This window comes from Etheostoma spectabile, chromosome 11 (genome assembly GCF_008692095.1).
Source record: "Etheostoma spectabile isolate EspeVRDwgs_2016 chromosome 11, UIUC_Espe_1.0, whole genome shotgun sequence".
NCBI lineage: Eukaryota > Metazoa > Chordata > Actinopteri > Perciformes > Percidae > Etheostoma > Etheostoma spectabile.
This window is the reverse complement of record NC_045743.1, coordinates 7,370,136-7,442,224: the sequence shown is the minus strand read 5'-3', so window position 1 is coordinate 7,442,224 and position 72,089 is coordinate 7,370,136. Positions and strand designations below refer to the sequence as shown.

The 72,089-nt window shown below is 39.2% G+C and overlaps 3 protein-coding genes and 1 long non-coding RNA gene across 5 annotated transcripts in view; 1 reads left to right on the top strand and 3 right to left on the bottom strand.

Annotated features, from left to right (window-relative positions):
• The window catches only part of LOC116698129 (uncharacterized), a 16,921-nt gene extending 14,234 nt beyond the window's left edge, over positions 1-2,687 (bottom strand). The window contains exon 1 of the long non-coding RNA XR_004334128.1: positions 2,676-2,687. This is a non-coding gene — a long non-coding RNA (uncharacterized LOC116698129). The remainder of the gene's footprint in view (positions 1-2,675) is intronic.
• A 3,437-nt stretch (positions 2,688-6,124) lies between these two features.
• fastkd5 (FAST kinase domains 5) lies at positions 6,125-10,420 on the top strand. The gene is given in 9 exon segments (XM_032530084.1): positions 6,125-6,342; positions 7,193-7,698; positions 7,701-7,928; positions 7,931-8,076; positions 8,078-8,409; positions 8,411-8,636; positions 8,638-9,010; positions 9,013-9,261; positions 9,264-10,420. Coding segments are annotated over 9 exon segments (2,490 nt in total). The 5' UTR covers positions 6,125-6,286; the 3' UTR covers positions 9,638-10,420.
• A 14,165-nt stretch (positions 10,421-24,585) lies between these two features.
• Positions 24,586-31,311, bottom strand: slitrk5b (SLIT and NTRK-like family, member 5b). Of its 2 annotated transcripts, none has more exons than XM_032530046.1 (2): positions 31,057-31,311; positions 24,586-30,627 (listed from the first exon to the last, which is right to left on the bottom strand). In XM_032530046.1, exon 2 carries the CDS (start codon positions 30,569-30,571, stop codon positions 27,968-27,970), a length of 2,604 nt encoding a protein of 867 aa, XP_032385937.1. In that variant the 5' UTR covers positions 30,572-30,627; positions 31,057-31,311; the 3' UTR covers positions 24,586-27,967. The 2 variants fall into 2 exon arrangements, with proteins under 2 accessions (XP_032385937.1, XP_032385938.1); XM_032530047.1 differs by having other exon boundaries at positions 31,066-31,310.
• A 19,907-nt stretch (positions 31,312-51,218) lies between these two features.
• LOC116698232 (protocadherin-17) lies at positions 51,219-64,081 on the bottom strand. Its single transcript, XM_032530041.1, has 4 exons — positions 60,475-64,081; positions 59,262-59,320; positions 58,952-59,121; positions 51,219-52,476 (listed from the first exon to the last, which is right to left on the bottom strand). The coding sequence occupies exons 1-4, from the start codon at positions 62,941-62,943 to the stop codon at positions 51,899-51,901; spliced, it is 3,276 nt and encodes a 1,091-aa protein (XP_032385932.1). The 5' UTR covers positions 62,944-64,081; the 3' UTR covers positions 51,219-51,898.
• Between the last annotated feature and the right edge of the window lie 8,008 nt (positions 64,082-72,089).

Below are 72,089 nucleotides of genomic sequence, written 5' to 3'. Positions count from 1 at the left end.
CCTTGGTACCAACATTTAAAACGCACTTCTCGCATTTTTGGGGGCTTTTCCTTTTATTAAAGTGACCGTGGATAGACATGAAAGGTGGAGAGAGATGGGGGATGACACGCAGCAAACGACCGCAGGTCAGATTTTAACCGGACCGCTGCAGGACTCAGCCAAAATGGGACGAACGCTCGTACTGGGTGAGCTAGAGGCTGCTCTCTCTTTGCAATTGAAACAAGTTAATTCATTGCAGTAAAGCACTTTTTTTTTTATAAATCTGCTCAGACACTCAATTAGGATCAATAGGTTATATGTCTGGTGTAAAAAGCAAAGAAAAAAACAATAAAAAACAGTGAGCCAACGGAAATATTTATTTTAAATGTTGAATTTGTCAAACCCTATCATTACAGTATTGTTATTGATGACATGGTGACATAAGGATGACATTTCATAAGTCAAATACAAAATGTATAGTAGATACATATGGGCCATTTCGCAGTTAACAGTTTGTGCAGAACAATTCCCCAAGTCCTCAACAGGCCGGGACAAGTGCAATACCACACAAGTACAGAGCATTGCTACCTCTCCCAACCTGCACAGAAGGGGATCACATCTGATATATTTCAGATGATTTTAGTTCTATGATCAGTTTTGCATGGATTTGCACAGCAGTATTGTAAAAAGCTGAAAGCAAACAAGCAAAACTAACCAGAGACCCATGTGCAGTTGCAGAATTCCAAGACGAAACGTGTCTAAGAAGTACTTTAAGTGCTCACACTGCAGTAGAATTGCATAAAACTACCTGCACTATAAGCACTTTAATAATACTTAAACATTTTACAGCTGTATTGGAAACCTGATTGACCACCATGGAAGAAGAAACAATAATAAAGAGGATTAAGATGAAAATACAGGCCACCATCAGTTTTGCATAGATTTGCACAACGCATTTCTTCTTGGAGCGCAACTATGCAAAACTAACAGAGAACTGCCACAATTAAAAAGTGGGTACACACACTGCCACAATTAAAAGTGGGTACACACGTGATGAGAGTCCTAGCTCCTTATGCCAGAAGGAGCACTTAGGGCAGTAGGTGCTAGTCTACTTCACTATCTGCACTAGATGCACCTTAGCATAAGCACTAGTGGAAGTCTTGCAAGCACAAAATATGCATGATGCCTCACAACAAAAAGCATGTTTGATAAGAGGGGCCTCACTCCAGACACAGCTACCTCATTCAGGAACAGCAGGGGCCAAACATCACCACAGGATGGTGAAAAGGTCCTGCCATGTGTTTTTAGATTCAGCCTGTCCCGTTCCAGCAAAAATCAGTCATGTCTGTGAATAAGCCTGCTCCTTTAGTTACCATTATCAGAATAGTGCTGAAAGTGCCTTCACTGCAGTAGATTTTACAGAACTACCTGCACTGTAAGCACTTTGACACTACAGTGACTTCAAACAGTTCATGTGGAGTTTTCGATCACAGAATGGAATAAGATGCCTTTAAATCCACGATGAGGGGCTTTCCACAGGAGATATAGATGTGTACTGGGGTCTGCAAGCATAAATGAGACAGCATCAAAAGTATGTCAGCAACTTAATTTCAGGGCTGAAATAAAATTATGGATTTCATTAAGTCCAGGAAACAATCAGATTTTTGTTGTGCATAAACGAAGGTGCATTAATGGGGGGGGGGGACACATGAGAAACAAGTACACGTCGAAATGTCTTCGATAACAAAAGTTCAATTGGAAGGCTGTGTAGGAACCAGGGCTGCTTAGAGGATAGTCACATTGCTGTAACTTTACCCCTCCCCCACGCAGTAACATGGCGCCCAAGAGTCCGCATTTTGAGCGTTTTATAAACCTATTTCCACGACTGGATAACACAGCATATAACTAAATTAATAGCGTTAAAACGCCTGTGCAAATCAGGTGCATGTGAAATGCGCGCTCATTATGGCTGGGCGCACCAAGCGTATGATACGAGCTACTGCAAACTTAAGCCAGAATCCAGCACATAAGCTGGTACTAGTACCCGAGGGCTTCATCAAAACAGTTCATACGAGCATGTGCTAGCCAAACATGCTAGCGCGTGCAGCCTCAGAGCACGGTTAGCTTTCGGAATTTGAGTTTGTTATCCGATAATTTATAATACCACAGGTTAGTTATAATTTTAAACACGTCATCTGAGCAAATAGCTTAAAAGACACCCCAAGTTAACAGGTTAAGGATGGCTTACACCCTCCATCCAGAGCATTGTATTATCTTAGCCAATTTAGCTGCTGTAGTCTAGCTAGCTTACCTATGAACGCTAATAATAAATATCGGTACATGTTTCCGAGTGCTTTTGGACAAGGACATTTCCTTGAAAGCACACAACGTGGTCAATAAAGTAAATATTAATAATGTAATACAACTTTACATTATCTTATCGTCGGTTTGTTAGCGTTAGCAGCTCGCGGGATAGCAAAAGCGCGCGGCCTGCTGCACCCCCATGTGCTACTGCTTTGTTCTGGAGGCACTTTTAACTATACACCACAGCTAACAAATGAGCTGATAACTTTGATATTATTTAAACACATGGCCGACAACCGGAGTACACGAGTATATAACTTGCAGCAACTACGAAAGAGTGTAAGAGTAATGTTCACGAATCAGTATCACTTCCCCGAGGTAACGTTACCGACTTGAGGTGCAGTAGCAACACATGCTTTTCAAATCTCCCTCATTCTCCAACCATGGAGAGGTTGCCATGCGATGCGCCCCTTACATGTTTTCAAATGCGGAAATTGACGATTAAAAGGTTTTCCCCTTATGTAAACGTCAAAGTGTGGCTGCGGTGTCGCATACAGCGCCAAGCATTTCACTTTACTGACGTTTACCGCATTCCCCCAAAAGGCTAACAACAGGTTTCTTGCCAATAACATGCGCGTAATAAGAGACTAGCTTCTAAAAACCCACCATCTTCACTCACTTGTACAGACTTACCGATTACTCACACTGTTTCTGGGGTATCTGCAAAACTGAGAAAAGAAATACTTAGGGTGTATAATCCAAAAAGCATAACCATGTGCTCCTATTATGATTTGCTAGGAGTTTCTGAATCGTAGTAAGATTGCGAAAGTGGCGCGAGTAGAGTCTTAACCATGTGGTGAATGAAGGGCGGCTCCCAGCCAGCGTAGCTAAACCCCAACTCCTTTATTAGCATAAATCAACTACTTCCTCTCCAAGTGCCACTCTCAAGTTTCACCACTCGATTTTTTCCACGTTTGATAAACTTGTAGAGGTGGCGAAATAGCCTACACAAACTACGAATGTATTTCATTCGGAAAAAAATAAAATAAAACAAGGAAACAAATAGGCCACAAACATAGACAACATCAAAACAAGAGTCGCACGAGTTGACGCCCATGAAGTTATACCATGATTTTGTTGGTGTTTTCCTGCGTAATGTTTAAACAAAAATGTCTTATAAATACGAATAAATACTAGTAATAAATACGCCCAGTCTTTCTAACGAAAATCAATGTACTTAAATTAATATGTTATTTACTAACGTTGTGGCACACACTTTACCATAATGTATTTTTTTTTCAAACAGAATTATTTGTAACCGACAATTTTTTCGGTTGCATTTACACAATATTTGAAGTTTTTGTATTGTAATAGCAAACTAAATGGAATTCTTTAAATAGTTATCAACACATATATTGAGTTGCAAATGCCTCACAAATGGAAGATAATTGTTCAATTGATGTGCCTGAATTAAAATAATTAGTATAATCATATCATTTTATAGAATCCTTAAAATAGAAAAATAAATGGATGTCTTGGTGTCCAACTTGCATGTTCAACCTGCTGTTGGAAAGGTTTTGTTTTTTTTAACCATTTGATAGTGTGGACAATATAGCTAAAACTAAAGTTTTAGCTATAGTAGCTAGTTTAGTTATATAACTAAAATATAACAGGGTCAGAACATTAACAATACACCAAGAAGAACACATTAAAAAGTTGAATGTAATATAGTAATATGAGTTATAAAACAAGTGCAATATATTGTTATTTGATTACTGAGTAATATACCTTTTTGTTACATTATATCTAATATAAATACAATGGCTAATATATTTGTTTACAACTGTAATAACAGACACACACTCATGCACACACATGAATAGCTATACATACATATATTTCTTCAATATACTATAGTGTGATGTTGCTCTTTGTTGTTGTAATTTATATAAACATTTCACAGCGAAACTACAGTGTAGTGTTAAATAAAATAACCCAATTCAGATTTAGTGTGGCCTGCTTTTGTGTTACATTAAAACCACGAATAACTCAAGGCCACATATTTGTACTACTGTATTTGTACTGGCCACTTTTTACACTATGCAGCCAGCATCAGTATGAAACTTCAAAGTGCACTCAAAGCTTGATGAACATGTTAGGAATGCTCACTGATGTCAGCAGAGACTTTAGTACACATGAACTGGTTTAAAGTGTTGCCAAAGCTCCTCAGGTCAGTTTACCTTTTACCTTTATTCAGGCATGTCAACTGTGATACATTTCTGTGATACACCTCATTCCACTTTAGTTTTGATGATAAAAAAAAAACTGACTACACTGAGGAGGATGACATACAATAACACTAATTCTTTTTTGTGCTGGTACAGGTTTGTTTACCTGCATTATTTGAAACATTCCAAATTGTTTTTTTTAAGCTATAGCTGATATGAATTAAGGATTTATACGAAAATGTATATCTACATTTTAAATGGTCAAAACGACTGCACTTAAAAAACTAGAGCACTGCCTTGGGACATAATTGGTCTACAGGGAAAGAAAACAAAGTTGAAAACTAGTTTCTGGCAAAAGTTTGCACATCTTTGTCTGACCTTTAGGATTAATTCAGTCGAAAAAAATGATAGTTGTAAAATGCAATGCAATATCAAATTAAATATAATGCAAATATAATTTGCTTGACATGATTTTTGATCCCATGCTTACAAGCCATACCATAGCCCAACTTAAAAAAAGTAAATTTTTCTAGCCACTAAACAGATGCATACAGCTTAAAAAAAAAAAAAACCTCAGTCGTTGCATACCAGTTGCAGTTTTTGGGGAGAGGATAAAAACATTCATGTGCTCATTAATACTTAGGCTACTGAATAATGTGGGATAAATTGCTGAAGTGATAAGCCATGATGTCTGTGTCAGAAGTGCAAGAAAACAGAGTGCTGAGTCATCTCATGCTGTCATCTCAAGTTTATATGGCGTTGATCAATCTACATTCTTTTTAGATTATATTATTAGAGGTAAAAACATCAGTACTGATACATCTTTGTGCTATGCTCAAAATGAATTAATATCAGTACAAAACAGAACTATGTTTGGCCTGTATCAATAATCCTGACACAGATTGTATATTTAACAGAAAATATTTGAATAAGAACCTTGCTCCCAGCAGAAAATATTTAAGAATAAAACAGTTTTAGCAAAATCTTGGTTGAAAATATTTGAAATATACGTTATATTTAACTAAAAGGGATTTTTTCAATGAAATGTTCTGATATTATGCTTCAATATTATTCAGCTTAAAAAAAAACAGAAGGAACAATCAGGTGAAATAAAATACCAGAAAGTACCAATTGACTTGCCTACTCTTTTGTTCTCAATGGAATTTGTTTTTTTCAGATTAAATTATTTTTTAATCATGCTGGTAATTTAGCAGTAGGCTAGGCTTTGTAAAAGTTCTGGTTTAGTGTTATAATGTTATAGCTAAACATAATGTTATAATGGTATAGCTATGGTATACACAGTTTTTTTGTTCTAATATCTTTTTCTTATGATTTGGTTTGAACAATTTTGTTAAACATATTTTTGCCATAATTCTTAAAACCGCTGGTTCAATGGTGATGCTATGCTGACTTTTGTTGTTGCGTTCTGTCGTCATGAAGTTTGAACCTACCCGTCTGCCGTAGGTCATGCTCTATTCAGTCATGGCTACTTTCCACGCCCGTTTCCATGGAAGTCAAATTAAACTGCCAGAATAATGTAATACTACGAGTCCGACACGATACCTCACACACATGTATTAAAGAACCCAATGTGACAATCAGTATTCCAATACATTATTACAATGTGTACAATATCTTTTCTGTTTTTTTGCGCATCAATGCTTACATCGTCGAGACAATAATGTCTAGTTTGTTTTATTTTGAAGGATGAAGTACTAGAGTTCCGGTGTAAGTGTAGAATCTTTGTGGATTTAACGCTTCCTTCTCTGAACTGCATGGGGGTTTTACATGCTCAGACTGCTAATAACAGTCCCGTGTTGATGCTGAAGAGGTAAAGGTTACATGACAGATGTGTGTAATGGGATTTATATTAGAATTCATTGTGCCGGATAGCTAGCTAGCAAATTTAAGCCTAAATGAACGTTACTCGCTGTTTACCTGACAACACATCCCCATTCTGCAATGTGGCTGTTCCTCTACTAACGTTCAAACCTGCGTGAATGTCAGAGCACATCATTGAATCATACAACATAAGTTATCTTCTAGTTTAAAAGATAAGGAGGTAGGTTAGTCACCATGGTTTAGATTGTACAGTAACGTTAGCTAAATGGTGTCTCTACTTGTTTAACCTCGATGTTTGTATTCAAACTTTTAAAATCTATGTCGGTCTGGTCTAAAATCATCTGGCCAAAGGACTAGCTACTGTTGAAAATTAGCCGGCTGGCTAACACTGGCCCATTTCCCATTTACAGAAATGTTAATTAATGTGTGTTGTCCTTTATAAAAAAATTAAGAATAATTAGTGACGCTGTGTCACTAGTTGACACTGTTTGTGGTGTGTGTGTGTGTGTGTGTTGTGTGTGTGTGTGTGTGTGTGTGTTCACTCACTGAAACAACAGGTATAACCTATGCAAAGTTTTAATGTATTTAAATAAATATTGAGATCTTAAAACTGGACTCGATTATTTCTCCACATCTACCTTTCCCCCTCTTTTAGAAGCAACCTTTTTTTGGCCTCTTGACATCTTAGACCAAATTTGAAGTGAAATGATCTACATATTATCCATAGAATTGAAAAAAAACCTCTCCGCGCCCACCCCCCAAAAAAAATTCATGGCATTTGCTTGCTGTCTTTTGAAATCATGCTTCTGTCTTTTTTTTTTTTTTTTTTAATCTGTCAGGTTGATGGCTGCCTGTGTGCTGTGTCGACGGGTGCCCAGGCTATGCTACCTCCCAGGCTTGAGAAAGGACTCTACCCAGGCTCAGCTTGTGCCTGTCAAACAAAAGAATGAGACTGATGATCGTGAGGGAACAAATGGAGTATTGCTACACCAGGATGCCTCTTCTCAAGGAGGATACAGGCTGTATTACAACCCTTCCTCATATCATCACTCTGTGTGGAACTCTGGAACCTTCCGGAGCCAAACAGATATTGATGAAGATGAACAGTGTGTCTCCACTCTTACACCTTCCTTCTGGCAACAGAGCAATCGCTACAGTGTGAGTTGCTCGCGGCACCTCTCCAGCTCAAAGAACACACTTCTTGACTTAGCTTTCAACAAAGGCCCTGAAGCTGAGATGCTATCAGTTTCACCGTACTACAGAAAACCCACACTGCCAGATGTTAAGGTAGATACACGTGCCTTCCTCAAATGCCGACCAGGGTATGCCGCCATAACCCTTGACCTCACCAGCGGCCTCGCCCAATCGAATGGGAAGAGGCCTTGCCGCTGCTCCAAAAAGTGACTATTTTAAAAGGCAGCATGAAACCATCTGATGTGTCTCAGTTTCTTGTGGAACTCAGCCGCTTACATCCGGATAAGATGTCATTAGTGAGGAGTGACCAACGCTTCATCATGCTCCTCCGGTATTCTGTGGAACACCTTCGCCTCTTTAATCAACTTCAGCTGCTGGAGGTGTGCAGTCCTTTGTGTGGCTGGACATGCCCTGTGCCCACACTGTTCTCGGGCTGTATGAGGCCGAGCTGAGCCGCCGGGCCAACCAGATGAGTTTACACCAGTTGCTTTTAGCTGCTGACTTGTGGCGTTGTATTGGGAGGCAGGTCCCCAAAGTTCTTAGAGCACCTTTTTGATTCAGTCCGTCTGCACCTGGGACAAATGGGGGTCCCTGAGCTGGTGCAACTATTGTATATAATGGGAGAAGGTAGGCGGAGCCCAAAAGACTTGATCCATCCTGTAGAGCAGCTTCTCATGCGTCATTTACAGCAACTGTACCCTGAGGAGGTTGGTGCTGTATGCTTGGGGCTCTTTAAATCCCAGACTTCAATATCTGAGGGTTCAGTGACTCGCATTGTTGATAAGGCACACTCTTTGGTGGAGGAGATGAGCGACTTTGCCATGGTGAATGTGCTGAAATTTCAGCGTTTCAGCTACCTGTACACCGGCATGGCTGCAGGCCATGGCACAGGAAGTTCCTCGTCGGGCCCACAGGATGGGTGTCAAGGGGCTGATGCATGTCGCGCTGGCCTGTTCAGCGCTGCATTACCGCAATGATAACATCCTAATGGCAATTGCTGAGAGAGTTCCCTCTCTGGTGCCACACTGTAGGAGCAAAGACTCTTGCAAACTGCTGTGGGCCTTTGGCACATTAGGGTTTCTCCCAGTCGCAGAGCCAAAGCTTCTATCCAAGCCTCACAGAGGCCCTGAGGAGGAGGAAAGCTGAATTCCAGCGTTACCCAGAGCATCTGCTTACTGGTCTTCTTGGCCTGGCCTTTGTCTCTCAGTTCCCAGAGGACCTTATTGCATTAGCTTTGAGTCCTGAATATGTCAATTTAGCACTGAAATCCACACAGCTGGAGCTGAAAAAAGACTTGTTTACTCTAGATGAAACTGTGGCTCTGGAGTTGCCTCAGTGGAGTGGCCCGAGGCTGAGCTGTGAACTGAGAGAAGAGGTGACAGAAATGCTGTGGAAGTTTGCTCAGTCAGACGTGTGTCAGAAGCCAGAGGTTCAGGAGGCAGAATCTGCTCTGCAGGATCTCCTCGAGGAGAGAAGTTTGTATGTAAAAGAATGATTCTCCCCCACACTCGCTCCATTGACCTGGAAGTACATCTCGACACCACTGGACAGCCGATACCTGTGAACCCAGCATCCAGCCCAGCCACACTATCTCCTGAGAACAGTTCATCTACATTTCCTTCTCATCAGGGTTGGGGGAGAATGAATATAGGAGTAACTATAACTGAGGAACTTTTAGCACAGCTCATGAATAGCAAAAACACCCCAGAACCTTTAACCCATCTCCTACGGTTAAGCGGCCTACATCTCTCCACAGAGTAGAGTCTGATGATGGTGGGAGACTGTTTGACACAGGGCTCGACCTGACCAGTGACATTATAGAAACTCTTGTCAAACCCAGTAGCCGAGGCTCAGCTCCTCAGAACTTCAAAGGCACAGTCAAACTTGCTATCCAAGTTTCCAGCAGGAACCACTATTGCTATCGTTCACAGCAGTTGTTGGGCCTTCCTGCCATGAAGAGGAGGCAGTTGAAGTTGGCTGGCTACACGGTTGTGGAGCTTAGCCATCAGGAGTGGTTTCCTATGCTGAGGAAAAGCAGGGCTGAGAAGCTGGCATACCTGCACTGCAAAGTCTATAACAGTCTGCGATGATTATCAGGAGTCCATGCATCCCCTACTTTGACTTCTGGTGAATTTTTTGTTTGTTATGAGTATGTACAAAGCACAGAAAATGGTCTATTAATGAGCAACATGTCTGTTTTAACCCACCAACCATCGACCTTTTTTACATGTTTAGTTCAAAACACTTTTCTTTAGGATGTTGGTCAAAATTTGCAACATTTCAAGATATGTTAATAATAATAATGCACATTAAAAAGTATTTAACTCCTCACTGCAACTGCAGGATACAGTGTCTAAATCAAGTTATAATAAAACATTTTATAAATACTGCAAATATGAAAGATGTACTGACTGGACTTGTTGGTTAAATTGAGATGAACTGATGATGTTAAACAAAAATAAATACTGCCAAAAGTGTTTTGAAACCCTGATTCAATGCTGGGTAGTCATTCTATTTAAATAGGATTGTTTATTCACAAGGTGGAAAAAATCAATATCCTTCAAATCTGTACTATGCAATACTATCTGCAACCCCAAAATGAGTGTTAGTCTTGTGCAAACTCCTCCCTGAAAGGCTCAAAAGATATTAAATGTTAAAGGCTTCACACTAACAGACTGCATTTATTACAGTACGTAAATTCCACTGTCACTTTTTGGCAAAATGTTTAAATGGCAGGTCATACAAAACTGGACCTCTGAGCACCCACTGGTTGCAGCCCCACTGATTCTGGCAAATGAGTCATATCACACTGGGATACAATTGGTGTTCCCATGTTTGACTCCTCTAAGCCGTTATTAGATGACTTTGCTCTGGAAGTCTGTTTTGTATTTTTATGTAGTTTAGAGGAATAAAGATAGTGTCCTTGTTTTTTATTACACTTATATTGATCAAAAAGGTAAAAAGTGTGCCAATTACTCTACCTGTGGAACAGCACCTCGGGGGTTAAAGCTTTGGTTTAACTGCTACAGTAAGCATAGAACAACACAAGTGGGTTGTTGAGCAGATCCAGTTATGATGTGAAGAGCTGTCGGAATCGCTTAGTTTTTCTTGTTTCATTTTTCTGACAGTACTTCTGAATGCAATGCAGTTCAACAGCCCATAGTCTGAGACGCCAAAACTCAAAAACTCACCATTGGCTATTAATTATTATTTCCTTAGAAATCGTACAATTATTGCAAATATGTTTTTAGAACTAAAACATGCAAACACTTAGGACGTTTAAGAAAAGCAAGACAAAATTGATTTTTAGTTGATGGACATTGTTTTATTTCACAGGCTTTCAAATGCAGAACCATGAATCAAATTTGAAAAATATATATTTATTAAAAAAAATATATATAAAGAATGTTGAAGCATTGCTTATGTTTTGCTGACTGTCATATCCAGGTTCGGGAACATCCGTAAGCAAGATATCCTTGTTACTCCCTGAAGAAAAATTGGGGATGAGACCTCGGTGTACGGACTACAGCTGTTGTGTTCCCCTTAAAATGTTTCCCCTTCCCCCAGAAACCGATGTTAGTGCCAGTTGTCCCAATAGAAGACAGCTTCAAGGTCTCCAACTATGAGGCATTGTCTCAAGGAAAGGCAAGACAATGCTGCAGGGAGAGTTTTTAATAGAATTTCCATTAATGCCTATGACTAGCTTAGAGAATTAAAGAGCTAATGCCACAGCATCAAGACTAAAGGTAGATAATTGTATGGCATGTATTAGCCCCTTGCACGTATCTCTTTGTTGATGCAGTACAGTGGAAAGTAGAAACCTAGGCAACATTTGGAGCAGTCGGTTTAAAAATAGTTTGTTATTGGACTGAATATTTAAGTTTGGACTACTTCAGTAATGGACACAGACTTTTGATGACAAACAAACTGCCCTAATTATTTTCACTTCTGCCTCCTTCCCTCACTTCCTTTAAGTCACTTGCTGATGGGAGACCGTGGACTGTAAGGGGGAGACAAGTGGTATAAAGGGAGTAAAAGGAAATGAGCAGTGGGAGAGACAAATTCAATCAACATTACATCTGCCAGCATGCGTGGGAGCTCTTGAGGACCCCCTTAGGAGGAGCTGGAAGAGGCTGCTGGGAAAAGGGACATTGTGGTTGCTCTGGTCTTATCAGGCTGAGTAAGTTTGCCAATTTGCCAACAGAGGGCACTCTCAACATAGGAAACAGCACATCACATCTGACTGAAAATGATAAAATAGTCCCATGATTTCTTGATGTTTGTAGAATATTTTCATGTAACTCACATTAATATAAATTAAAGGTGTGCATCTCCGTGTTTGAATAAACCTTTTAAGAAGCAGAATAACATTAAAGGAATATTCATTTAAAATATTACTTTCAACAGCATCATTTATTTGCAAAAACAACAAAAGAGACAGAAGCACATTCAAGCGCAGTAAATACATTTTTTACAAGGTAGAAACAATTCAATAACTATCTATGCTATTCTTCACAGATCAGAAAAACTATGAAAGAGAATTCACATTTAGGCACTTTCAAGTCAGTGCCATCCCCGCAGCTACAAATTTCACACTTGTGGGTGTGCAGGATTCATTTGAAGTTGAGATGATTCAGTTTCTCATTTAGCACGATTCTCTTTGGATTCAAATGCAACTCATTGGGCAGCCAAAAATAAATCCCTTATCCATGTAGGTAGACAATGTTACCTCTCTCACTGATGTTGTGTGTCAACTCTGTTATGTTTTCAGGTTGACGCTAACAAGAGCAAATATGTTCGGGGAAAAGGGACTGCCTGCCACATTGCACTAGTTTGATCAGAGTGTGAGGAGTAATGAGAATGGTTGTCAACTTATATTGGATCATTGTGCTGATGTTATATTTTATTCTGAGTAATCTACTACGCGAGGTGCTGAACATTCTCTTAATCACGTTCATGACTCACCAAAGACAAGGAATTTAGTGAGTTAACCTGCTATAAGAGAGAGACATGGAATTATATTGTCATACTGCTATGCAAGACAACACAACAAAACAACAGTAACTAGAGAATCACCATTAGACTTAGACACCATTGTCAAACGTGATCAGTATTTCAGCCATTAATGGAGCAGGCTCTGGTGGAGTGAATGCTCTCTCAGTAATCCCTGTCTTATTTGCATTTCAATTCTTTTGCTTTTCTCAGCCAGGAAACTAATCCAGCCTAGCCGGAATGTTGCCTAAATTTGCATCAACATTTCTTAAATTATCTCAACATAGAGATACTACTGTCTGTCTGCTAAAAGTCCTTAACTTAGCTTATTGTATAAGACAGACAAATCCTGATGTCACATATTCGTTAAGCATTTATGCAACAACCCTACTACAAAATCCACTTTGGAAACTTGATAGAGTTTGAGTGAAAATGATTGTCCCTGGAGAGTGACGACAAATGAACCCTATCACAATTTTTGCACAATGATGGGACTAACTACTCCTGAATGTCCCCCCCCCCCCTCTCAGTGCCACTTCCTATCTGACCCCTTCGGTGGCATTCAATAATGTGTCTGGATCCTTGCCTTTAAGATTCCAAACACACACACTCTGCTAAACCAACTGCTGCATGGATGCGACTGATAGGGAGTGTTTGCATTCAGCCCATGTTTTAGCTACTATTAGACCTTTATTAACTGAACCAAGTTCAAGATTTGCTGCTTGGTTCCTCTTTTATTAGGAGAGCAACCTTTTCACCTCAAGAACACAGTGGATTTAGCTTGATTTGGATTGTTAGTGTTATATTTTTGGCATCTTAAAAAATAATTAAAGACAATGTCATGCACTAATAGCTAGTCCCTATAGAAATATAGTATATGACCATTTAACCAGGGACACTGACGTTATATTATATTATATATTAACGCATTTGACACAGCAGTAGGATTCTAAAGATTCCCGTTTAAGTGCAAATCTTGCTTCTCAGGATGGATTTAGTTAATAGATGCTATCCATAGAAACATTTGGCCCATGAGAGTGATCCATCATGACCAGAAGACACATTAAAGAAACACAAACAACAGAAATAATTATTTTATGCAGCTCTGTTACTCAGTTCAAAAGTTCAATATAAAGAATAATTTGCGAAGGAGAAATTCCAGTAATTAAAGTGCGGTTGTGATTAAAAATCCCTTCGATCGTACTGCAGGGGCTATTTTCAGCAAGCTTGGAAAAGATGAAGGTATTGAGAGGGAAAACAGTTTTGTGTTTTCAAGCTAATTAACATTATATGTCCACCTCCCTGTGTAAGATATGTTCAAGATGACAGCAGCATTGTGTTGCATAACCACCTTGCTGTCTCTCTACTCACATCATTTGGTCACACAGATTATTACTGCTCAAAGCAGGATTGAGGTAAACTCACTAAACACAGTGGAAGTGCACGGCAGAGTCACTGTAATACAGATCCCCCATGGCATTTGCAGAGGGGTCTAAAAGTTATAATATTAAGTTTGTCGTTATATCAAATTCCAATTTTGCTACTATTTATAGCTGGCATTTTTTCCCCAGCAAAAGCCCTTTTGTGTATTTGTGCACTGTAATAGCCTCTCTACATTGGAGTTTCATGTTAGTAGTGGAGTCCGCCTTGCTGCAGGATTCAAATTTGCTAACTACGCACATGGGATTCACAAGAAATGATGGATGCATTTTGGATGTGATAAAGGTGGTGTCAGGCAACACTGGTGACTGTCTTCTTTAACAAAACAGTTTGTGTGGGTGCGTTGTATACAGATAACAGAAGCTTCTGTTGGATTTCCAGCAGAGTAGCCTCCCAAGGTGTCTTTGCTGTTCCCCCTGGCTGATGCATGTGTCAGTTGAAAGTGAACTATTGGACTGTATTAATAAAACACACTTGCTATCACTGTACAACCAGTAACCACAGGTGTCACCAAGTCAATCTTGCCTGCTAAAATCTTAGGAATTATAACTTTAAACTTGGATTAATTTATGTGTTGGCCAATTCGAGATAGCTTAACTGTCACATTTACATGAAAGTAAAAATGCCTACTTACTCATATAAAGTTGTGGCATATACCTGGACAATATACAGAAAATCCAATATTCACTCATTCAACCCCAAGGGAAATATATGGCTCTTCAGCTACTAAATGCTGTTCACCAGCTTGTTGCTAACAGTGTCTGTCTGCCGTTTGGTGCTGGGTAGGTAGCGCACAGCTGCCTGCTGCTGCTGGAAACAACGTTAAAGAGGAGTAACCGTTTTCTGGCCATAACCAAAACAATCAGTTGAAAGATGGTCCACAGATCTGAGGGGGACTGTTGAGTCTGGTGATCAAGTCTTTGTTTGTCGCTATGCAAATTGCAACAATATACAATCATTTATTTTTTGGGGGACCTAAAAATGGAAACATCTGTAATATAAGACACTGATTAGTACAGCAAGTATAAACTGTAAAAATAAACACTCAAATTATTGTTGCTAATTACACTCATAAAATGGAAAATGCTTTCTCTGCAGGATGGGTGAAGATGAGAAACAGCTGCAAAGGACGGACCAGGAGTTTTTAGAAATAATCAATGACATCCTTATTTGAGCACATTTAGCTTAAGATCAGTACACCAGAAGCACATGTAAAAGGATACAGAGCAATTGCAGAGTGTTGAATAAATCATAAGTCTATTCAAGAACATTGAGTCATCGCATAAGATAGCAATGGCACAGATTACTGAAAGGCTCTTCTCATCATGTTTATGTTTAGCCTGCTTTTTTATTTCTTTCACACTAGAAGCACATCAAGCCTGGTTAATAGGAGTAGCCTATGTGGCTATTTTTAATGTTGGCAGTTGGAATGAGACTTTAGGACATGGAGTTCTTCTGTTTGACAATCGCATAGTGTATTTATGTCACGTATGAGTGTAATATTCAGTGCTAACAGAAATAGAAGCAGAAATGTCACAAAAAGGTGATGCAGGAATTGCAACATCAGGAACTAGAACAAACATCCAACCATGTAAGTAATGTCTCTGACGTAAAAACAGTTTCTCAATTCTATGTGTTTTTAATCTAAAAGTTGTATTTACTGTTAGATAGAATTTCAAAATGTTGCAATAGCGTAATCAGAATTTGTGTTGTGAAATTAAGAAGTATATATCTTGTAATGTAAATGTGCTGTATTTATATAGCGCTTCCAGTCTTAACAACTGCTCAAAGCGCTTTTACATCTACAGGAAACATTCACCATTCACACACATTCACACTCCGATGCGTAGCACCGGGGGCAACTCGGGGTTCAGTGTCTTGCCCGAGGACACTTCGACAATGACTGCAGGGGCGGGGATCGAACCACCAACCTTCCGATTGGCAGGCAACCGTTCTACCACTGAGCCATAGCCGCCCCGTAATGTTGTTGCTTCGATTGATGCACAGACAACCCCTTAGCCTGAATAAAACGTTTCTACATTCCTTGCTTTTGAGCACACGGGAATCATTTTCTGCTTAATGGCAATACATATTTTAGTCTGTAATTAGACCCAAGTAACCCTGGCAGACAAATTTAAAGTGATGGGTTAAGTATTGCGTAATGATTTATTACATTATTTCGAACACTCAGGATTCAGGCAAACATGGAGAAAGATGCACACACACACACACACGCACGCACACACACGCACACGCACACACACGCACGCACGCACGCACGCACACACACACACACACAGTACATTTTTAAATTTATCCTGTCCTTGCTACATTATATCAGCAAGAGGAATACTGGGGAAGACACTTGATACAAGAGCTAGAGAAATTTAAAATCTTTCCAATGTTCCATCTTCCTTTTATAAATAAATGATGATTCTTACAGTTCATTCACATTGCCTTGACATTGCAAAAACATCGTGCTATGCTACACATTAGTAGGACATTTCCATTTCATGACCATGGCGATGGAATGGTATATACTGTATTTACAGTGTAGACTTTGTTACAGTAAATCAAATGGGAGTACTGTCTTTCTGAGTCGTACCCACCTAACAACAAATAACGACTAATGGCCATTCTGACAGAAGTGGTGTGCAAGAAGGACATTTTTATTTGCTGCAGTAGTTGCCAAAGTGCAGCAGTCGGACTGAGAGGAACATTTTATATGGGTGCTCAGCTATCAAAAGGCCAAATATCAGGTCACACAACCAAAACATAGTAAGGAAGATTCACATTCAAAAGAGAGTCTGAAAAATCGGAGCTATTTTAGTTTCCCAGAAATGTCAAGTCTTAGAGAAACTGCAGTTCAGTCTTGTATTACACAGACATATTCTTTTACATTTTCAGAAATAGCAAATCAATGACTGTCTGTACGAATTAAGGACATTTATTGTTGTCTTTCTCTCTCACTGTTCTGCTTATGCACTGTGCTAAGCCAACACAGGTTTCTACAGCTGTCAAAACCACATATTTATTGGATGTGATTGTATGGCAACCCAAAGTGGTTGACCTCATTTATGAGGATTGATGCATTATGGGACCTTCTGATCAGAAAGGGGTTTTAATCATTTCTGTCTTTGTGGCTTAATGCTTATCAACATATCCTGCTGCTGATTAGGCTCCATTCCTGCTTTAATCCCGACAACATAATTATACAGGAGATGTCAGACTTCCAAGGACGCTCTTATTTTGCGTGTAGTAAATCCAAGTGTGAATATTTGATGTTGCCATCCTCCTGTGCCATAGAAATCCAGTCTCCTGGGAGGGAGAGAAGGACACATCCAGGGAAAATGCAGGGAACATGTGATCTGTACATACATGCATGAAACAATCTCATGTTAAAAGATTACTATTCCAAGCTGAACCACGCAGTATTTTTCGTGTAATGAGAATCATTTAAGAATATATTTTCTATAGCTAAGGGAAAATGTTTGTTTATTACTGTCTGTAATATCTGTGAATAAACAATAGTCCATTAACAAAACCTGCCATCTTCACAGCAGGTGTTGTTGCTGTACAAGCAAGGGCTTAGCTGATTAATGTAGTTAATATGCTTCTGTCCTAATAATAACATTGTAGTGTGAGGCCACACAAGAAGTGCTATAAGTTGCTATAGCAACCAACATTTTCCCTGTTTGACTGTTTTCCTGTGAGTGGATGTTGCTTTGATCTGGTAGCCAGTGGCTAGGTGAGGAGTTTCTAACTGTGTTAAAACCAGTGGGAGAATCCCCCCGTGTCGGTAAAAGGACCAATCAAGATCACAATCAACACTCTGATTAAAGGGGAGGAAGTCATAATCTGTTCGTATGAATTCGGATCGTCTTCTAGGAATTGATTGCTATCTTTCAAAGGTCTTTGAGTATTCATCGCATGAAATAAAAAGCACACAAACACAAAAGGACACGTTGTTCTTTTAGTTCTTAAAACATGCTGTGTTCAATTCAGAATGTTTGAATATGCATGTAAACTCCAAACAAACTCAGGTATTTTCAAATATGCAGGATATGTGATGAATTATTAACAGACATTGTGAAATCTAAAATAGTTTCTATGAATAATTCATCTTACATTCTCATGAGTTTCCCATTGCAAATCAATGTGGAAATTGATTGGTAACAAACATTGTTAAATATTTTGTATTTATTTTAAATCTGTATTGCCTTTAAATTAGTTTGCTGTGCAGAGGAGCCACATCCAACCCAAAGCAGCTCTAAGGAGGTTCTTCATACACTCAGCATGCTCAGCTGCAGCAGGGGGCTCTGCAGGGTGGTACAAAATAGATGCACTTTTTTCGTTCATGCTTCCAGAGGGGCTATCACTTAGTTTACACCTGAGTGTGTTGCCACAAGAAAGTACTGTATCTTCAAGAGTAGAGCAGCGTGTCTGTGCCTGGTGGTAAACTCACATTCTGCTGTGACCACAAACAGACCTGTAACTAGATTGCCATTCGGTCATACAAGGAAAAAAGTATTTTTCTCCATATTCCTAAACACACGGTTAAACTACTAGCTTGCTTTGGGTTTCATAAATATGAAGATATTTTTAGTTGATCTTTCTAATAATTCTAATAAGGCCATCACAGTCACATTGTTTCAACTCTAGCCTACTTTTCTCTTCACTGTCAGCATGGCTGAATGTTGTGCTGAGTGAGACGGAGAGTGTCAGCCCTGCAGTCACCTGAGTTGCTATAGCTGATGCTGCAGTAGTAGCAGATGCAGCTGTATTCAAGATTCATCAGGGATTGGCAGTGTTCTCTTTGGATTTGATGTTCTGAACCATTTTAGTGCTAACCTAAGCTAGATGGCAATACTCTTTTGTTTTGTCTGTGAACTTAGATATATGCCAGTGTTTCATATCCTTTACTGCGTTGTCTTTTTAGATGTATTCACAAAAAAAATGGTTTGAAAGCATTTGTGGTGCCATGCCCTAGCATGACAACGACACAATGTCTTTTTGATCACAGGTAAAAAAAATATCACATTCATTATTTATATTGTTTAAAGAATGCATGACAGAACAAGATGCTTGTACTTCTGTGAAGTTGTACTTGCGCTAAATAACGCTTGCATGGCAACACATTGACATTGTTAACATGCTGATGTTATTCCTGTTAACCATTTTATTAAAATGCTTTAATGTTTCAACATTTGCTAGTTTGCTAAAGTTAATGGTGAACCAAAGTAATTACATTTCATCCTGAGGGGGACATGAAAGTCTGGACCAAATTGAATGGCCGCTAAAAATGGGGGTTCGTTAACCAAGTTCTAAAAGCAGGCAAGGGTCATAAGGCCAACAATCAGGCACACTCATCCAGGCAGAGGGAAATAAAGGCTGGGATGCTACAGCAGATGCAAAATAGATAATCTGGAGAGGATGTATATACTGCCGGCGGATTAGGGAAATGGGAAACAGGTGAATGTGTAGGCGCGTTGCTGTTGTTAGGGTTACGGTTATTAGATTTAACAGAGCAAGCAACAGAATGAAGAGGGTAAGAAGGTTGAAAGTGTAAAATTAGTTGGTATGCTTAAAAGCAGCTATGTGTTTTTTTTTTTTTTTCGTTATGACTTCTTTCAAATTATTCAAAAGGCATACATGTTTTGTTTGTAGAAAAGTTAAACAATACTTGTCAAAACTGGTGAAGTCTTTTTAGTGGTTGATTGGACAAATTTGACATGTCTTTTGGGAATTCCGGTAAAGCTTGGCAGTCAACCAACAATAGCCTGTCAATTATCCAGTCAACAGTGAACCACTGAGGTAGTGTCTTACATAAATTGCTATGAGCTTCATCAGTATTACCACAGCTGACACATACTGGCAGCGGGTCTTCTCAGTCTTTTAGCTTGTTAGGAGTTGTGCAGTTGCACGATATTTAACACAAGGACGAACTTGAAAGAACTGTTTTGATGCACTTGCCACCAGCTTGCAGTACGCAGCCTTCAGCAAATAATGCTTCCCAGTGTAGTTAATGAGGAAATATATGAATGGTCAAATGTAGGTAATGCTGAGGCATTGAGTTACCCCTCTTTGAAGTGCTTCTTTTGGAATATTAATGATATTCATGACCTATTTGCTACTTCACTTTATGTAAATTCCCAATGGCCTCGTTTCCCTGATGCATTCATAGAAGATATGAAGATGCTGTTGGCAAAACAATAATATAATTAATAAGGGAGTGTATGCATAAACTCTGTAACGACAAGCAAGGATTTGGCTTTAGCACTGTATTTACAGTTCTTTTGGACGTCTGAACAATTGTGAAAATGAGCGTCAAAGTCAGGATCTCATTATATTATAACGAAGAAAACTCTGGGTGAAGATATTTGTTTGACAGCTTGTATATGGCAGTGCTCCCTGGGGTTCAGAAGATGGTTACCCAACACCCCCACCATGCCATCTGTCTGGACCCATTGTAGCTTGTTGTAAATCCCAGGATACTCACAGTGAAGCAAGACAGAAACACGGAAAAGGGCTTTTTGGAACCACAACCCACTTTCAGCCTGTCACGAGAGTTGAGTATAACATGAGAGCCTTGATGTGCTTTGAACTATAAACTGCTTAAGAACTCATCTTCAAGTTTAAATATAATAGTGTCTGAGTTGCCACCTACTATACGGAAAGGAAAGTTTTTCTACTAGTGTTTGTAGACAATGCTGTATCCATAAATGTCTCCATATTGCTTTGAAGCATGTGGTTATACAGAAATAGGATGATCAATAAAACTGCAGTCTGACTTAGCTTTACAGTGCTGCTATTGTAAAAACGAGAAAAGTTACACAAACTACTGGGTGTTGAAAGTAATGGTGGGCAATGGAAGGCAAAACAGGAAAAGAGATAAGGAAAACACTAAAACAGAGGAATAACTAGAAGGTATTTACATGTTTGCTTTACGAGAACCGTGATTTAAGTGGACAGCAGCCTGTGCCTGACATGTCATGGTTTATGATGCAGTTTTATAAACCATGTCCTTGGCGGTGAAGTTACAGAACAATAGGCCAAAAGCATTTGCGGTGATAAGGGTCACAGTAGGTTCCCCTGTCACCCCAAGTGTCTGTTCAGCTGCAGTGTCCTTGAGTAAGAAACCAAATCCATATGAGCTAGCATCATTTATCTGACACTGTGCCAGGGCAAACATAATGCATTTCCGGAGAAAGATTACCATGTAAATGGCTTTGACTCATATTGCCTAAATGTAATTTGTGGTATAGTTAAAATCACACATGACCAGAGTCAATTGAGAAACTGCACATTTTCCCCAAATCTTTAAAAGAAAAAAAAAAAAAGGGAAATTGACACAAAAGAAAATGTGAATTTATTCAAGTGAATTCAGTTTCACACATTCACAAACTTTTTAAAGTTTGAACACTGTATTGTGCTAAACTACATTTAGAAGGTTAGGATTGAGGTTTTCAGATAGTATTATCGTACAAATGCACAGCACTGCAGATCCAGTTGTTTCCAATTAGTCCATGGGAACTTCAATAATCACATTACACAATACAAATTGTTTAAGAAATGCAATGATCTTGACAATCATTAAGTTAAAAAAATGGAAATCTCCAAAATAGTGTAGTGTACCCCACTTTTTACACTACAAATTTCTAAACTGCTGCCCCTTCGACCCAATCCCAGATAAGCGGATGAAGATGGAGGGATTTTTTGTGCTTTCACTTCCACTTACCATTAATCTGATATAGAATTACCCACTATTAGGTTTAACCACAACATGTACAATTATGGATTAATGTTATGTGAACTCATTTATGTGCCATTTAGTTCAATATATACTGTCTATATAGGAAATATATTAGGGGAATACTTATTAAGTCCCCCCCACCATAGAAAGATATTGTCAGTTTAAAAGCTGCTTGTCAGAACAAACTGAACATTTGAACATTTGCAGACGAGGGGTAAGCCGCCTTCCTCCAGCTGTCAATTCCGTTTTATGAGATGGTCAGGAGAGAGAAGACGGAAATATGCAACACTGCGGCAATAGCTGCATTTGTGTTATGTTAAATTTTGATTCAAAAGCTTCACAGCCAAGACAGTTTCATGTTGGCATTTGAAATTATGACACTTCTACGAAATGATTGTTTGAAATAACACAAACTATGACTATAAATTGATTTAATTGTTAACATATGCTGTCAATTGAAAGCACAGTGGGGTTGTATAAAAGTAATCTTTTTAACCTTAAATGTATACACTTTCCCTGCAATTTTTCTTTTTCAAATGGTCAGTTGCCTTTGTAGAAAATCATGTCCTTTTTAACCGTCTCTCCTCTTGAGTACCATTATTGTTCTGGCAGGGAGAGTGAGATTTGTGTCTCTCCCTCTCTCAACTGAACGATGAAACACAAACAGGCCCTTTCAGGTCACATCTTTTTCAAATCAGGAGAAGACACTGCTGGATCACCCTGATGTGCCACATTTATAAATAAACCCATTGTGAGACAAGAAACAGATTGAATTTTTCAATTTAAAGACACATTTTACAGCATATTTACAAGTCCATTGAGGCCTCTGTGTTGGCACTATACATTACAGGCTAAAGTGTGCCAGTTGATTTGTTAGCAGTTATAGTGACACTTCAGGCCAACGTACAGAGCAGGACATGCCCTTGATGTGTTGAAGAGCCATAAGGAAAATGGGCTGATGAAAAGAGGATGGATATCAGGCATGGACAGAGGTTAATGATGAGTGACTCTGCAGGGTTGCATACAAGCTGCACAGTGTGCTTAGTGACTGAAGCAGGACAACATGATATTCAAAGTGGATAATTTTGAACTGGGGAACATTATTAATTCTGGCTACTGGCAGGAAATCTAAGAGGATGGTATTATGCATACAGCTAACAGTTGACATTGTAATACAGAGCACTCAAGAGCTAAGAAAACCTCTTATACACATCAATTCACTTTATTCACAACACAACATTTTAATTTGGCTTTTGCCAAGCTTTTTTTTTTTCTTCATGTAGAATACCATTCTCATGTTTAGTGTGGAGTACAATAAATGGGAGGATGAAAAGGGATTTTGTCACTTTTCTCAGGTTGGCAGTTATAAGCCTGGATAAGCCCTCACAAATATTAGTTTGTCTCAGACATACTGTTTCCAGTTGTTGTAAACATCCTGGCAAAGTTTAAAACATTCCAATTCCAAATCCCCCTCTCTGGGTTTTGTAAACACCACTCTACCCCAGCTGCATGACACTTCTCTTCAAATCCATCTAAAACAATGGACCTTACTTTGACATACAGCAAGCACACTGAACACAGACAGATGTATAACATCAATTATTACTTTTGAGTCGTATGAAGGATTTTGAAACAAAAACGTTAAAAGACGAAAAGAGAGGATAAAGGTATTGCCACAGTTGGCTGAAGTCCTTGAGGCAAGCATGAATACACTCTGAGTCAATAATTTATGCATCCAGAAACACATTCAAACACACACACACACACATACAAAGTGAGAAAGAGAGAAATACAACATTGCTGCAAAGTAAAACAGAAGACTGAAAAAGGTTCAGGGACTGAAACACAGTCTGAGACAACAACTGGAAGACATATACTGTACATTTTGCCAGATGAGAAACATATCCAAGAGGTTTTAATCACTGCTACTTCTACTGTGTTTGCTCGCCTAATGTATGCAGATAGTAAAGGTCTTTTCCTTTGGTAAATGCTTACAGTCATATGCTGTCTTCACTCGGCCTGACACATCTCTTCAAGCTTACATAATGCAGATCTGCCCTAATTTCCCTCTCCCCAGCAGAATCGGGGTCTTCAAGCAGCTAGGCAACATAACACCACCAATCTAACAAACATATTGAGTAAAAGGTGATCCACTGTGGTTATTAAAAGGAACATTATTCAGACACAGATCCTGCTGTTTGTCCATCACGACTAAATGCAACGCAGGGCAATGTTTTCCATGCAAGTCAGCTTTAGGTTTTCACATATGATGTGTATAATTTAGTGACAAGCAACACATACATACATCAATTAAATGTCTGAGTTACAAATTAGTTCACACTCTGTGTTAGCATAGTGCCTTTTGCTCTAAAATTGTTTTCTGTGTCAGGTAATTGGATGTTTCCATGGATACTGCTATGTCTGCTGGGAATGCAGTTTCTTTGCAGGTGTCTTCTTCATGTGCATGCAGATGTGTTCACAGTTACATTAAGGTCACATGTCCTTTTCCCAGCTTTATGCACATCACAATCGACCCATGCACCTTTTTTTTGGTGTCAGATGTTTGAGAGCAAACATTAGGAATTTAAAAGTGTACAAGAAACCCATTTGCCAAAAGTACATTTTGTAATACTGCCCTAGGCATGTTCTATGACTGTTGATTCCAATTTGCCTAATTTAAACCAATGACAATGGGCTCGATCTTAACTTTTGAATCAGGTATTGTAATTTTAGTGATGTTCTGAAAAAAAGCCAATGGGGTTTTGTGTAACATTTTCAAATTCTGTCCTCTCATCATATTTACTTCACACGCCACGGTTTTGAGGGTGAAGGGAACACAGAAACACTGGCATGTGAACGCATATCTTTTATTCATCAGCTAACAACTAAAGAAACAGCACATTGTAGATATATTTACCCCACATATTCCTAGTTGTACTGTGGTTTTGCAAGAGACCAGTTTTTTGCTTTTCAGAGCCAATGCAAGTTTGCATGGAAATGCTGATGAAGTGTTCTATTTACAAATCAGAGGTTGAAATAGAAAATCACTCTTTCATATTAAAATACAAACAAAGCAAACAAAAGCAAACATAAATGTTGGAATAAGAATAAGACACTAACTGGATCTCTTCTTCTTTGCAAATAAAACATTTGCACATATACACAGGACATTTCAATTTAACATATTTTTGGATTATCAGTATTTGCAGTCTCACTTGTGACAAATATCGTCATTTGGCCATTGATTACAAAAAGGTGAAAGAGCAAAACATTACAAATTTCTGTTATATACAATAGATAGTCTTTTCCATTACACAGTTGCAAGATTCTTACAAATTGAAAGAAAATCATGAAAAATAAATGTGTCAGATTTTCCTTCAAATACACTATCAACCTAAATTATTTTCTTTTTTTGCGATTTTTCTCATCTGTTGCATTGGCTTGGTTGCACACAATTTACCACACATTTAAAAATATATATTATTTTTATAACTCAAACAATTGACTAAATGTAGCACACTGCTCACAATAAAACCATTTTGTCTGGGCAGGTTTATAGTATTTTCACCACTAACTTCACAGCAATGTATTGATTAAAAAAATCAAACAAACAAAATACAAACCTGTGCAGGATTACATCTTGCTGCACTGTGTCACTGTGTGAATGTGTGGGGCAGACTTAGTTTAAATTATAAACACAAAATGACTCTGAACATATGAAAGGCAACAAACCAAAACTGTATACTTGATAAACAGCATGACTAATGCTGCAGTGTAATACACAGTGACATGCAGACAGGGTCCAAATACACCATGTCCTCTAATTAGCTGAGTTAAGATGATAAGTTCAGTGCATAATACTGCATATGAAGTGAATTTACTCTGTGTATAAAGTTTGATTTCCAGGCGTATACTATTGACCCAGAAATTGGTCTGACTACATTATGACTGGATGATGCGCTTAGTTTCCTTTAGAGCATATAACATTTTTTGTGAATTAGACAACTTTATCCATTCAAGCATGTATCTGTTGTGCATTCAATCTAGAAGCCAAAGCTCTTGCAGACATTTACACATTTATTACACTACCAGTCAACCCCCCCCCTCCCTTAAAAGGAGAGTAAGAGACACTACTAATTGCAGTCAAATTTCCAGATTTCATGCGCCCACAGATGAAAAAAACCAATGCCAAATAATGAGACATTGTTTTTTCATTGTGACACAACACACACAAATCCACTCAGTATTCCCCTAAAAACACAGGTAATTAAAAATATATAAAGTTTTAGAAAAACTGAATTATCCAAAATGTGGTTCAAAAGTACCTTTGAATATTCATGTGTTACATTTTAAATAAACATCTATGGGATGTGATATTATTAAATATCATGTTTATGTTGGTTGGTGGCCGAGAAGATGAACTGTTGGCATTTTGTACAGATTGTCTAAGTATACTCTATATATCTATGCATAGTGCAAGCTTTTTTAACATGTTGTACTTTTATGTATACAGTTATCAAACTTACTTCTATGGCTATATGCACGTGTTACCATATTGTGCATTTCAGAAAGTGACATCATTGTTAACCTGTATAACCCCTTTTTGTAAAAGAAAAAAAAGAAAGAAAAGAAAGTTGCAAAAAAATATGCAGTCGTTTAAAATATGTTTTGGGCCTGAGACCAACAGATTTCAGCTGAATATCAAACAGAAGAATATGGAGAAACATAGACTCTTATTGTATTGCAAATCTACTCAAATGTATTGCAACTAAAAAACAATTTTTGTAAGGGTATTCCGAGATATAATAAGAAAAAAAGATTGTAATGGTACAATAAAACACAGGAATGTCCTTTCATGTACTCCTCTGAGTATCAAACTTTCATATTGCATATATTATGAGCTGATTTCTTTTTGTGAAGTGCTTTGGTTGTGGTAAAAATAAATGAAAGACACTTACAATTTACCCTTTTCGACAAGTGTGTTTTCAAGCTGGATGTTTGCCAGAAATACTGAAAGAAGATTTGCTATAAAAGGCTATATCATGCATCAAATTTTGTGATGCATGATATAGCCTTTTATAGCAAATGTTCTTTCAGTTACAATACATCTGGACATGGCTGTGATTATAATCTTTTAGTTACAACATTTCTGAGTACAGTTACAATACATTGATATTTAATTAAATACAAGTGCAACATGTGTCCATAATCCACAAGTGCAGTCGGTTTGAAGGTGGGGAGGCTCCAAGGGAAAACCACTGATTATGAATGTATTTTTAGGACACATTAATTATTCTCTTTTAAATCTGCAAACAAGAGAGCAGAGATTGTCTGGCCTCATAATCTGTGATTTGAGATATTACATTGGAATTTGTTCTGTGATCTCATACATTTAATATGATCATCCCCGAGCTGTGCATTTTGGAAGAAAAACTGCCGCCCTAATGTGTCTGACTCCAATCTCCCCTGGATTACAAATTCTTAGATGCGTGACTTTTGTCAACACCTCACAGGTCAAATTCATGTTCACAGATCAATTTACTTGCAGACTAAGTTTGGTTTAATCTCTTGTGTGAGTTACATATTGACTAAATTTGACAGAACTGGGTGCCATACTTATAACTGTAACAAAAAAACTGGTTTATTTTGCCATAAGAACATATCATCTGGGGCACCTGGGTAGCTCAACTAGTAGAGTGTGCACACCATGTACAGAGGCTCAGTCCTCAACATAGCAGCCGCAGATTCGGTTCCAACCCCTTAGCCCTTAGCTGCAAGTCGTCACCCCTCTCTGTCTCCTTTCATGCTTAAATCTGTCCTATCAAATAAAGGCCTTAAAAGGCAAAAAACCCATCTTAAAAAATATCCTTTAGACGTTTCATGAACACTCTAATTTGAGAGTAGAAATTCAGTCACATTATTGTTGACAAAAAAACTCCAGGATGTAGTTTATGTAGGGATGAGTCATAATAGCCTCAGATTTCTGGTTGCTTGTTCATATTTACACTTTTAAACCAAACTGTTAAACACCACAGGGGTAAAGGGATAAGTGACACTTTAAAGTGAGTAGGTTTTTATTCCATTATGTGAAACATGATTCCCAGAAATAATCACAATGTATTTTACTATCACAAGGTGATGAAGTAGTTCCGTCTGTTTTTTTTAAACATGGTCGGACTCCTGATAAAAAAAGGATACATCAATGCATCCGCTCTGACCATCTAAGTCAAGTCTCCTAAAACTGTGTAAATGTTGTTCGTTTTTCAAGAACCTCAAGGTAATCCGGATCAATATGAAGCTTTGCTTTCAGTTCCCAGTACTCACTCCTGTTGGGCTCCACATACACTGTACTTGGTGATGCACAATAGAGTATTGTCTGTTGTATCCTATCTGGGTGCACGTATTGATGCCTTGCATCAAAGTCTGAGGTATACTGACTCGACAAATGCGCTGCATGCCTGCATGGTAACGTATTGCTGTAGCGTGTGTGCTTGTCAGGCTCATGTACATCTCTGTAGTAACACTGATCGCCTTGGTAAGAGCTGGAGGGCTTGTTAGGTGGCTCTGGAGTGGTGGCACTGTATTCCGAGCTTATTACATTACTGGCTGCCTCTTCGTCCGAGTTACCCAGAAAAGCACTGCTCAACTCGTCAAAGTCTCTAAATCTATCCGCTGATTTGCTCTCCGTCGGTGTTTGGGCAGAAGTTCTGCATGTGGATTCTGTGGGAGGTGGTATGTACTCATATACATGTCCAGCAGATGTTCTGACTTTGGGAATGGATCCCTTTTTGTAAAGGCCATATTCCATGTTGAGAGAGCTAATGCAAGCATTCATGGAGTTATTGTGGTCGTTTTGACTCTTTTGATGTCTCTTTTTCATGACCACGAACAATCCCGCAGCCACAAACACAGACACAATGAACATGAGGAGGAGGGCAAGAATCATCACAGACAATGGAATAGCGCTGGATTGTGTGTCAAAGTCCAAGGATGTTTCAATGGTGATAGTGCTGCCTGGAAAAGATTCTTCAGAAGGTGGGATTATGGAGGCAAGTATATCAGAGTTATTAGGGCAGAAATTGGCTGGCTTAATGTATCTCATGTCCTCCCCAGCTAGCCTTTTAGGCGAACCACAGATGACATTGTTTATAACCGTGCCTGTGCTAAGCTGCTCCAGCCACATCTTCAACTCCAGTATGCTACAAGAGCAATCCCAGGGGTTCTCAAACAAATCGACTTGCACCAGTGCCGTGAGCTGATCTAGCACGCCGCTGACAGGCAGATATCGCAGATGGTTGTTGCGAAGATTTAGTCTAGCTAATGTCAGGCCATTAAATGTTCCCGCTGGTAAGGTTTTCAAAAGATTATTGTTCAGAAAAAGAAGCTGAAGTTTGGGTACATGCTGAAAGGTGTCAGAAGCAATTTCTTTAATGACGTTGTATTCTAAATATAAGAACTGTAGGGTCTCCAGTCCATAAAACATCTCAGCTTTAAGATGGTCAATCAGATTTCCGTTAAGGTATAGTCTTCTTAGGTGCGTCAAATCGCCAAATGTTCGGTCATGTATGCGAGAAACTCGATTGTTACCAAGATGAAGCAAATCTAATCCAGTCGCCTCAATAAAATCTGATCGACGCACAACAGGGATATAATTCCCAGTTAAATACATCTTTTTGGGATTGTAAGGTTTGGGATTTAAGTCAGAAATATGCTCAATCTTTCGCTCCTGGCAGTTCACATTCAGGCCAAGGTCTGAAATTTGAAGGTTGCAGGTGCAGGCAGTTGGGCAATCTAAAGGCACAGGGGATTTGGTTTGATATGAAATAATTTGGCCATAATTCTGTGGTTTATTAGATGGTATGCGAGCAGTGGGCCGTGATTTTAATTTGCGTGACTGGTGGGGTCCCTTAGTGGGTCTTGATGAGGACCGTGCAATCCCAGATGAGGTGAAAGAGGCTGTGACATGAGCTGGCGTAGTCCTATAGTATGCATCGGTGCTCAAATGTGGCAGGGGTTGCATCTCGTACTCAGCAATGGCTCTCCTCGGGCACAACTCCTGTTTTGAAACCTCATCAAGATCTCTCCCATGAAGCCGAAAAGGGAACTCACAAACAACATCGCCGACTAAAGCTGTGTATGATATGCTCTCAAGCCAGGTTTTAAGAGCAATCAGCTCACATGAACAGTTCCATGGGTTCTCCTCCAGCTGTAACTCCACAACACTGTTCATGTGTTCCAGCAGACCTGAGTAGGGTAGCACTTTAAGCTGATTTCCCCTTAAGTCCAAATGAGTTAATGGTACATACTGGAAAATGTTCACAGGCAGAGTAGATATTAAGTTGTCATTTAGAATCAGGACCTCCAGATGTCGAAGTCTGCTCAAGGCATTCGGCGTAACATGAGTAATGTAATTGTAATCAATTTGTAAATATTCCAGACTTTCCAGGCCAAAGAAAATCTCTTCCTTCAAGGCATCAATTTTGTTATTGTTGAGATGCAATCTTTTTAATTCCTGAAGTCCATTAAAAGCTCCTGCTTCGACTTCAGATATCTCATTATTTCCCAGATGTAATATTGTAAGTCCCTTGTACTCAACAAAATCATTGGCAGATAGCTTTTTCAAAAGATTCCCTGTAAGCAGCAGATGATACTGGGAGAAGTACACTGGGCTTATGTCTGAGATACTTACAACTCTTCTGTTTTCACAGCTCACTGTGAGAATCCCCTCTCTCTCATCACAGGCACAAAGTCTTTGACATATTTCTCCATAACTGCCAAACATCTCAACAGTGCACACTGATGTTGCACTTAGCAAAACATATGAAATCCAAAGATGCATTTTCCTGCAAAATGATGGCCGAGGTCACAGTCCTGCTAAGGTTTCCTCAATGCCATCTAGAAATAAAAAAAAACATACATGGTGATGTCAAACAGGCAGACTGCAATTGAAACAACTTCCACACAACAAGCTGTAGCCTGCATAAGTCAAAGGTTCATTTGCTGTTACCCTGGGGTAACTTCTATCTGTGGCTGCTGATTTTAAAATGGCCCAAACAAAGCAGGATAAAAAGCAAATCCTTCAAGCTATGTAGGCTAAATAACAAAAAGCAAGGTCAAAGCAAGACATAAGCACATAACAATGGTCTCAATTCGCTCTGAGGGGAAGCCACATCCCATGTGCTTGTTAAGACATCCGAATGCATTTAAATAACCTACTGGTTTGAATGTAGAGCTATGTAAATTAAGGTTAGCTGAGATCTGCTTCACAGTGCACGCTCTGTCAGACATGAGACAGCCAGGATAATTTCTAGTAGAAATACATACCTCACGCACATTGATGAAGATGTCGGCTCGGTGGGTATTTCAGGGCATCTTTTATTTTTAATCCGTCAAAACGAAGGAGGAAACAGGATCTATTCAGTGTGTACGTCGTCTCTAATGCAGCGGAGAGGATGAAAGAAACGCTGATCAACCATAACTGCCAAATGCTTCTCTTTTACCACGCTGTGCCGGAGGAGACACAGCTATGTAACTAAAGTTGCTTATTCGCTCTCTCGCTTCTCTCTCTCTCTCTCTCTCTCTCTCTCTCCCCTCTCTCTCTCTCTCTCTCCTCTCTCTCTCTCTCTCTCTCTCTCTCTCTCTCTCTCTCTCTCTCTCTCCGTGGACGCTCACTCGGTGGTCGGGACGATGTCAAGTCCCTTCATGCACAAAGAATCAACACACTGGAGCATCGAGATACATCTCCCAAAAGATGTTGACTCACCTATGGAAAAGATGTCCCCCATTTCTTATATCAATAATTCACCAAGCTCTTGTGTTAAAACGGTTTGTTAAACCGCTTATCATGTTATTCATCCGGGAAACAAAACCTTCACCTGAATGCAAAGTTACATAATCTTTTTATAATCTGTCAATCCTAATGTTATGTACTGAAGATGGGGAGCTAGATAGATAAAATATCACATCTTTCCAAAATAACTCTGAGGGAGCAGTTTATTTTCATCCCAGCTGCTTTTTTTGGAGATCTTACTTGAGAAAAGTTGTTGATCAAGTCACAGTGCAGTTTATCAAAATGAAATAGTAAACTATGAGTCACACAGAATGAGTTTGTTTTTACCTAATCTTAATAATGACCAAATAGTTCTGGCATGAGTTCTTGCAGCAGGAAAAGAGTGAATTATGCAGTTATCTCATTTTCATTTGTCAGATGTAGCATCTGAACTGGTGGCACATGTTGCATACAAAATGTAGTGCCAGTTTAGTGACAAAAGCAATAGGTAAAGAAAAAGACCTGCCATGCCCTTGTCCACCTGAAGCGGAAGCATCCATCTGGAAACATGTCAAGTACCATGTAGTATACTGATGTGTCCTCGTGGAGCAATATCCATCATCCTCCCCACTTGGCTCGTGCTCACATGGGAGGAGATCAAGCACATCAGGGACACTGCCCGTGGCTCATATTAAGAGTAGGCTGCATGCAATTCATTTCTGCTTCTGTTTCCTCTGCCTTCAGAAATTTGCGCCGCATATTAGGCTAGAGTCTAAGCATTAGCTAAACCCCATCATTACACCACCATTTCTGCATAAATTAGCATTTATGTTTCTTTCAATATGATAAGCAAATTGTGCAGCTGGCACAAAATAGCTGTCATCACAAACATCTGGATGAGAGAAATCGTGTTTATTTTTTTAATATTAATGAAATGTTCTTTCTAATTTGGTTGTGTAAATTTTGTGGCATGCATTTGGTTTGCATCCACACATGTGTTTACATATCTCAATCCTGTGTGTCGCAATAGGGACACACAGGCGATGCATGATATGAGCCTCATTTACCATCTCTCCAAGTCTTCCATGACACTGAACATAATCTTTACCAACTGGGAGCAGAAGACAACGAATCTCTCTCTCTCTCTCTGTCTCTGTCTCTCTTTCTCTCTCGCACTCACACACACACACACACACACACACAGCCACACACACACACACACACACACACACACACACACACACACGCACATGCATGACTAACAATTGTGTGCTCCAAGTTTAGACATACACAAATGAAGTCGGATCTGTGTCACAAAGGGTGATGGGTAGTGCTTCTGAAATATGTTACTTACAGATGGGTCGCACTTTGTCACCTGTGATGGAGTGTACAAGAACATTCGTTATCCCATTGTGTGGAAGAAAGATTACTTTCAGGGCACTCACAAGCTTTTGTTGCATCGGAAGTCATGTTACACAGCAAACAAACAAACAACTAAACTATGAAAGTATTATCTGAGAACACGCTAAAGCTTTTGGCCCTATGAATAGTGGAAGTGTTTTTTAAATGGATGTAATATAAAAAAAAGAAGAAAATACTGTTTTAATCACCATTTCTTGCACTAAAACTGTATTTTCAGGTCTGTGTTAAAAGTGACACAAAGATGATAAGGAGATGGTCATACAAGGCTTTGAGAAGCAGCTTTAAAACAAGCAACTGGGAAGACTGAGCTGTTAGAGGAGGACATTGCAGACTGCCCGACTGACACACAAGATCATGCATAATTTTTGAAAAAACTTTGCCCATCTGGGAGGTGCTGAACTGAAGTATCTACTGAATAACAGAAATAGGTCTTTTATGTCAGGTATTGTAAGAAGAACTGCGGTGGGTATGGAAAAAGAATAAGAGGAAGATCAGGGATGGCTGAAACAGTTACAGCCTGAGACTGAAGACAGACTGCAGCAGAAGAATTTGAGCGAGCTGTAAGAGCATGGAAAACATCTTTGGTTACAAGAAATCTTACAGCAGGCAGTCTGAGAACATGCCTCCCAGGGTATCTCTGGTCTCCCTCGAGGAGGTGGGGTAGAAAAAGATGATGGCCACATTATCAGCCATCATGGACGACACCTCACCCCCCGCCCCAGCTTGGTTCCCTGAGTGCCCAGGGCAGCTACTTCTCTGGAAGGCAGCTCCATAAATAAAGGGCACACTCGGCACAATATGTTTTTCATCTCTGCTGCCACAAGGCTGTACAATCCACCATTCTTAGTAGACCATAAAAAAACGCTACTACCTAACAATACTTATAGAGATTAATAGTGTTTTTTCACCTATTTACATAGGTATCCACTATTATTATCATCCCTTGTGCTCAAACGTATATGCTTTACACTTTGTGTACGTCTTGCTCTCATGAAAATGAACATTTTTGTTAAAATTCTACTAAGTGCAATCTCACATATCTTTCATTATTTTTCACTGTATGATAGAATGACTTTATATTGTTGTTGCAGTCACTGAAATTCCTTAGACATCTTGAAATTAAATATGTTTTTCTATAACCAAGATAGCTTCTCTTTTCCTCTAAATTGTTTGGAAGCGCATTGGGGCTTCTTAGTCTTTTAAACTGTACCCATGCAGCCCACTTAACCCCCCAAACTGGGTACTCTTTCCTCATCTGCCACACCACTTCATCCTGACCCACCCCTACCTCGGACGTATGCGCTAACACCACCAACCTGGCACCCTGGATTTTGTGAAAAAACAACATTGGTTTGTGCATGTGGGCTTGTTCTGTTTGAGGTTTTCCTGTTCTATTCTTATACTTGGCATTTTCCCAACTACGGCTCCTATTACACCCTCAGTATTCTCGCTTTGCCAGACAATGCACATGCTGCAAAGCGGAAGAGGGTCCGGCTATTCCACAGCATTCCGGGATGGGAGAATTTACATGCTCTGGTTTATTGGCATTTCTTTAAACCAATCACGATCATTACGGGCGGCCAAGCTCCGCACAGAGTCGTTGCAGAGAAAACTCAAATTTTACAGATAGTCTAGTGAGCCGTCTCAATTTACCATGCAGAGATCTGAGGAGCAGTCAACAATAGTCTTCATAAATCCAGCCAATTTAAAATTCCAACACAACAAAAGAGGAAGGAAACAGAAAATACATGCATCCGGCGGAATTTCCTGCACCACTGAGCAATCGCAGAAGTGGAACGTCAAGGATGTAGACTACACCCTGAGCCATCTGAGTGGGGGTAGTCTCTCTTTGAATAAGTGCTCCGGGGATCTGTTATATTATTTTTTCCAATGTCCAAGATTTCTTTGTTGAGGTGTTTCCTTGTCCTCTCAGAGAGCTGAGTCAGAAAGTATTGCTGTTGTGAGCCCACTGAAATATTGATGTAGTGTTAGCAGATAAAAATACACTTCATGTCACTGGACAAGTGCAACTTAGTTCAATTTCATGTTCACCTTAATATTACAGCACAGTTGTGGTATATTTCTAATTGCTATACCAGATTGTTATTTTTCTATTATTTTAAGTATGTATTCTTTTTACGACCCATAATATTTCTCAGCTTTTTTACTAGACTGCCCTGCTGGTGGGACACTTTAATATCCCCTTGCGACATCTATAAAGTTGTTCTAATATCATCGTAGCCATAATTTCTATGACTCAAGATTATAGCATTTTTATATCAAGGGCCCATTAATAGATACTCATCTAACTGCAGCTGCTCGTTTATGTTTAGAAAATGCTTTTGTGTTATTTTAACTGTTTATTATGTGAGTTTAAATGTGGTTTTTGAAGTCTTTCATCCTTTACAGTTAATATCCTTTTGCTCTCCCCCACATTTTGTCTGAGACCTCTTGGAAATGTTTCAAGGGCCGCCAGTGGTCCATAAACCCCAGTGTGGACACAGCTGCTCAGAACAAAAATCAGTGCCTTTGTTTTAATGCTTGTTGTTATGGCACCACCTGTTGGTCAGATTTAAGAAATACAAAGGAAAATAGGTGATACAAGACAAAATGAGGATTGTCCCTGTAATGATGACAGCATTTAGATGTATCCTTAAAAAAAACGTTAGACATAGTTCTTCTCATTACACCCTCTGATTAGAAAACATCAGGACATCATACTCTAAGTTGTCTAAATTGATCCATACAGGAATCAAGAACATGGTACATCAAAACAATCGCATTGAAATCATTATTTTTCATTACAGGTCAGGTCAAATGAAATTGCACTTGCGAAATTAGAGACTGACAAAGCAAAGTGGCTTACTTTCATTTGAGGAGTGTGATAAAAAAAAGAACTGCCTGTTAAAGAGGTGAGTGTCAACCAGAAAACAAGTACTACCAGCAGCCATGTTCAAAATAGAAGAGCTATTTGGTATTCTTGAGTATGATTATTTAATTTCTATAATGCTCAAAAAGTAAGTGGGGTAAAATTGCTTGCAGTTACTTCCATTTGCCTCGGTTTGATCTCTGACATGAAGACAAGAAAAGAGTGCTTCACTCCAACAGCTGCAGGTTCATAATGACTCAGAAGAATGTTTTAATTAAACAGAATGCGTTTTAACAGAAATCACATCTCTCAAATAACTGACAATTGTTGTTTCTTTTTCATTTGCTCTTCGTTTTCTTATTTTTGTAAATTGTTCACTTTTATCTTATCTTACTCTCGCCCTTATGCTTGTTGTTTTCTGATTGGTCGATTACCATGGGCAGTTTTAGACTCTTTTTAGGAGAAAGTTGGTTATTTCTTGGCATAGATTGGAACCCAAATTAAAACTTAACCCAATAAAATTGCTGAATGTTAGATCATTGTGTCAAATTGGTTGTTATTACTGTCTTATAAACTGTCATATATAGTTCCATCGTAGCGTTTATAGTGTCAAAAAACGTTAGCTGACGTTGTTAATCAGTAGCTAGCTCAGAGATTCTTGTCAAATGGGGGGGGGGGTCACATTCTCATTCGGGGCTAAGCCCCCCTAAAGGTCGGATCCTAGAATCGCCCTTAGCATTACTTTTTAACCTGCACCAAACCAAGCAATCTGAAACAATACATGTAATTTTACCTCATACCTCAAGGTGTCACTGCTGACTCATGTAAGAATTTTCTGTTGTTTATCTCCTTCTTTGTTATTACTTTCTCTCACTAGGATTTGGGGACATTTTATGATTCACAGCTACAATAAATATAAAAAAATAATTTGGACTGAATGTGTCAAACAAAACTAATTCACTACTTCAGTGTGTATGGACCAACACCAAAAGCTGTCATGTGATTAAATGCTTATTGTAAATATTTGATGCACTGATTCAGATCTCACGGTGACAGTTTTCGTTTGAAGTTAATGGGCTGATTGTTCAACAGTAGAACATTGTGGGTTGTTTTTTTTGCAAAAAGTTAAATTGGTTGTGCAAAAGAAAACATGACACGGATTAATTGGAGTTTAAGTATTTTTTAAAAACACCAACAGGAAGCGTAATGTCACCTCACTTGGCTGAAAAATAATATCCAAACTTGAAAACGCTACATGTTCTGGTTGAAGCAATCAGAAGGGCTGTCTAAAAGCGTAGCTATTTAGTGTCTTCACTGCTTCTGCTTAGGGCTGATTGGAGCAAGATAAAGTCTTGACACATTCACTGAGGTCAATTGTTGTGTGGTGTCTGTATGTATCCTGATACCAGGAAGGCTTTCTACCTTCTTAATTAAATACTACAGTCACCTTATCTCAGTTCCTCAAGCTGACAACACTCTCCTGCAAACTAAAGACATATTTTCTTTGGCTGACAGATCAAATGCTAATGAATAAAGAAACAAGCAGAAATCACCATGCAAGGGTAGAATCAACAACTGTGCCGAAGCTCTCTGAGGATTGCAAATACCACAGTGCTAATCTGATGCATAAAAGTCTCTGCTGGCTTTATCTTGTGACTCCAATGAATCAAGAGCCAAGGTAATTACCTTGGTCAGAGAGGTGGTTGTGGAACATAATGGAAAAGTAACTGTGTGGGGAGTTAAACTTAGTTACATTTAACCAAGTCGGAGCAAGGCCACTGAATAAAATTGATGGACCAGAAAAGCAAGAATATGTCAGCTGGGTGAGAGAGACACAGCTGTGTTGTATTGTTGTTCAAACACTGTGACATCCTTATGTGACAATCACAATTGGACAGTTTCGTTGTTTTGTCTTTGGTGTAATTGTTTTAAAATTGAATTATGGCTAACACGGAGCTACTTTCTCTCCACAGAAACAGGTTGTTACAGAATTCCCTACAGAACAGAGACAAACAGTGGATTGCAAAACTGTGGCAGCAGGGTACTTGAGCTTTATTTAGCTATGTGCCTTTAATTCACAGGGGATTGGGTGCAACGTTGATTGTTCACAACCGCAGAAAAAAAAAAATGGAGGCCTCTATGATGTTGCCACGGTAACACACATTGTGCCTTTGACAGCCTCTGCTCACATCTTTTGGGGTGAACATTTGCAGCCATGATAGTATCCAACTCATACTGCACTGATCATCTATACTGAATAAGTTATGGGGTTGCATATGTTTACTCATTTAGTATGCATTTCGTAATGACAAACATATTGTGTCATTCACTTGTTTAAACATGCTAATTAGCTCACAGTGTGCTCTTTTGCATGCATGTTGTGTCATGTTGTCTGACAGTGTGTTGCTGTATGTTTAAGAGGTTGTGCGTGTTTGCATGCATGTATCAACATGTTGCTAGGTGCTGTGTCCCTGTTCCGCACCAACGATGATAATTCTGCTGACCACGTGGATGATGTGGATTTAGTTATAAAGCAGGGAACAGTGGCAGCTGAGACGACATGGCATGAGTATTTCTATCATGTTTATCAGACCATCCACCATCCAAACAGTTATGGAGTTGCTTTCATTTTCAGCTCATTTTCTTTATATAGCCTTAGGCAGTAACCCAGAGTAATACCTATTGGCAGGCAGGACTTGGATAGTTGTACATCACTGACGCATTAATGTTTTCACTCAATTAAGGTTAGAGTGCATGTTTGTGAAATGTTATTTCACCTAATAGCCCAGGTTTCCTGATGTGGATGTGCATAGAAATAAGGGCATACACCGGTATATTCATTTAGCCAGAATTTTCTGTAAGATGACAGTCTGTATTTCATACTTAATTGCAAGGATGAGGGGATAATTACTTGTGTGTGCTTGCACATGTGTGGATGTGTGAGAATCTGAAGCTGGCAATACATCTCAAGGTCTTCCTAAAATAGAAACAAATTTTCATTTTAACACATTATCACCCCATTAAGTAATTTAGAAATTGGTACCGAGCAGTCTCTTGAAAGCTCAATCTGTACCTCTCAGTTCTGAGCTCTATGGACTTTATTTATGCTTACCTTTAGGCATCTGTGTGTGTATTTGTGCAGACTCTTTAAAACCTCCTTCAGTAAGCAATGGTGGTGTTATGAGGATTCAAGAGACATACATCGCTGAGAGTCACAAAGATAATCTTTGGAAGTTGAATTTTGGCCTCAGTATACCTTTGCTCAAAGAAAAGATTTGTCTTGTTTAAGCTCTTGTAAATGACAAGCTCCTAGCTTTTTCTTCCTTAAAACAATGTTTTTTGGGGGTTTATTTTGACCTGTTGGAATTTTAAAGAGAGAATATTCCAGCTGTGGGCTGCCTCTAGGACCTCAAATACTTAAAAGGGCTGTGTTTTTGCATGTTTGGGGATTGTTTTGGGGCCTTGGAAGACTTCAAAGTATAATGGGATAATTATTGCACTTACCACCAGAGGGGAGAGAGAAAGGGAGAGATGGAGACACACTGAGACAGGCAGACAGAGAGAGAGAGAAGGAGGGAGGGTTAAAGGGAGTAATGAGTGTTCAAAATGGACAATAAATCTAGCGTGCAAATTGAATGGAAACATGCTTTCACAGTAACATCAAATCTGTGATTAATATTAGCAACTTTGATGCTGTGATCTTGTCTTTTTTTTAATTTCCTATTGTTAGAGTTTGAAATTGCTGTCAGAATATATATATATTTTTTTCCAGTATGTAATGCTCAGCCCAGGTAACACAAAAACAGCTGGTGCAAGCATGGCTGATAGCAACATGCTCACACAGATTAAATTGCAAACGATTTCTGCAAAATGTCAGGAAACGCCAGTGTCTTGTGCCATTTAATGTGCGTCAGATGAGGGCTGAAGGTAAGGGTCCATGTTATCTCTCATATGTCACAGAATGTGGAGAATGACAGAGTGGTGCCAGGGGTTTAATTGGCGTTAACACTTGTGATGTAGAGCACTGGCTGAGTCTCCAAGGCAATGCCCAATGTGAGTCAAGAGAAGCAATCAACAGGGATTGAAGGGAAGCAGTTATATTTACTTACTGAGAAGGGGGATTTGGGGGGATTTTTCATAAAGCTTTACAACAGTCTGGAGAGTGATGGGATGCATGAAGTTCAAAAGAAATAAAAACAGAAAACAATAACTTGAGTACACAGACAGGATCAGTCCACACTGGGGCTCTCTCGTGCAAAAGAAATCCTAAGCTGATAAAAAACGACTTTAATGACTAATAAAACAGAGCCTAGACGCCACTAGAAATACAATCATGCAAAGTAGCCTTGCTAGATCTATTGGTTATTAGTACTTATTCATACATGTGGCTATTTTTTCAGAATCAGAAACAGACTAAAGCTAATACCTCATGTACCAAAACAAATGCAAATACAAATGAAGAGCAAAATGACAAAGCAATTTACTTAAAACGTCTTGGCTGACAAAAGCCATATATACTAATTAGCTGAGTAATTGACCAGAAGGGGGCGGCCAGCCCTGGTCAACCTGCTCAGTTAAAGGTATCAAAGACATGAGAATATTATTCTTTTGGATCACCTAAATGGCTTTGCAGGAAAAAAGGCATTAATCAAAGGCACCCTCTGGTCAGGAAATAGCTCCCTACAAAATATCTTCAACCTTCTTATTTCATCACTGAGATTTCTGGCAAAACTATAAAGCACAGAGTCATAAATGACTGGCCCCACTCCAAACCGGTTAATGATGAGATTGAACGCTCATTCATAGAATAATCCGAGCAACTCAAAATGTCATATCAGGTTTGTCAGCAAAGGTTTATCTGACAGACCAAGGTCACATACTAGATGTCAATGTCTTGATGTTGCTTGTTAACTTTTTGTGTAACACTGGGGCTGCACACTCATCATTTTGGCAAATGATAGAAAGCAGTTGCACACATAACTCACAGACCTGGACCTTTAATCGTTTCGACCATACATAATCATTTCCAGAGTACATCAAGTTGTCCAAAACACAAAACCTGACTCATACTGTATGTGGGTCCATTAACTGCTGTCAAACTGAATAAATGTGACATACATAAAAGCTGCACGGAGACACTCAAAACGTTACACACCTCCTCCAGAGTATCAGCATGGAGACAATGAATCTATTTGCCTGGAGAATTTGTTGTCATGAATATTATGGTTGTATGAATTTCCTGTTGATAAGTTACACTCTGCCTCTGCCAGTAATGCTTTGTTTCATTCATGTAAAACACTTTATTCTGGATGTTGTCCTCCTTTGAATCGCTTTGGGGATCTTAAAAATCTTGCAAGAGAAATGAACGAGGTGGATTGGGTGGATGAGAGGGTAAATTGCATATGGAGGAAGGTGTTTTGTGTGTTATTTAACATGTATATGTGTCACTTGTGTTTGGGGAATTCAGTGAGAATGGAATGAAAAGCTAAGAAAAAGCTGGTCACGAAAAAAGACATTATCCGTATCCCATGAGTTAATTTGAAGCTATAATTTTTTATCAAGTTCCAGTTTTGATGAGAGGGGGATGAGGACAACTACAAGTTTCAAGAATCAGTTATGTCAAAGCCACATGGGAGTAGTAGTTGTTGAAGGCTGAGAAATTAATTTCTGTTTAATTTTAGCGCTGAAAATCTGATGTGATCAAGACTTGGTAGTGAGGCTAAATTCAGCTTAGCATAGTACACAGAAAGCCTATAAAAGAAACTCTACGTGAGAAAATGTATGATGGAGCTGAGACCAGTAGAACAAAGGCTAGTTTGGAAAGGAGTTGAGACTTCTGCGCTCCATGCAAAACTGCCTAAAGATAAAGTTAAGTGGCTGTCAGATCCTGCACTGAATTCAATAATAAAACTGCCATATAAGGCTCTTCAGTGCCTTCTTTTACTTCCTTTAGCCTGAGAAAAGCAGCATTGTCCTAAAAGGAAAGAAATGTTGCAGTCCCCACATGTCCTTTTTCCAGCAATATTTTAAAGATGACAGTCAATCTCTATTGTCACTTCATTATATGCCACGTTTTCTTTTAGCTGGATTATTTCAGCACTGTGGTTATCTCAACTCTTCCCAACTTTGATTTCCCTGCCACACTTGACGTGTTTCCGTCAAGGTTAGAGAGAAGTGGTAGTGAAAAAAAAAGTACACAACACTGAATTCAGATCCAGCTCTAATCTTCTTTCTTAAGATGACGGAGGAAAAGGATCACATATGACGGAAAAGTCTTTATAATGGATTCGGAAGAAAAGATGACGAGAGCCCACGCAATCACTCCACCCTCTGGTGCAAGAACTAAATCCCCAAAGGAAACTCCTCATAAACATTCAATTTGTTCAAGGCTGCTCGAAATGTGTCCAGTTTCTCATTTATTGTACCTTTGGTGCATATCCAGGGTGGTGCTGTGGTTGCATGTCAACCAATCAAATAACATGGACACAGGTTTCCTGCTTCTGCATGACCTCCAAGATTTCCAACCCGTCTGACAGGCCTTCCAATTTAATTCAATTTAATTTAGCAAAATTATACAGTGAATTAATTGTATATTCATTTAATTTGATTTGGGTTTAATCAGTGACCCAATTTGTTTGTTTCATGAACAGGAAGCTTCATAGGGAGGCTGGATGGATTGTAGGATTTAAACTTCATGCTGGCTAGTTAAGTTTTATATCCCTCACTAAAGGGAGAAAAAATAAGGGATCAAGGGAATGTGAATGCTTCCTCACCTAATCTAAGCCAGAATGAAACTCCACTTTGGCTGCCATTTTCATCAGAGTTTTTATGGAAGGAAGTAGTGAAAAGAACACATTTGCCTTCACAAATTGCATGAAATCCTGCCCAGGATTTAGTGATAATGGCTTCAAGAGACACACACATTCTTTCAGTGAAGCTTTTGGTAGATGTCAGCACTTTTTTATCAGCAGGAAAATAATGACCTTGATTGGGTAGTGGTCTAATTACCAAGGTTAAAATTTTCAGAATGATTAGCGTTATAGTGGGTTTTTTTTTGGTTGTTGTTTTTGTTCTGGGTTAGATGCTGCGTCCTTGTTGCACACTGACTTTAATGAGGATAGAAATGAGAGTGAATTGGACAGGAAGTATTGCATCACTGTCTGATGCTGGGTCTTCAGTCTGTGCCAGTTAAAGCATGCAGGTTTGAAATGGGGATGCAGCATGTTTAAGTTGAGCTGCCTCTGCTTTTGGCTTTGTTCAGGCTTTATGTAAACAGTAAACAGACCTCACATGATCTGACTTTAGATGTTTGACGGCATCCATATTTCACTAAAGGACTATTTGTCAAACTTAACTGGAGAATGTTACATTTTACTGTGACAAATTCTGCAAGGGGAGCAGCCAGATGGACATGAAACAGAACTGTGGATCTCAATGTAGCCTTGGCTCTGGGGTCAATATTCCAAACAGTGTTTCGGCTCCAATACAAACAATTTTTATCCTAGTGCTCCCACTGATCCAAACATTTACTTATCTAGACTTACTCCCACATATTTTCTGAAAAGACAAAACAGGCCTTTGCCCAGCAGAGTGTGGATGCTGTTAAAGATGTACTATGAGATTGATGACTCAGCATTTGACGTGGTTGTCTGTCAAGTAGTTCTTTGATTGTGTCTTGTGCTTTCATGCAGTATGCCTACTTACACGAGTTTAAGATTCAGGTCAAGGTTGAGACCTTTTCAACCTCTAATCAGCATAGATGTAGCACCACACAAGCACTGTGGTCTCTGACTTTAATTATGGGCTATTATTATCATTGCAGGATGAACATAGAGGTCACTGAATTTGTGCAACTTGACCCTTAAAAATTCTGTATTGTCCCTGGCTTAGACTAATATTCTTTGTGAGGTTTCAGTGGTATGTAGGACGAAAGAGAAGGTTAAAGAGCGATGCCTCTTTCACCTCTACATCTCACAATCTTCTGCATACAAATGAGCAGAACCCCTTGTTGAAAGGGCATTTATTGTCAAATTATAGATACTTCCAAGTGCATATGTCTTCATAATTTTTGTGTTGGTTTTCAGATGATATAGTGTTGATGAACAGGATTGAAAATAGAGATAGAACACCATTGCATGCAATTAGATTCAGACCCATGCAAGGGCTGAAAATGAATGATTTCCCAGAGGGTTGCACTAATCCACTTAAGTGCCTTGACACCTTGTCATGCACTTCTTTAAACAAATCGTATTTTTATCTTAGCGTAAGGTCACACTGTTTACATGCATTTCTGCAGCTGCCAAAATTATTAGTTGGCTTTTCTGTCGACAACTCTGGGTAGCAATTCAACTTAACTGGGCATTCATAATAAATCCATAACACATCTATAAATGCACTATGCTTGTGGAACAAGCACCACAGGACATCAATGTCAAGTCTGTTGTCTCAAAATTGCATTGTAGATGAATGATGATGAATGCATTTAGCGAGACTCCATCATCAAGCAGCTGCTGGTGAAAATGAAAAGACTGCCAACATTCATCCACACTGGCAAATACATTTGATTGTGTATATTGTGGTGCATGACTAGCTTACACATAATCATGGACACTGCAATAATAATGCAGCCCACTATAAAAAAACACTGATGCTTACAATGTATCAACCTCTGCTGCTAAACAAGAGTATCTCATATCACTTTTGGGGGATGTATGGAGCTGCTATAACTGGCCTTTAATAGTTCCTATAGACAAATTCATTGTAAGGTAAAGCGGCTTGGCTTGCTGTGATTTACCCGACTTGCACAGCATAATAGTTAACCTACTTTTGCTCATTCAAAGAGGGAGCGGGTAGCTGGCAGCTGCTTTTCATACTTTTTTTTATCTATCTGTGGGTGAGACACAATGATAGGTGTATAAGCATATTCTAAAACAAATCATGATGACTGTGCTCTCATTTGAGGGGTGTATCAAAGTTGCATGAAAACAGATTGACCTATGTGCCCTGACCAGGATATGGCTACTATCAAGTTTACCTTTGGACAAAAAGCTGCCAGTGTGTGAGCAAAAATCTCCATGGCTACACTTGGAATTTGTGAACCTTAAACTACTATTGCTGTTAGATTACGTTGCTGATTTGTAACCAACAGATGACCCAGGCAACTTAATTTTAGTCACAGTTTGACATGTTTAATGTTTTATTGGCTTAGCTGTGTAGTGTAATGATAAAACTGTGACTTACTCATCTCTTGCTACCAATACAAACATTCCTCCTCGAGCATTACAATGCACCAAAAACTGCAGCACATCAGTAGAATGGAAAAATCCATACCTAGCATGTTCAAACAGACAAACAATACACAAATCAAGATAGCCAATTACTGGGCTGCAGTAGAAAACTGTCTGTTACGAACGAATGAATGATATATATATATATATATATATATATATATATATGAATATATATACATATATGTAATATATATATATTTGCATTGCATTCAGTGATCATCCCAGACTTCAAGGCACTGCACAGACATTTTCAGTTATTCTGGCATATCTGGCAGACCTCTGTTGGATCTGAGGTCCCAAAACTCTCATGTACTAATAATCATAAAGGTGTAAATTGACTGACCCAAACAGGTGCAATAAAACAGGAGAGTGAGGGAGTCAGTTGAGCGCTCGTCTGTACACACCCACACAGTCCTCAGCTCAGGCGAGTTTTAATGAGCAAAAATGAGTGAAAACACCTGAGTGGAACATGGGGGTATGAGGGCTTTGATGTCAGTCGAACTGCTGCAAAAAAGCAAACTTGAAAAATGTAAGAACAAAAAATGACTTTACATTATCATCTTCACAACATCGATGTTGGCTTATTTTTTGTCTTGTGTGTTTAATTGTCAGACAATATGTGTCACAAATGCAGTACTGTTTTGAGAGCTGACTCTCAAATCAAGGATTTTTGAGTGTTTTTGAATGCACCAAGAGAGGTTTTGCACAATCGCAACTACAATACAACACAGTGATGAGTAAACGTGAATAAACGTGCAGTGTGACACTGTAGATCACCTTTCAGAATCAAAATCAGCTTTATTTGCCTGGTATAAGGACACTCATGAGGAATTTTGCTTCGGCTCGTATTGCTCACAATGTGCTTACTCATACAAAACAAACAACGAAACAAACAATATATACACACTATGAACAGAAACAATATAAACAGGTTGAGACAATTAGCGCAATGAAGAGTGCAAAGTATTCAGGAGTAGATTATAATTATGATAGATATTATTATTTTAATTATGGAGCATAGTGCAAAGGGTGCTGGAATAAATAATATTATGTTATTATATAAGTATTGTATTACAATATGAACAGTAGGAACAGTATGAACAGCTCTGAAATAGAGAATGAGAATGATGAATAAACAATAAGTGGAACCAGTAAACAGACTGATTATAGACACTGTTGCTGGGTTATTGCACAGGAATTGAACCTGGCACTGTGAGTCTGAAGTCAGCTGTTCATCAGAGTGATGGCTTGTGGAAAGACATTACATTATGAATTGAAATGGACATAAACCAATGGCTGCCTATTGGAAGTAGAAATCCAAATACTTATCTATGTGCTAATGCATGAAAACTCATGCAAACCATAAAACAGACCAACTAACTCACACTGAAACTGCCTCCAAACAATTTAGCTGCATTATGGACTGCAGAGTTATCTCACAGTACATGCTAATATGAACTGTCCTCTTTAACAGCTAGAGAAGCAATAGAAAAAGCAAAGCTTAACATTTTGTGAGCTCTATGCATAACTTTAAAAACATCCCCACTTTTACAGTTACCTTCACAGAGTCCACCAGCTTAACAGTATGGAGGCCTGCTGTCCCTAAAAAACCCCAAGCATTGTGCACTTATGCCTGCATGACACTTAATCAGGGCACCCTATTCGACATCTACCATTTTCGTCAGACAACAACAGTTTCGCGCTACACCAAACTGTGTATTGATTCAATAAACTGTCTATTGATTCTAAAAAGCTGGGTATGTTCTATACCCCGGCTCTCTCTGTCTAGTGCTCCTTTTCTCTCTTTCTCCGTCTCACCTTTAAATTTTCCATCTTATTTGTGATGGCAGACAAAGCACTTAAAGGGTGAAGCTTTTTAGACTCAGGACTTTTGAGCAGATGACAGAGTGCATTAGCGTTTCTGTTTTATGCAGATATTGGCCCACTTTGCCACTAAAAAGGCGTGCAGAGGACTATTTTTGCCCAATTCAAAGTGAGGAAAGTGTGTCATGACCCAGTAACACATAGTGAAACCTGTGTGAAGTCCTGCCGGATCGCTTCCCTTATGCTATATCCTTTCTTGGCGTTAAACATTAATCATGATTGACAGATTGGCTGGCATTTGAACTCCTCCCAGAGGACAATGCCATAAGCAACACCTTTTTTTTTTAACAAGCTCTCCAAACAAAATGGCTGTACAGTCTGGAATTTTCTGTCAGACGGGGTCAATAAAAGGGGTGTTAATTCCTGTGGGTTAAAATGAAAGCTAAATGCAGTCAACGGTGTCACACTCCTCTAAAAACGGGAGCAGAACAATATTTAATGGACAGTGTTTTGCAAAAGCCTCCCAGACTGCCCTGTCAGGTCTGTCTACAGTTACAAAGGGAAAATAAATTGTGAAAGCTCAGTTGCCCCCAAACACGCATATCTTACAGTGCTACTTTGAATCCAAATTAAGGAAATCATTACTGAATAGTGAAAGTTGGCATTTAGCTACATTTATTTCCATGTCACTGTGCTCCGTAGAAATTTAACAACACAATCAATTTGGTTAACCATTTTTTTCTCTGTGTGTTTTCAGGAAGGTGTCACACTCATCTCATTTGACCAGTTTACTCTTTGTTTAGACATTTTAACAGCTCTATGTTCTCTCTGAAGAAAACCGGCACTTTTCTAAGCTTCCACCAATGCACAAAGCTACAACGAAGAGACTACATGCTGTATTTCAATATCACCAAGTAACATAAGACTTTACATTTAACAGTCTATGGGTATAACCTAAGTAAGTTTTGGTGAGATCCTGAGTGGTTAAAATGACAATAAATTTATCTCATGAGCTTACAATTTGTTTTAGAAAATCTACTGATAAACCAATGTTTAAAAATAGTTCCCTTAAAGAGATTAGTTTGACATTTTGGGAAATATTTGGTTTCCTGATGAGAGGTAGGTGAAAAGAGTGACATCATTCTCTCATGTATGCTAAATATGAAGGTACTTTACAGCCAGAAGATAGTTAGCTCAGCTTAACAGAAAGACTGGAAACAGGGAAAACAGCTAGCCTGGCTTCTGTCCATGCAAAATCACATAATGTCCAAATGAGATACATGGTGTTAATAAAAGAGCTTTAGAGACATTTGGAGATTTTTGTTACTTTTGGACAGAGTTTCTCCCTGTTTCCAGTTTCTGTGCTTAGATTTAGTTATTTGATTAGGACAATGCACGTTAATCAACATTTCTGTAAATGCGCCAGTGATGGCCAGTAGGCTATTTTTCAACTGTAGTCCTAGTTACCTAGCATGCATGTCCTTATGGTGGGAGGAAACCGGAGCACCAGGAGGAAACCGATGCAAACACCACACAGACTGGGGTTCGAACTCTGCAGTGCCAACTTGCTGTGAGGCAGAAGTGCCAACCACCGAGTCACCGTTAAGCTAACATAAGCGATCACAGTGGCTATAGCATCATGTTTGCAATAAAGAAGCATATTTCCCAAAATGTCAAGCTATTATTTTAATCCATATTTAAACTAATGAAGCAACGTACTATTCATAAAAACTATTTGTATCATGTTTTGTATCATGTCAAGGCATTTTGTTACTTGGTGTGGCAATGTTGCTGAAAAAGGAATGTGACAAATGTTCACACCAATGAGTATTTCTAGCACACTTTAAATTCAGTCATTAAAAATAAATGCATGCGTCAATGAATGTCTCAATGAATGAATTAACAGTGTGTATTATACAAAGTGATTCTCAAAGTTACCCCTTTTTAACATTCAATTCAGAGGCGTCACATTTACATTACCTAATTGGGTACAGTTTTTGCTATTTATGTGCAAGTTTGTTTTCTATGCTTAAAACAAACATGCAAATAAACCTAGAAGGAGCATTTTAATATTTTGCCCCGAAGGCATGCACGCTGTGCTCAATGACATCTCTCGGTTAAAATGAAAACTACACTCTCAATAATGCTTATGTGTTCGCTGTTGTTTCCCCACCAACAGTCCTCAGCCAAGTGGAACCATCTCCCATAGCATTCGGTGGAGGTGGAAGACAAGCTCTTAATCGGCTGTGTTATTCAATTATTGAATTAAAAGCTTAAGTACTCAGGGTGAGCATGTCAATTTTTCACAACTGAATGCTACACTGCTCATTCCTTTTTCATCTGAATAGATCATTTGTGTATGTAAAATGTAGAAGAATGGAGGTATTACACAGATCTGTTTCATTGTCTGTAATTCCCTTTCACTGTGACTGTAATCATTCTGAGAGACAAGTCGTATTCATTCAACACTGCATGCTAGTCCTTAATCTGTATTCAGCTCCCCTTAACAACATACCACTTTTTTTGTCAAGCATTTGTACTTGTAGCACAGTGTTAATTGAGAAATGGGGTGGTTCAAAGCTAATTTTGCATAATTACGGCAGAAGTGGAAGTTTAACCTGTTTTACTTCCTTGTGATGTAAAACAGTGATATAGTGTTAAACAATTGGAGGAGTAAGTATTGCAGCAAATGGTTCAACCCTTTTACTTGACATTCTGCTCACCTGTCTTCATCAGCCGTGTTCTGATACCCTGGGACTGATACAGATAAAATGATGTGATGTTTCTGTCTGTATTTCAATGGGATGTGTTGCTGTGACCCACGCAATCTCTTTTTCAAAGAGTATTTCAACTTATGCAGATGAGCTCATCAGAGCTGCCTGCTGAGATGAGACATCTAGGTCTGGAATTGTGTCAATACCAGCACCAAAACAAATGCAAATCAAAATCCAAATTAATGTGTTTTCCCTGAGGAGAAACTGAGTCGTACTTATAGTCAGCTCTCAGTAGATGACAGGATTCTGTTATCCAGAGCTCATGAAAAACAAGGCATTCTGAAAACCGCTCACTGAGCCAGGGTACAAGAGTCAGTGTCTCCAGATGGAGAAACTAAACTAAACTAAGTTTTAAAAAAAAGAAAGAAAAAAGAAACAGGCTTTTGTGTGATTGTTTTGCAGATGAAAAACAGAAAACATTTCTACATTTCCAGGATTCCTAAGTTTAGTGATTTATCTTGGTAAACATAGATCCATGTTATATTTAATCGTTCTATATAGGCTGTGTCTAGCAAATGTAGTGGATAAATAGCATTACTCTGGTCACAGCAACATCCATGTCCTTGTCCTCTGCATGAAAGAATAAAACAGGTTAGGTTTGCAAAGAATGTAGATGGGATGTGTCTGCGGACCGAGGCCTTCTGTCACTACACCCACCCTTTCTGCATTTGATTAAATACTAAATAGTGCACAATGCATAAAGTATGAACTTATATAACATTTGCACATGCACCTTTGTAAATCTAATGTTTTGTGTATGTGTATGTATGTATATTTGTGAGTGTGTATTTGTTTGTACAGACAGTGAAAACATATTTCCCCAGTGGACAATACAGACTATATATCTATCCTATAAAAAAGAGAGCAAATGATGGACCTCTTAATAATTCTCTTTTTCTTTATTTACTTGTGATAACCTTTAATGCACTATTTGTTCAAGCCTTTGCTGCTGTGTTGACCCACTTTCCCCACAGTGATCATTAAAATTTCACTTCATTAAATTCATCAAAGAATTCATTTCAAAAAGTTTTTTCCGGTAACTGCTAGTTGAAGCTGATGTTAACTTTTTTGTTAGATCCACGTCTAGTTATTTGTCAGACACATTTCTAAATAAACATATTATTACAAGTAGGCATTTAATGACAGCAGCTCTGATGACTTTGAATTTTAGAGTACAAAAGCGTGAGCAGGATTTCCACATTATGATGCATACCTATCATAAAAGCATTGAGCAGAGGAAGGCAACTCATATTCTCTTGGGTGCACACACAGTGCCTGTTTTATTTGCATTTTCTGAATATAAATAGCTGTGTAAAATGCTGATTGTGATTTTTCTTTTAGATTTCCCTTACTAGGATCTAGACTACTGCTAGATAACATGTGCTGGTATGCAGAGTATAGCTAAAGATGGCACGTTTGCAGAGTGCTTTTTGTCATGAACACGTATTAAGCACCTGGTACACATAAATTCACTTCCCTCACATAAAACTTGACAGCTTCAAAAGTTGTTACCATTCAAAATAATTGCCTTCCATGCACACAGTGTATACAAATTTAATAAAATACACAACAAGTACAGTGGCCCACATTCACGTGTAAGCTCAGCTTATTTTCACATAAACTGCAGAGGACGACAATAAAATTACAAATACATTCTTAAAAAACTGTTTTTTATAGGAACCTCAAATGGTGTTATGAAAAGGGACATTCCCTGTTGCACCATCATTAACAGTTCATAAGACACTTCACTTTTGTATTTAACATCACTGATATGTATTTCAGTTGTCTCACAGGTCTGTGATATTCAAAGAGATGTTGCTTATACACTAAATGGAGACAGGAAGCATCACTGTACAAAAGCAGACAGGACTCGATAGCTTAACAGTAGCAATTTGTTCCACAGCCTCACAAAATTGGAGCTTGAAATGTGTAAAATACAGACACCTAAATTGACAGATACAGTACACCATGTAAACACTTGAAGTCAGGTAAGCACTGGTTTTCCCCCCAAACCTTCACATCAGTCAAGGACACATATTTCACCTAAACACAACAAGTCACAAACTAAAAAAACAAACAGACAAAGCAGATGGTTTTTGGTTATACAATGCGTGCCTGGACACCTATGTGGGTCAAAATAAATCACCTCTTGGTCATTACTCTATAATATCATCATCACACCCCTGGCAGGTGAGAGCGAGCGAGATCACCTGGCCTGTCAGTTACCAGAGTCCCGTGGGTCGAGAGCACAATCTGACCCCCCACACTCCTGGCTGATGACAGAGCTGTGAATGAAGCTGCTTGACAGAGACTTAGGCCTGAGCTCAGAAGTCAGGTAGGAGGGCTCCTCCAATTCGATGTGCAGTGGGGAGCACTGGCCATCTGGAGGGCCATAGGCACTGCTGTCTGAACCCCCCTCCCTCTCTTCTTTGGACTCTTGGTTGGCCAAGTCCAGGGGCATACTACTCTTAGTGGGACTACTGGACTCAGATGGACTCTCCTGTAGCGGTGGGCTTAAAGCACGCTGCGATTTTAAGTAAGGTTTGACATTGGCCACAAGGATTGTACTGTCCCGCTGTTCCTTTCCAAACGTGCTGAGGGTTTTTCTGCTGCTGCAGCTGATGGTGCCATAAATCTCTGTCTCTACCATGGCATCCATTCCCACAGGGATGAAAAGGTTGGTGCGATTATCGGCGCTGTCTGCTTGGCTTCCTACCCGTAACTTTGGCATCCAGCATCTGTCAGAATGTCCCAGTGCACGACATTCATCGGTGCAGTGGACTGATTTGTCTTGCTCTGCAAAAACAGTTAAACATTTGTTATTGGACCCTGCTGGGGTAAGAACAAACAACCAAGAAGAAAATGTAGATGACATTTTGAAGGATGAGCATCAATAATAAAACACTTCAACAAACACACATTTCCAGTACTATTCTAAAAAATCCTACATACAAATCCAACAATAGTGTCTTTCCTGATATAAGTTATTTAATATTTATCACAAGAATTTTCCATAATAAAATAAGCAGCCTTTTGCAGCAGTTGATAGTTCAAATTTAGCAATGCCGTTTTTGATTTAGTAATGTACAGGCTTTTCTATTGGAGACATCACTCACAATGTAACCTTCAAATTTTAACACCATACAAATGTCATGCTGGCCAAGGTAGCAACTGAGGAAGTGAGGCTATCCATGAAACCTTTTTCCCTCTGGTTTTCTCAACAACCTGTGTAGGTGTTTCCAGGAAAATATCATCTGGTGCAGAGGAAGTGATGTGTTGTTCATTTACATTTCCAGCAGCAGCATGTTTGCGTTGAATGCACAAAAAAACAAAATTTGCATGCGCAGAAATATTTACAATTTTTCTGATCAGTAAGTGGTAGGAAACTCTGCAGTCAGAATGTGGTTAGTTAGAATATTGTTAGGGCTCATTATTTTTCAGTTTTGTATTTTTCACAATTTATAGATAGGATTTTATGTGTGGTTCTTTTGGATATTCAAAAAATGGGTGACAATCAGATCAATATCTGAGATAACAATTCAAGTTGGATCTTGGGAATTTGTAAAACAAACACTCATTAGTTTGACTTTTATTAATCTTTCTAATTACTTTGAGAGGGGGCATTCTCAGCAGCTCATTTGCATTTCCTGCCCATTTTTTCACTTCACTCTGTATAAATGTACCTATTTGACCTGTCCTTGCCAATAGAGGACCTTGTTTACCATACACTGTGGTCAACAGTTTCTACAAACTACGTTTGAGTGCCTGGAAACTGATATGAACTGATATGCTTTGGTAAAAAATGGCAAAAATGAAAAACAATTAGCTTTAAATGTAGTCCACATTGTAAGTATTAACTCAGTGCAAATTGAGGGCTGGTCATTTATGTAAGTTGATGATGCATGGAAGACATGTAACCTCATCTTCTTGACCACTTTTTGTTGATTGAAGTGGTTCCCTGATTATCCCATTCCTTTGGTAGACGTCAGCTGCATTAGTTGGTGGATGCTGAACACCAAGCCAAACGCCACAGGACTGTACAACATGTTCGAATGACTGTGTATTAGTGTCAGCGGTAAGAAGTGGAGCAATGGGTAAGGCTCTATCTTTATGCCATAAATTAGTCTTTCACATTTCACACCACATCTAAACCTGGTAGACATGAAATAAGCATAAAGAGAGCGGTGCATAGAATTAGCCGATTTCCATGGCATTATGATGAAGAAGGTGTCATTTTTATTTCTGTAGTCATTACACTACGCCCTCACAATTGATTTGACAATCCTACATCAAGTTATTTTGCATGTAGAGGCATTAAGCAATAGCTCAAAGGTGTCTTTATAAATTGGTAGTAAATGACAGTTTACCTGTTAATTAGAAAAACAATAATTCCTGTTGTTCTGATGACTGATCAAACTTAAATAAACATTTTTATTTGCTGTGATCGCCATGAGGTTGTAATGACTGATTATTCTTTAAGCTTGACAAAATGATAATAATGATCACTGAATCAATCAGAAATTGGTTATTTATTTAGGTTTTGTACATTGTGTTTCCTAAAACTACAACTATAAGAAACGAATGAATGAGCTTGTAAAACATAAAAGACAACACACACCACATCTGCAACATCTCCCAGTTTTGGTGTCTCTCCCCTCAGGAAACAAATGTTCTAATATTATGACAGAACATATGAAACATACTCACAGAGTCTCATTAACACTTCACATCCGTTTTCTCTCATAAATCATTCTTCAAAGATTCCGACAAAGACATTACATTGTTGTTTTTTTTCTTTGGGTATAACCAATCACAACATGGCTTGATACTCCACTGATCAGTTCTTGTAGCTTTGGTCTATAAATAAGGTCTCTCTATCTTGCTTACATGTAATTTCGTGATATCAAAGACAATGAGTGAAGTGACGAATGAGACACTTGATCTTATTTCTGAACCTAACCCTGATGAGAACAGGAATATCAGCCTGGAACGGGGAAATGCTCCACACGACAAGTCTCTTCCCAGAAGAGGTGGGGAGCTGCTCTTGTTCAAAGGCAGCAGTACCTTCCTCACACTGCCAGCCTCGGCCAGTTTGCTGGAGGAAGTTCTAACAAAAAAAAAAAAAAAAGATACCATCTCTGCTCTATAAGCCCATGAGATGTAAAAGCCAGCACCATGTGCCACACATGCTAGCAAGCTCATTTGCAAAGTGCCACTACTATCTGCTCAGGTCCATGAACACCCACACAAAACACACACACTTCCAGCCATAAGACAAAAGGAACAGTTAATTATTCAATGACTGGACAGAGATTTAAAAAGCAAATTGGGGCTGTTAATTTTACACCATAACTGTTTTAGAGTCTTAATAATGAACGCGTACATTAAAAATGTTAAAGGAAAATGCATTTCTACATTTCCTTCCAAGAAATATCTACGACATACAGTATGTCCTTTATGAGTTACAGTAATTGTTTTATAACATTGTGTCTTTTTACGAGCATAGTAAACTGGTATAAGATAATGGGTGCCCTTTTGTATCATGCAATCTAATCATAGGAAGAGCTTTTTGTTCCCATGAATGTTTGCCTGAGAAAGGTTTTCAGTGTATTTTTGGGGACATTGTAAGTTTCACTGTGCAGAAAACCTCGCCCTTTCCCATGTATGCTGTTTTTTGTTCTGGAAACCCAAGAACCTTCTTGCTGTGAGGCAGAAGTGCTAACCACTTAGCCACCGTGCTGACCAAATCAGTCGGATTTGACCAAGATTACAACAGACGCTAATGTGACATACCATCATAATCCATGGAACAGCCTTTATTACGATATTGTTTAAATAAGTTCCTCCTTTTGACATTTTACCTAGATACTGACTCAGATCTTTTATTGCATTTTTTGTGTATTCTTTGTGTTTACTCTTTTGCAATGTGTGACAGTCTGTTAATGCTGTTTGTATTTTTATTGTTGTAACAGTGTTTTTCTGCTGACCTCTTGACCAACAGAGAAGCATAGTGATTACAGTTGAAGTTGTAAAATTGGTAGTAGCATAATGGCAAAGTCTGTTTTTTAATAATTGATGCAGATTAACCTCAGTACTGAGTTTTTAGTACAAAGAATCGTACATATCACTATAAATTAAAACAATCAATTTTTACTGTTAACTATTACTATTTTTACTGATTTTTAAAACAAGTTTAATTTCTAGGCTGCATACTGTTATTTCCCCCATGTTGTGTTTCATAATTGTGTGAATAATGTGATTGTTGATTGTACATTGTTACATCCTTAGCATAGACCATTTTGGTGCTATCTCTTTCAGAAATACACATTTGAGTTCAAAATGAATTTTACATCAAAAGGAACAACTAAATGATGGCTTTGATTCGGCAAAACCGCAACACAGATCCTGCATATTAAAACTAATATGCTTTGAAGCAACTACACCTCAGATTACAGCTCTGTGCCCTGTGTGTTTGTGTTTCTCCCAGTGTTTTTTATAGCGCCACGGAGAAAAGTATTTTTTAGGCACGGATACACAAGGCCAAAACAATAAGCATAGGCGAGGAGAAGCGGGGAGATGCTGAATTCATTTCCATGGTACCTATCACCACTGCAGAGGAGCTAGCAGATGACGCTGATGCAAAGGGATGTATATGCTTAGAAGGTTAAGCAAAACCACGGTAAGATATTTTTGTCATTGTGCTATTTTTCTCGCCATGTAACCAGGAGCAATTTAAGGATCATGTCTGAATGTTTACATTTAATTCTTATTGCTTACAGGAAATTAAGATTTGTAATATTTTTCCTGTCATGGTCACACCTTTTCCATCACACACTATAGTTTTTCTATAACAAAATACATGATTTATGTTTAACAATGTAAGAAAAATAAATGTATGACACTACTGTTAGTATAATTAATTTATATTGCTTAAAAACAAAAAGGCAGACGGAAAATGATGAGGAAGTTAGGGTCTGTTGTGCCTGGCACAGGCTTACCATTTCCATTTCATCATTGAATACAAATGTGTTAAGTAATAGCTCTGAAATGACAGAGTTATACAATGGCTTTATATTGTCCAACGCATTTACATAGTCACATAATAGAATGATGACAAAGTGACAAAATAGCTGTGATCTTAAGAGCAACTGTGAGCAGAACAATGACATGCTCTCCAAAAACAAAGAAACTGCCTGCCCATTATAAATAGAATCCGAGAAAGCCTAGCAACATATCCACTGTGCATCTGGTGTCTGTGAGAGTGAATAAATATTCAGAGTGCATGATAGTGGAAGCTGCACAGGTGCATATATTACCTGTATCAAAGCAGCCAGGAGACTAAAGGGATGGTAAAGGTAAAGACATAAAAGCAGTACTACTTAACCCACAAGCTTTTGTGTTGGTGCATTTGGAACTATTATTCTGTGGTGTCTCCATTTTGGATAATAGTGCTATCTTGTCAGAATCTGCAAACCAGTGGCTTTGTTGTTCAATAAATGTACCTGTGTGTGTGTGTGTTGTGTGTGTGTGTGTGTGTGTGTGTGGTGTGTGTGTGTGTGTGTGTGTGTGTGTGTGCTTGTGCGTGTGCGTGTGTGTGTGGTGTGTGGTGTGCGTGTGCGTGTGCGTGTGTGTGTGTGTGTGTGTGGTGTGTGTGTGTGCTTGTGCGTGTGTGTGTGTGTGTGTGTGTGTGTGTGTGCTTGTGCGTGGTGTGTGTGTGTGTGTGTGTGTGTGAGAGAGCAAGAGACAGAAGGAGTGTGTGGGTTGGAGGATGATGTGTTGTGTGATCAGGTCTAAGGCATTATTCGTAATATAAATATTCCATCTTGTACCAAGTAGACAGTGACACCATTTAATGTTCAACTTATCAACCCTGAGAGAAAAAAGCATTTCATCTTACCATTAGTTTGTTTTTTTTTAACTACATTCTCACATACAAACAGGAAAGGCATTAGAAAAACCTATTAATATTAAATGCAATGCCCCACTTCTTTGCATTTATCTTATCTAACAAACGGAGGTTTATAAATGAACTGACATTACTGTCAAACGAGTGCCAGTGATGCACATGTAAATATTTGGTCTTGCATGTACAAAAACTGAAACTTTGATTGGACTTAGAACTTGGGCTAAATCAGTTTCAGGAATGTGCTGCAAAAAAAAATTGTGATTGAATTTACACCTCCCACAGAGTCAAATTTGGTCTGCCATAATTCCTCATAGCACACACACACACACACACACACACACACACACACACACACACACACACCACACACACACTCACACACACACAAAAGTGAGATAGAGTGAGAGATTCACACATTCTTCCAGCAGGCGCAAGAGTGATTCCATCTCTGCCCTCCTGAGCTCCCACAAACAAACAGTTCAGAGCAATGTAAATGGTGTGGAAAGTACTGCATAGGGACCTGATGACCAGAGTCTCTTGCAAGGCTCACACACGGAAATGAGAAAAACCACCACTTCACTCAAGTCTCCTATTATCTTTTATCTTACCAGTGAGAGTTGCTTTCATATTTTCAGTTTATAACCACAATAGCTAAATATATCAGTCCCTATCAGGTCAGCCAGGTTGCAACAGATTGACAATCATCTATGATTATACTCCTGGCAGTGTCAGGTTTGTGAAATAAAATTTAACATTTCTATTTTCAGTCGCAAAGCAAAGCTCCTCTCAAAACAGTGCAACCACGGCAAAAACCGATAATAACTGAGAAAATCTTTCCAATGAAAAGGTGGAAACACTCTGTCATGTTGCACTAGAAATACCTGTCATTTTTGCACTGCAAGTGTCTCTCGCGCTTGTCTCTGTCGTGTCATTCAAGACATCCATGCAACGAATCTGTGTTCAAATAATGACGTGATCAAAAGAGACACAGACGGAGGTACGCTTTGCCATGCATATGAGCTTGTTTGATGGCAAAATCAGACACAAGATGTTTGAACATTCTACCTTCAACCAACGGACTCTTTCATCCTTTTAAACTACCATCTACCTTCCACTCTGGTGCCTTCATGTCATCTTTGCAACACACCTTAGGCTGTCAGCAATGTAAAGTAGTACAAAGTAGCGCGACCTGCATCTGATTACAGTGTGGATTTGTCTGCGTTGGCTGTATCCAGGGGCTGGTGGACCTCCACTTAAACACCACTGAGCTGCATGTTCTCAGTGCATAAAGTATAAAAAAACATGTGGGGTACAAGAGTCAGTTGAGCATCTTCAAGATGTCAGGAAGAGAGTGCATCCACTCACCCTGCTCAAAAGGCTGCCCATTAACTGCTGTTGCTTTCATCTTGAGGGCCTCCCTAGCAGACGTGTCGCAGTGTGAGCCTTTATTAGTATCCTGGTCACTATCAGCCTGGTCACTATCACCATGGCCACTGTCTCGGAGGCTTGCTCGTTCTGCATCCTTAAATGTTGAGCTGCAGCAGAATGGAGGGGGAAAAAAAACACAAGTTGCCATTACCTCTGTGTGAGCGCTCTTATTTGATTGCCATAGTCTTGATACAAAGATGAAAAAGCTAAATGCACTGGTCAGGAAGCTTTTGGATAGAGCTCTTACCTTTGAACAAATGGCTGCCTGCTGCCAGCATAATTGGGCTCTGAGGGGAAATTTTCCGTCTAGAAATAAAAAAGGGAAATCATATTTTGCATTGGCCATGTTAAAATGTTCATGCATATTCAACAATAGCCTGAGTGACATGACATTGAGACAGAAAAAAAAGATTTTCCTTTATGGTTTTCAAATTCTTATATTTTTATTATAACAATAATAACTAGTGTCAATGAAATCTATAGAACACCTGCCAGTGATGATGGCATGATAAGAACAAATCTCTATCGTGAACATATGCGCCACCTTGGCAAAGCAAAAGAGAAAAGCATTAGCCACTGCCATCAGCATCCTCTTTCCCCTATCTTGACAATAATGTCTTTGTGTTGATCACACCCATATACCCTAGTGACTGCTGACAGTGCCAGGCCTTGTCATCTATGTTATCATCTCCAAATGAGACTGTCTGTGAGACTGTCCTAGATATTTACATAGTTTATAACAGATAATTCTACTGTGCTAAACAGCACTACTAGCCCATGCTGTCAAATTAGCATGTTAGCTGGCTTGTGTATAACCTGCCATCTCTACAAGACAAGGATGGACCCTATTAATGGCCTTCTCGTGCCAACTTTGGATGTGGATGGATGGATTTGGCCCATATTTGTGTGGAGCAAAAAATGCGATTGTAAGGTTATGCTGTGTGCATCTAGCTGTCTGGTGCACATTGGTTCAGTAATGTGAACGGACAAGCTGCTCAAACACCTGTCCAATCCCACATTTCAGGCAGGGTTTTGTTTTCACTCTATAGCAGTGGATCTGGCAGGGTCACAGCAGCCTTGTTCAAGACTCACACTGTTTGCATGTCTAACTGAGAGGACTTACTGATTATGCGGGCCACCTGTACACTTTGCAAGTTTATGACGGAGCACTATCTAAAATGATTCAGATTTCTCAAATGTAGAAAGAAAAGGTCTCTTTAGTGAAATGCAATTAACAACACATGAATACATTCCAGCACTAAGTTCCCATGTCATGCAGAAATACATTTCATAGTTTCAAAGCAGAAAGCAATAAGTGATAATGATGTCTGCTCATATTGACAGAGTTTCTCTTTTTCATGTGATTACTTTTCTTTTGTCAGATTTGTATGGCAAAGCAGCGGGTGCAGATAAGCAAGAATAAAGGGCAGATAAAGAACACAGTGCCGCATCCTCCTTACCTGTATCACTGACATCCTATTCGCAGGAGTGTCTGTGCTAAGCCCGGCAAAGCTGGAGTGGCAACCTGCCCTGGGGACCGTCAGGCTGTTTGGGGTGGTTTTCAGGTACATGACCTCTGACCTGGGCAGTGTGAGCGGCAGAGGGCTCTGGTAGTCAAAACAAATTGGTGAAGTGATGAGAGAAGGACTGCTCACAACATTCATCCGGCTCGCAGAATCTCTCTCCTCCATCTCACTCTGCACTAGCATGATGTCACTCTTGTTGATCCTTTTCTTTTTGCCTTTCCCCACTGGAGGATTGGAGTATTCAACCATTCGGCAGTTATAATTCCCAGTCTCCTTATCTTGATGTTTGGACTTGACAGCGATGGCAGTCATGACTGCTAAGAGCATGACAGAGATAATGCAGAGGGTAACTATGAGGGGCAGGGATACATCCCAATGCTGCTGTTCCCCGCTCGCGCTAGTACCCCCTCCTGCTGCCGGATCTGTGTTCGCCTTAATGATCAGCTTAGCCACGGCAGATAAGGGGGGCTTGCCATGGTCAGTTACTTTCACCACCAGCTCAACCACTGGGGCGACCTCTTCCCAGAGAGCATGAGCAGTTCTGACCTCCCCTCCGACCGGATCCATCTCAAACAGGTGGTCGTCATTTCCCTCTGTGATCTCATAGGTCAAATGGCCACTCTCTCCATGGTCATGGTCCACAGCTTTCACTGTAGCCACAATGTATCCAAGACCTACGTTTCTGGGCACTGGGATTTCGGCTGTGTCATTCTGCAGAAGGGGTAAAATAATAACTGGGAGATTATCGTTTACATCAAGGACATTGACCCTGACGGTTGAAGTGCTCTCCATGTGAGGGGATCCTCCATCTTTAGCCTGAACTTTGAACTCAAAGGACTTTGTTTGCTCATAATTGAAAGAGCGTGAGGCATATATGGCTCCATTGGTGGGATTAACAGACACATAGGTGTGCACTGAAACATCTCCTATATGTGATGACAGAATGGAGTACAACACTGTTCCATTCCGTCCTACATCTGGGTCGTGGGCCAGAACGGAGCCCAAATACTCCCCCGGGATGTTGTTTTCAGGCACCTGTAGCACGTACACTGTCTTTGTAAAGCGTGGTGCATTGTCATTCTCATCCAAAATTTTCACAGTAAACGACTTAGTGTAGTTCAAAGACGGAATCCCATTGTCTCTCGCCACGATTGTTACATTGTATTCATCTTTCATTTCCCTGTCCAGGGGTCTGTCTGTGAGCAGCGTGTAAAAATTATCATTGTTCTCCTGCAGTCTGAAAGGTACATTACCCAGCACCCTGCACTGAAGTTGACCATTACGGCCCGAGTCTTTATCTGTTACTCTCACTAGCGCTATGACAGATTCTGGAGGTGCTGCCTCGCTGATGGCTCCCTGCCTAACAGAGACAAAACTTATTATTGGTGAGTTGTCATTTTTGTCAAGCACTTTGACAGTAATTTTACAATGGCCTGGTATTGGATTGGGTCCGAGATCCTTAGCCTGTACGTCAAACTCTATGATTGGATTTTCTTCATAGTCAATCTCTCCTTGGACCTTGATGACGCCAGTATTGGGGTCAATGGAGAACAAGTCTTGGATTCTCTCAGATGCATATCCAGTGAAGGAATACACCACCTGCCCATTGCTTCCCTCATCTTGGTCAGTGGCATTTAAATCTATGAGTACTTTTCCGGGAGGTGAATTCTCCAGAATGTCAATCACATAAGAGGATTTTTCAAAAACTGGGCTATTGTCATTCGAATCCGTCACTCTGACGTTGATTTGCATGGAGCCTGATCTTGGATACTCCCCACCATCAATTGCTGTGAGGAGGAGGGTGTGATGACTCTGATCCTCCCTATCCAGAGGTCTCTGAACCACCAGCTCTGGATATATAGTCCCATCACCCCTCACTTTTAAATCCAAAGAAAATGTATTGTAATCATCTCTCGTGACCTGGTAGGTTTTTATCCCATTTTCCCCAGAATCTGAGTCATGTGCAATAGTCAGAGGGTAGCGTGTCCCAGCAGCTGCGTTTTCTGAAATATCAATATTAACATGGTCTGAAGGAAAACTGGGCGAGTTGTCATTTATGTCCTGTATATCAATCTTGATCATGCATATTTCCTTGTCGTTGGCAAACACCTCCATAGAGAGCTGGCACTTTGGGTTGCGCCTGCATAACGTTTCCCTGTCAATCCTTTGTTTGGTGAAGATTAGTCCACTCTCAGGATCAACATCCACCAGATGTGGAGCAGAATTCTCCAGTACTCTGAAGTTGGATTTTTTACCCCTCTCCATGGGCCCATATCCGGCATCTTTTGCTATATTACCTATAACAGTGCCGGGTCCTTGCTCCTCCGGGACAGAATAATTGAGATTTTTCAATGTCAGGGCTTTAACCCACAGCAGAAAGAAAATGGGTACAGAGAGACGCATCCCTTCAACTGGATATGCGGTAGTGGCAGACAGAAAGAAAAAAATCGTTGACTTTCAACCTGTTGATTACGGCAAACCTAGAGGACTAAACCCAAACCAAGCAAGTGGTTGACGTCGATCCCACACTAATTGGGTATTCAATCGATGTGTAAATCCTTTTTGCCTCTTAATCTGTATTTTAACCTCTTTCACATGCCGTTCAGCTATGATGAACTCTTTCTGTAAACAAAGATGACCGCCCGACGATACCTAGGCTAATACATGAATAAAAGATCAAATTCAACATAGTGAACGAAAAATGCTTTGTTTTTCCTCACGAGGGTGGACTTGATGAATAATCGATGACTATAAAGTATTAATATTCCCTACTGCATCCAAGGTTAAAGCGTTTGAATCTCTGTGGTGAAGGTTAGACCGTCGCTTACAAAAGCGCATTGCCCTCATGCGACATCTACACCTAGGCTACAGCAAATACTGACATGCCCGTTCAAAATGCAGCATTGTCCGCTGAAACCATTCATTCATTCACAATGCATTTACTTTTTCTCCTGTGCGGCACACTGTTGCATATGGGTTCTGCTCGTGTTGCACAGCCTGCTCATGCCACAAAGTAGAAAAAAAGCAGCATATAGAGCTGTAAATCCTGTCCAACCTTTTGTGTTCCCGTCATTCAAGAGCATCTATAGCACGGCTGCGACTTTTGCCCGATGATTGTCCTATAATCAGTCCAGTAATCCCATAATCCAGTCCAATTGGACCCAGTCCTCTTGCATTCCTCATTCGGACAATGTTCTTCTGCACTGCCCCTGTAAACGTTTGCCCAAAAAAAACACACGAAAAGAGGCGCTGGAAGATTTAAGATAATCAAAATTAATCGCTTTTACTGCGCTCAGTTCTCTCCGCGTCAACTGTTGAAACCTGCTCCCTTCGCAATGAGATCTGACCAGAATCCTCTCGAAGCATTTATAAGAGACACCGGTGTATTTCTTGGTGCATTTACCATAGTTTCTGATCGTATTCCAGCAAATGAGTGAACAGTGACAGATCTTGCCCTGGGGGGGTTCTCCAATAGGTCTGGCAAGATCGCATGAAGAAGGGCTGTTCTAGTGCTACGTGATTCATTTACTGATGTGCGCGCACAGAGGAGCAGCAGCATCAGAGGGAAAACGTGCTGGAGGATGTTGCTCCTAATGCATGTGGATGTGAACCAGGCATTGTGAATAGATCGGCAAAATTGTACCTGGATTGGATGTAGTAAAAGCAGTGAGGACTTGACAAGTGGTCAGTCTTAAGGAGAAGTGGATCAGATGGGCAAAATGGTGTGGAAAATGTTTAAATGAAAAGATTAACTGGGGTTCTTACCCTCAAATTGCTGTGTTCTCTATAAATCTCTTTTCAAATTCAGAACTACATATTATTTTCAATAATTAAAAACAATGCCACCTGTCTCCTGTGTTGCACCTTGTCAATAGTTTTGAGAAAATCTAGCCGCAACCATAAAATAAAGGACAGACTGTGGGTGTTTTCAGGATAATCTCTGTAAAGGACAAGATAATTACTTATGCTTCTGAAAAAAGCAAGGCTTATTTCACAGCTCAAATATCACAGCTGTTGGTATAACCTGCCTTCTGCAGCTATCACACTTGCCTTCAATGGCCTATCCACATCAATCTCATATCTCATATTCAAAAGATGGACTGACATTTAGTTCAGTCAGCATTTCAACAATATGACATTTGCATTTTTATTCTCACTTGACCAGATCTCAGTGATGCATGGGGCTCCTTGGGGATGCAGGTACACTATGAGAGTAATTCTGAGAGGAAGCTGTGTCAACATTAGGGCAAGCTCGGTGTGGCCTGGTTCCTCATTTAATTCCATGTTGCTCAGGATCTAAATCCACCTTGAGTTGTCCCTGAGTTCATTTCCATTGTTTGAAACATTGCTGCTTTTCTCCTCTGGGGAGCATCAACTTTGCCTGGCCAAGGTGCAGCTGCATAAATTGGCCATTTCTGCAGGTAAGAGATAAGGACAACAAAGGGAAACTAATTATCATTCCGTCTATGTTAAAACCTCAGGAAATAACTGCTATTGACAACTGTATCTAAATTGTCACAGTCATACCATTTAATTTGATCTGAATTCTGAAAGAGAAGGGGTTTCATATCCTTAATACCTGTAAATAGGCCACATCTTAAAGCGTTGCTTTGGCTGCCTTGTTTTTGCGGGAACTGATGATTTTGTCATGGACAACTTTCTCTAATAAGACCATGGAATGAAGTGCTATCTCTGCTGCTTTGTTGCCTGTAAAAAGCCAAAAAAGCATTGGTTGTTTTTACTTGAAAGCACATTATTATGTTGGTGCAAAATTCTACCTGTTGTAATTCTACAGATGTTGAAATGACAAACAGTAGCTGTGCTCATTAAAACATAGGTGCAATATCTTTGCATCACTTTCATGCGATTCACTTACCACTCCGCACAAGCATGATTAGAGATGAGATTAAGTTGCTTATCATTCTGTTTTTGGGCCCTTTGCTGGTTGCAGCACACCTGAAGCAGCACTCTGGAATACTGATGGCGGTGAATGAGAATGATGATCAACACTGAAGTCACTGAATTTTGCAGCAGAGTAAATGCAAAAGAGGAACAAGTCTGTTATGAAAAGATTTCTCCATGAGACATTGTGTAAACACTTTGATTTTACATGCAAAAAGGACGTTTTTCTTTTAACAGTTAAACAGCATTTTAAGGAAATTTTCTTAGTCAAAGAGAAAAATACAATGTTAAACAACAACAACAACAACGTAACTTTCCAAAGTTTGTCTAAGTAAACACAAATAAAAGTTAACTTTATTGAATACCAATTCTGCCACCACCAATACTTTTCTGATGAATATACATTCTATCCAGTTTCTAGCCCACCATCATGTGTCTTCTATACTGTAATAATGATCCATATCCCTGCATAATGTATCCATGTGTCACAACACCTCATCAGAGTACCTAATTTATAGAGTCAGTCGACTCATGCATAATGGTTTAGTTCTATGTGGCAATATGTGGGGAGATTCACCTGTTAAACTTCTGCAACCAGCCCAGTCCAATGGGGGTTGATACAATTTAACTTTTTGCTACAAAAAGAATTGAAGACCAATTTGCAATCTCTGCAATGCTTACCGAAGCTTAAGTCCCAGGGGCCCTTGGGCCTCGGACAGAGTACCATGGCTCTCACAATTTTAGTTTAAATAAATGTTTATGATATTTGTTTATAATAATAGTATATCTTTTCACCACCACTCTCATAATCAATATTGGGTCAGTTAAGTCACAGAGGTTTCCTGCTTTCGGTTTGTTTTGGGCGGGCCCTGACAATGTTTTTTAATGAAACAATGGTTTGCAAAACAAACTCAACATTGGGACATTTGTATTATGAGCACCATGGACAGCACTACACATTAAATGAGAAGACAGCAGCGAGCAGCACATGGGGCATTTTATTATCCTCTCTTGCATACCAATGACTCAATATTGGCAAACATACACTGAAAAGGACCCCACTTCTGACGACATAAAAGCTGGAAGACTTTGACCTATGACATATTGTCTTATACGGATAACTTTCATTATTATGTTTACTGATTACGGTAGAAGGGCACTTTATTTACTATCTGTAGCTGTCCAATGACAGAGGGTTCTGAATTGATGTTGCTATGGCATATTGTGAAGAGCCTCCAAACATCCATAGCCCCAGGGCCTAAAGTAATATCAAGCCAACTCTGCCTATTAGCAGCATGTTTTTCAGAAACAGTTTCCCAGATTCTTTGGATAATCCTCAGAACATACTGTACACACTTTTCATGGGGTGTAGATGTTTTGTAGAAAGTAGTCCACAGAGGTCTGTGACCATATCCAGAATGACCAGAACATTAGAAAGCAGTTTTTGTGTTAGATGTCATTATCTGCTGATACTTTAAATAACCAAAGCAAACTTTAATTATCTTCCATTCTGTTAGGATGGCGGCAGAATGGGACATCTTGAAACTGCAGCAGATAAAATTGACACGTCATGTATGGCTAGGGGAAAGTGGAAACATGTTTATTTTGTGAACTGACCAAACTTCTATCATCTGCTACGAAAGTGTCCAGTAGTGTTGTATTTACATCAACATGTTTGTGGTGCAATGTGTGTTCTTTTTTTTTCAAAGATATGTGTGGTGATATTTTATATCTTGCTCATTGTCAACAATTCCAATAACAAGACCAAGACCAACATCGTACTCACAATGTATGGCCTTTATCATTAAAACCTTATATAGCTCATAAAAACTACACAAATTGTCGATGAGCCTTTGCATTAATATAGAACCATGGCCTACTTTAATGGCTAATGTGCATGTCATGTTATCGCATCAACCGTTGTTTGATACCAGACCACAAAGTTAGTTAAATGCAAACATGTCAAGAAAGAAAATCTTGTTTGATTGTAAGAGTAAATATAGGTACAGAATGGAGTTGTGTTTTCTTTACATTGAAGAATCAGACCTTGGTCTTCCACCAGTATCCATTATGCCTGCATTTCTGGAGGGTGACACATCAAGAGTGACTTCCACAGAGAGGCAGAGAAGCTGGCCTGGCTGTGGGTGCAACAAAATGAGCCTCACACATCTCACAAATCTTGTTATCATGACAAATGTCAAAAGAATATTTGTTGTTACAGACCAGTTTTGGATTTGCATGTAAATGCAAATTGTCAAGGGTCAAAGTGCCAATTCTCCAACATTTCAATTCATAATCAAAACTCAGAAGTGGAGCTTTGCTCCCCAGTGTGTATGGGGCCAGCTCTTGATGTTTTTGTCTAACTTCTCTGTTGGGCGCTTCAATAGCTAAGTCAACCTTCTGCCAAATTCTCAAAACTGAAAGTCCAACATGAAAGCATTTTGGAATTTTATAGCCTCCAGTGGAGTTTTGGTTGGTGGTTGGTAAAATGGGTTTAATAAATTCTGAACCTAATTTGTATGGGGGGGGGGGGGGGGGGAGAGGTGAGACTGTGACTGTTTGTAGAGAATTTCAAAGGGTTTATACAAATATGTGCCTAAAAATCCTGAAAGGACCTGCTTGTCAATCAGTCCGGAAAACAAACGTGTAAAACACTACTCGGAACAAAAACACATTGGGATTGAAACTTGTTCTCTCATGAACAGAATTCACAATTGATTCACATCAATCATTTGTGAAATAACGACTATAATTATGAGAAACAAGAAAACCAACCATAACTTTCCAACCCTTTCAGAGTTTCTGCTTTGACAATAAATGGCAGGGAGACTCTGAAATATATACTGTGATGTTAAGGGGTCAGGGTTATAACAAGGCAAATTCCTGTTTGATTTGATAACCAAACCCAAATGTCATTAGGTCAAACATGTTAAATAATTCCTTTGTTATGGCTGCTGGTTTTGTTTATTGTTCAGAACAGAAATTAGAACAATAAAATGCAATCAAGTACAGTAAAATATTAGTGTCTGTCTGATGATAATTTGTAAATGAAAGATGGTCACACTATTGTAACAGCTACCAAACACACGTGCATTGTACATATTTTAGCCAATCCATACTATTTACCATTTAATCAGGGGGATTTTATTAAAGAATCTGAATTTGTATTACAAATTAGTCCCGTAATTGTAAATAGCCTGAGTCTGCAAAGACTACAGTATTGCAGGCGTCAGGAAGACTCACCCTTCCAGAAATATATTGATTATTCATCTCAGTAAGGAGCTCATGTCCTGACTTGTTAGACTTTAGTACTCTGCAACCTGCAACACAGCTTTAGAGGCTCCACTAACTGATTGATACTTAAATTTCAAAACACGCGTATAACACATGGTCACAATTACTGAAAGAGTAGTTGTCTTTGATGCTCATAGAAATATCCTATAACATAGAGTAAGGTCTTCAACAACAGTTGAAAGCTCAGTTGAGGGCATTGTTTATTTCCTGTCTGACAGGTCCATTGTGATTTCAGAACATCTAGCCAAAGTCTTTAAGTCGCAAGGCATCAGCACTTACCACAAACCATTCAACACCTTAAAATCTGTGCTGGCACACCCTAAATATAGGAACCTCCCTGGAGTGAAGAACTGAAGTGGTAAATGACATACACCCCATGTCACATCTGTGGGGAGGACTGTGTAGACAAAATAGACAAGGAACCTGGACAAGAGACTGAAAGAACATTGAAAACGGACAGCATCAGCTGTCTATAAGACCAAACTCGGTCAGAGCATTGACTAGGAAGGGGTCAAATTTTGTCAAACTTTTGAAACACCACCTGGAAGACAGAATACTTCAGCTTCGGACAGATCTTAGCTAGTTGTTTCTTCCTGCTTCAAGTCTTTATTTAAAATTAAAGGCTTCAGCTTCACGCAACACATGAGTGGTATCAATATTCTCATCTTATTTTGAGAAAGCAAAGGGCTTTCCCCGAAATGTTGAACTATTCCTTTAAGAATCATATAAAGTAGAGAATAAAGTTTATCTAATTACCTAATTGGACTTTGAGAGTACAACAGTTCAGAGTAAACTTCTCAAAAATGTATTATGAATGCAAATTCTATGAAAAGAATGTTTAAATCTATCTATTTTCAGTTTTCTTAAAACCTGTGCTTTGTATCGAAGAGTGAGTTTGATTTGTGCCACATAAGATCCATACATTATCAAGAAAAACATAAGGTGTGCCAGTTTACATTTGGGGGCATCTGTCTAAATTTCACTCAGCTGAATCTAGTGCACAGTCTCATGAAGTTTGTGCCAGATACCTTGTCTCACTCTTAGCTCAAGTGTCCCACATACAGTGTGAGAGAATTGCTGGTTACACTGCTCTTATGAGAAGCAGAGAAGCAGCAGGTTAGAAAAAAACACCTCCCAGGAGAAATGATTCAAGGTATTGGATAGCCAGAGAGGCGAGTAAAGTGAATGCATTTTCAAAGGGGAAATAATGGAGGTCATGGTGTTTGATGTTCCTATGCTGGCTGAAAATGACTTGGATGATGATGGAATCAATCACACCTTCATGGCACTGAATGTTAATGAAGATATGTTTAGTTGTTTTTTTGCATTTTTAATAACAGCGTTAACATCAAACCTAGCCATCCATTGCTCCAGACAGAGTGAAGTGCAGTTATCTTCAGGCGTCCCAGGTGATATCAGCTGACTGAAGCAATTTTATTTGAAATGTGACAGGTGTGTTTTTCTTTTTTTTCATTTTTGGTGCTGTTCTTCTGTAGTGTTTTTGTTGTGATGAGTGAACACAAGGTCAAAACAGAGTTTATCCTCTGATATCACCTGCCAGTCCAGACAAGAGAAATGCTCACTCAAGGTGACATTACTTTGGTGTCTGTACTCAGGGCGCCACTACATCTTTCATTTCCTGTGAGCTAAAATTTACAACTTATCCTTTGACAGGAGGAGTAAACATCTCTAATATGACCCAGGCTGTGATCTTCCTGGATAAACAAAAGAAAACCTGCCTCTTTCTCGGTGATCCTTGACAATCCCAAAGAAAACAAAAAACAAAGCCCTTTTTTGTTTTTATATATTTGAAATATTAGATATGAGCCAGAAGTCCTTGAAAAACGGCTATAACATGTCAGAGAATAAAAGAAGTATACAACAGTATGATGAATTCATTATAAGATGTGTGATGTTGACTATGACTTCAGTATTCTGTTTGCCGTTTCTGGAAGGTGAGAGGCGTGGAACGAGCAGCGCTTACATAATTAGGTTGAAACAGTGATAATAGATAGATACAATAGCAGTGTGATTTAGGAGAGCTCATGACATTTCCTTATTCTTTCTGCAGTGGCACTTTATCTAAGGCCGGGAAAGTTATTTAGTATGCAATGGATCAATCACCATCCTCAAAAAGTCATTTAAATTAACTTCTCGGGCAGATATTTATCCAGCAAAGTGGCCGGCAGAGGCAAGGGATTATCAGAAAATTAAAAAGATGAAAAAATGTTCCTGTGCGAAATATGAATGGAACAAAGAAATGGCTACGCAAACAATCCAAGATGTTCCCTAAGTAACAGATTGCTTTTCCTTTTTTTGTTTTTGGATGTTTTTCTTATGATAAATTCAAACAATGAAGAGCAGACTTTTTCTCACATACATGGCTCATCATCCTCATTCTGACAACACATTCCATCTTTCTACTGGCAACCGGATTGTGTCCCATAGTATGCCACTGATTCAATAGTCATCAACACCATGACAGCTAAAGTCATTCAAAACACTGGCCAAATTATTAATACTTAATACAAACTGAGGGTAGAACCCCTGCACTGAGTCTCTTGTTTCAAATTAAGAGGATTCCAAAGTGAATGTTTGATTCTCACTAAATACAAATTAGCCAATGGCCATGCAGTGCATGTCTAATTGCAGATGAAACATCAAATTAAAATGTCCGGGAGAAGCATTGGCTGCAGAGTTAGTCTATAAATGTATGTTTAAAATAATGCCATTTTCAAGGAAGGTGTAATTTGTGCGGCAGTGTAACCAGAGCAACACCATGTTATTAGTTTTGACAATTCTCAGTCATGTTACAGTCGGGAAGGAAGGAAGACAACATGCCAACCAAGTGGGATGTGAATAACCCATATATCTCACCACCAATTAGTATTAGCCTGTTCTGTAAAGTGACAGGAAACTAATTCATAAATACTAACATAAAAGAGGAGGGTAGCCATCCAAAGAAGAAAAATAAACTATCAGTCACATACAGATAGGGAAACATCAACAAAGCCTTTCCAATTACTTCAAGGTTAGCTGTGAACCACTAATAACTTCAGGGAAACAGAGAAACCAAACATTGTTAGCTAATTACATACGCTAGTCATTTAGACTGATTGATGCAACATATTATTCTGTGCACCCTCTCCCCAGCTCTCTCTCCCATATAGCGGGGGAATAGCATAAAGGCTGTTTTCTTTGGCAGCTGTCTCCATGACAGCCCACACTGACACATTGAGACACTCACCCAGCTCAGCAGTAAACCACAATCAACTGGTGAACAACTGGCACAGATTTATCATCATCAGATCAGAACCAAAGCTCTATGTGTGAGCTGACACAATTCACAGTTA

Coding starts and splice junctions, on each gene's coding strand:
- LOC116698232 (XM_032530041.1), bottom strand. CDS start 62,943: ATGCGTCTCTCTGTACCCATTTTCTTTCTGCTGTGGGTTAAAGCCCTG. Junction 59,321..60,474: donor ATAGGATGTCAGTGATACAG/GTAAGGAGGATG, acceptor TTTTATTTCTAG/ACGGAAAATTTCCCCTCAGA. Junction 52,477..58,951: donor TGGGCAGCCTTTTGAGCAGG/GTGAGTGGATGC, acceptor CTGTTTTTGCAG/AGCAAGACAAATCAGTCCAC.
- slitrk5b (XM_032530046.1), bottom strand. CDS start 30,571: ATGCATCTTTGGATTTCATATGTTTTGCTAAGTGCAACATCAGTGTGC.